At 34.9% G+C, this 72,089-nt stretch overlaps 5 protein-coding genes and 1 pseudogene across 20 annotated transcripts in view; 2 read left to right on the top strand and 4 right to left on the bottom strand.

Moving 5' to 3' along the window:
• Window positions 1-24,587: 24,587 nt before the first annotated feature.
• Window positions 24,588-27,922, top strand: LOC145068816 (exocyst complex component EXO84B-like). Its single transcript, XM_079015807.1, has 7 exons — window positions 24,588-24,882; window positions 25,130-25,227; window positions 25,304-26,339; window positions 26,416-26,838; window positions 26,919-27,104; window positions 27,176-27,312; window positions 27,384-27,922. Exons 1-7 carry the CDS (start codon window positions 24,718-24,720, stop codon window positions 27,745-27,747), a joined length of 2,409 nt encoding a protein of 802 aa, XP_078871933.1. The 5' UTR covers window positions 24,588-24,717; the 3' UTR covers window positions 27,748-27,922.
• A 1,412-nt stretch (window positions 27,923-29,334) lies between these two features.
• LOC145069687 (multiple organellar RNA editing factor 2, chloroplastic-like) lies at window positions 29,335-30,702 on the bottom strand. Its single transcript, XM_079016634.1, has 4 exons — window positions 30,213-30,702; window positions 29,871-29,968; window positions 29,726-29,791; window positions 29,335-29,635 (listed from the first exon to the last, which is right to left on the bottom strand). Exons 1-4 carry the CDS (start codon window positions 30,638-30,640, stop codon window positions 29,493-29,495), a joined length of 735 nt encoding a protein of 244 aa, XP_078872760.1. The 5' UTR covers window positions 30,641-30,702; the 3' UTR covers window positions 29,335-29,492.
• A 14,149-nt stretch (window positions 30,703-44,851) lies between these two features.
• LOC145070188 (large ribosomal subunit protein uL16c pseudogene) lies at window positions 44,852-45,700 on the bottom strand (annotated as a pseudogene).
• An 895-nt stretch (window positions 45,701-46,595) lies between these two features.
• LOC145070092 (uncharacterized) lies at window positions 46,596-51,526 on the top strand. 15 transcript variants are annotated; one of them, XM_079017024.1, is made up of 11 exons: window positions 46,600-47,013; window positions 47,201-47,271; window positions 47,447-47,533; window positions 47,725-47,865; window positions 48,816-48,892; window positions 49,148-49,346; window positions 49,410-49,497; window positions 49,587-49,619; window positions 49,848-50,208; window positions 51,025-51,075; window positions 51,366-51,526. In XM_079017024.1, exons 1-4 carry the CDS (start codon window positions 46,693-46,695, stop codon window positions 47,774-47,776), a joined length of 531 nt encoding a protein of 176 aa, XP_078873150.1. In that variant the 5' UTR covers window positions 46,600-46,692; the 3' UTR covers window positions 47,777-47,865; window positions 48,816-48,892; window positions 49,148-49,346; window positions 49,410-49,497; window positions 49,587-49,619; window positions 49,848-50,208; window positions 51,025-51,075; window positions 51,366-51,526. The 15 variants fall into 15 exon arrangements, 9 of the variants coding, with proteins under 9 accessions (XP_078873151.1, XP_078873144.1, XP_078873150.1 ...); XM_079017023.1 differs by having other exon boundaries at window positions 49,418-49,497; window positions 49,587-50,208; XM_079017022.1 differs by having other exon boundaries at window positions 49,587-50,208.
• A 12,068-nt stretch (window positions 51,527-63,594) lies between these two features.
• LOC145066512 (heterogeneous nuclear ribonucleoprotein 1-like) lies at window positions 63,595-68,354 on the bottom strand. Of its 2 annotated transcripts, XM_079013790.1 has the most exons (10): window positions 67,985-68,354; window positions 67,560-67,649; window positions 66,951-67,387; window positions 66,685-66,841; window positions 66,347-66,517; window positions 66,175-66,281; window positions 65,861-65,929; window positions 65,736-65,776; window positions 65,449-65,530; window positions 64,478-64,615 (listed from the first exon to the last, which is right to left on the bottom strand). In XM_079013790.1, the coding sequence occupies exons 1-9, from the start codon at window positions 68,153-68,155 to the stop codon at window positions 65,469-65,471; spliced, it is 1,305 nt and encodes a 434-aa protein (XP_078869916.1). In that variant the 5' UTR covers window positions 68,156-68,354; the 3' UTR covers window positions 64,478-64,615; window positions 65,449-65,468. The 2 variants fall into 2 exon arrangements, with proteins under 2 accessions (XP_078869917.1, XP_078869916.1); XM_079013791.1 differs by lacking the exons at window positions 65,449-65,530; window positions 65,736-65,776; window positions 65,861-65,929; ... (4 more) ...; window positions 67,560-67,649; window positions 67,985-68,354 and adding an exon at window positions 64,790-65,235 and having other exon boundaries at window positions 63,595-64,615.
• A 1,481-nt stretch (window positions 68,355-69,835) lies between these two features.
• Window positions 69,836-72,089, bottom strand: part of LOC145066349 (putative inactive histone-lysine N-methyltransferase SUVR2) — a 4,195-nt gene continuing 1,941 nt past the window's right edge. The window contains exons 6-11 of the mRNA XM_079013579.1: window positions 71,078-72,030; window positions 70,705-70,970; window positions 70,558-70,624; window positions 70,432-70,482; window positions 70,208-70,307; window positions 69,836-70,126 (exon numbers count right to left, since the gene is read on the bottom strand). Of these exons, the coding sequence (XP_078869705.1) occupies window positions 70,101-70,126; window positions 70,208-70,307; window positions 70,432-70,482; window positions 70,558-70,624; window positions 70,705-70,970; window positions 71,078-72,030 (1,463 nt within the window). The 3' untranslated portion in view covers window positions 69,836-70,100. The remainder of the gene's footprint in view (window positions 70,127-70,207; window positions 70,308-70,431; window positions 70,483-70,557; window positions 70,625-70,704; window positions 70,971-71,077; window positions 72,031-72,089) is intronic.

Genomic DNA, 72,089 nt, shown 5'->3' with positions numbered 1-72,089 from the left:
ATATATATATATATATATATATGTATAATTAAAATGCTAGTCTTACCGTTAGTAGGCCTCATTCATGAAGTCGGTCTATAAGGTGGGTATAAAGTTGTGGCCTATAAAATGGCACTTAATGGGTGTACACTCACACCCACCGCTTGCTTGATCGGTGGAGGGTCGTTAGCCGAACGGGTAGGATAGGGCAACTCTATCTCCTCATTAAAAGTATAATATGAAATACAAAGTAACTACATGTTTTTCAAAATTCTCAATCCTAGTTACTTTAGGAAAAGTGAATTGATGCAATCCCATGAAATTATACTTTGCACCCTTGCTAAGAAGTTAGTGGAGCGTGTGTGGTTTACCGGCACACTAATTGGTTCTAAGAATAGGTGGCAAAGGGTGATTCATTGTTTATCATAGTTCGATGGAGCGTGTGTGGTTTACCGGCACATCGAATAGGTGATTGTTACAATGAAGGCACCGTGTAGATTTGCATGGCTATTCACACCCACTTTGTGATCCTCGGCATCCCAGTCACAAACGAGAGGGGCATATCGAGATTGAAACATGTCATTGAAAAGTTCAATGAATCTCATCGAAACCTAGGAATTCTCAATACATTTAGAACTTAAGGTTATGTTTTCATGGTGGAGAATTAGTGAATCGTCATTCACTTACCTTCAAATTGTTTGCATGTTGGATTACGGCATCCCTTTTCTAATATGTAAATATTGTTGTTGGATCCTAGCCCTAATTTTTCTTATTGGGTGATAATTAGGGATTCGAATTCTAATATATCTTTGTCCTTTCTATTTGTAGATGTCGAACGCGAACAACGCTGCTGCTAGTTCATTCACATTGATGAGCCTTTGCCAAAAGGTGACTTTCGATGGAATGAACTTTAGCGAATGGATAAGATACATTCGCACGATTGCTCGTTATGAGGACAAGGAGTATGTCCTTGACGAGAAGCTCGAGAAGATCAATCCAGAAATCGCTACTCCGACTGAAATGACTGCTTTTGAGACTCATGAACGTGATACGACGAAGGTTCATTGCATCATGATAGCCACAATGAACGCAGACTTCCAAAAGTCCTATGAGGAAATGTATCCGTACGAAATGCATCAAGACTTATTGGAGAGATATCATCAAAACGCGAGGCATGAACGTTACGAGATCTTCACTAACATGATCTCCGCTAAAATGGGACATGGAGAATCTCTAACCGTGCATCTACAAAAGATGCAAAGGTATGTCGATCGTCTTCGCAAGTTGAATGTCAACTTTGGGGAAGATTTGGCTATCGACATGGTGCTTCATTCCTTGCCTCCGTGTTACAATCAATTTAGGATGACCTACCACATGAACAAGGAAGAGGTCACCCTAAGTAAGCTCCAAGGTCTCCTAAGGGTTGCTGAGAGCAACCTCAAGGATAAGTCTGTTGCACCAACTCCCAATCCACCCACTGCTCTTGTTTTGGCAATTAGGCAAGGAAGGGGTAAGAAGAGGAAGGCTCCGTCTAAGAGTCACTGCAAGGGAAAGTCCCGAGATGGTTCCTCTTCTAGTGGAACCAAAGTTAATCCTGCTAAGCCTAACCCTAACCCAAAGGAGGTAGAGTGCCACCATTGCCACAAAATAGGGCATTGGAAGAGAAGCTGCCCAGAATACCTGCAAGCCATCAGGGAAGGAAAGATCAAGCCGTCTTTCGCAGGTATATACACAATTAAATCTAATGATTCATCTCATGCTATTTCTTGGGTCCTGGATATCGGGTGTGGTTACCACATTTGTTCTGAATTGCAGGGACTAGGAAGAAATAGGGATGTGGAGCGTGGAAGAATAAATCTAATCATGGGGAACAGAAGATCGTCGCCTGTGACCAAGATTGGAGTGTATTCTTTGGTGCTTAGTAATGGATTATGTTTAGATTTGAATAATTGTTGCTACTCGCCAGAAATGGCAAGAAACATCATTTCATTTCATGGTTTGTTTAGACAAGGATTTAGATTTTATTTTAATAATGAGAATGGTTCAATTTATGCTTATCTAAATGGTGTCTTATATTTTGAAGCAATGCCATGTAATGGAATTTATGAAACTGTTATGATTGTAGATAACCTAGGAAATGATGTTTTGTGCATGGATTCTCCCAATAGTATGGATAGAGCATCCTTGTGGCATTGTCGTCTAGGACATGTCAACAAGAAGCGCATAGCCCAACTCCAAAAGGATGGAGTGTTGGAGTCATTCGACCTTAGGGAAGATGACACATGCGAGTCTTGTTTACTTGGAAAGAGGACCAAGTCACCCTTCACTAGCACATGTGAAAGGGGTGAGGGTTTATTGGACCTCATACATACCGATGTATGTGGACCCTTTAGATCAACCACGAAGGATGGGAACCGCTTCTATGTGACTTTTACCAATGACTATAGTAGATATGGGTATATCTACTTAATCAAGCAAAAGTCAGAAACGTTTGAAAAGTTCAAAGAGTTCAAGAATGAAGTGGAGAATCAATTGGGCAGGAAAATCAAGATGCTTCGATCCGATCGAGGAGGAGAGTACCTAAGTCTTGAATTCCACGACTATCTCAAAGTGTGTGGAATAGTTTCACAATTGACGCCACCTAGAACACCGCAGTTGAATGGTGTGGCAGAAAGGCGTAATCGAACCTTGTTCAACATGGTCCGCTCTATTATGAGTCGTGCTTCACTACCTATCTCATTCTGGGGGTATGCCTTAGAGACTGCCGCCCATATCCTTAACCGAGTCCCTACTAAGAAGGTTGCCAAAACACCTCACAAGATGTGGACAGGGAAAGCTCCCTCGTTAGCACATATCAAGGTTTGGGGTTGCGAGGCTTTCGTAAGACGAGATACTCACGACAAGCTCGAACCTCGTAGTGAGCGATGTATTTTCATCGGCTACCCGCAGAAATCCTTTGGATATCTCTTCTATAGACCGAATGACAATGTTGTCTTCATTGCGAGGAGAGGGGTTTTCCGAGAGCGAGAACTCATAAGCCAAGGAGACAGTGGGAGGCAAATCTAGCTTGAAGAGATTCAAGAATCGATTGATGAAGGAACCTCTACCGCTGGCGCTCAACCCGAGGAGGAAACTCCGGTTGAACCGATTGACGAGTCCTTACCTCTTAGACGTTCCGAAAGAGTTAGAGTTCAACCCTAGTTTTATGGTTTTCATATTACTACCGAAGGAGACACGTATATTAGTGATGGTATACTAATAAATCTAGATGAACCTAATAGCTATAAGGAAGCCATGGCAGGCCCGGAGTCTGCAAAATGGAAGGAGGCTATGGACAGCAAGATCCAATCCATGTATGACAACCAAGTTTGGAATTTGGTTGATAATGTGCCCGGACGTAAGACCGTTGGGTGCAAATGGATCTTCAAGAAGAAGACCGACGTGGATGGAAACGTACACACATATAAGGCGCGATTGGTTGTGAAGGGCTTTACTCAAACTCCCGGAGTTGACTATGATGAGACCTTCTCACCAGTTGCGAAGATAAAGTCTATTAGAGTGATGCTAGCTATTGCCGCATTTCATGATTATGAGATTTGGCAAATGGATGTCAAGACCGCTTTCCTTAATGGGAAGTTGGCTGAGGATGTTTACATGGCTCAGCCAGAGGGTTTTGTTGATCCGAAGCATCCAAATAGAGTGTGTAAGCTTGAGAAGTCCATTTATGGACTTAAGCAAGCGTCTCGCAGATGGAATCTTTGCTTCGATGAGAAAGTCAAAGAGTTTGGATTTGTACGAAGCGAAGATGAATCATGTGTATATGTTAAAGCCAGTGGGAGTATAGTCAGCTTCCTCGTTCTGTGTGTCGATGACATACTACTCATAGGAAACGACGTCCCGACGCTACAGGAGGTTAAGTCCTGGCTCGGGAAGTGCTTCGCTATGAAGGACCTCGGAGAGGCTTCCTATATTTTGGGAATAAGGATAGTGAGAGAACGAAGTAAGAGACTAATAGGACTTAGTCAGAAAACTTACTTAGATAAGGTACTAAAACGTTTTAGTATGGAAAATTCGAAGAAGGGAGAATTACCAATACAAAGTAATGCCAAGTTGAGTAAGACTCAAAGTCCGAGTACCGAAGCTGAAATAGCATAAATGAGCCGAGTACCATACGCTTCCGCAGTTGGCTCAATCGTGTATGCTATGACTTGTACTCGCCCTGATGTAGCTTTTGCTTTGATCATGGTTAGTAGATATCAAGGGAACCCTGGCAGAGCCCATTGGATTGCGGTCAAGAATATCCTTAAGTACCTTCGGAGGACCAAGGAATGGTTTTTAGTCCTCAGAGGGAGTGATGACTTGAAGGTGCGAGGGTATAGTGACGCCAGCTTTCAAACCGACAGGCACAACTACCGCTCGCAGTCGGGCTGGGTCTTTACCCTGAATGGAGGAGCAGTAACTTGGAAAAGTTCCAAGCAGGAAACCATAGCTGATTCAACGTGCGAATCAGAGTATATTGCAGCGAGCAAGGCGTCGAAGGAGGCAATATGGTTGAAGAACTTCATTGGTGATCTTGGAGTTGTGCCTGTCATAAAGGAGCCTATGGAAATTTTCTGTGATAATGAAGGAGCAGTTGCCTTGACCAAGGAACCAAGGGATCATGGTAGATCTCGTCATATTGACATAAAATATCATTTCATTAGACATCGAGTAGAAGAAGGATAACTCGTGGTTAAGAGGATATCATCAGAAGATAACCCAACAGATCCACTTACGAAGGGACTGAGTAGGGTTAAGCATTTGCAACATACTAGGAGTATTGGGCTGAAGAATGATATTAGTTTAGATTAGATAGTATTAGAAACGTGTAATAGCTAAATGTGATTAACATTTGATGATTAAATAAAGGAGTATTATTTATGAGTAAAGTTACTGTCATATGTTAATTGTTTAACTATTGTTTCACTTTGCATGTTTTGACTTCCTGAATAATTGAGTTATTTAGAATAATCGAATTATTCAAACAATCCACAATCGTTCATATGTTGGAAGTAGGTATGAATGAAGATTGTCATGAATCGGTGTGTAGATTGTCTAAATGGTTTTAGACATAGCAAAGGGTTGCTGCAACGTTCATGAGTGCTTATGAACTAGTTTTGAGCATTGGAACAAACCCACGCTTGCTGGAATCACCTTATGGAATGTGACGAAAAGGTTGATTGCAAGACGATAATATCATATGGTCTTAAAACCTAGATATATGGTTTGTTATTTGTTAATTGGTTGTACATTGATAATGCGAAACCGCATCAGTAAATTGATGTTATAAAACACATTGTTGTGTATAGTTGATTAATGAATAAGTAAATGCATATAAGTCGAAGTTTATCTGTTACTTTTATCCTAAGAGGGTAAAAGCAATATCTCGGCCGCTCGATGATTTGATTTGACTTATGTGTCGGGCCCGGTCAGAACTAAATTGATGTGTTCGATTAAGTTCTATGTCGAATAAATCTGAGATCGAGAAACCAACTGCTGGACAATTAATTCCATAAGAATTGTCTGCATGATATCTAAACAGAGGACTATACGATCCCTTATCTAAAGAACAGGATTGATAGGATTAGAGTTTGACAGCGTCTTTGAGAGCTACGATTGCTAATCGGATTATGCTTGTGTATATAGTTACTAGACTTATCCAAGTGGGAGACTGTTGGAATAGTGTCTAAGGCTGCAACTATATTAGGCAAGTATTTGACCCGATTGTGCATGGTCCTTTTGGGTTGCCTTCACCATAACAACTTGACAGGATGATTTATAATAAGAGAAGAAATATTATTAATATATTATGAGAATAATATAAGGAATAATAATATTGTTATTTGATTAATATAAGTCATAAATTAATTATGAATTAATTGCTTACTTAAAGAGATTAATTAAATAAAAGGGCATAAACTGTCAATTGTATGATAGTTGTACTTTGGGCTATAATCCCTTATGGATAAGGGGTGGACGGTTTTAGGGTTTGGAAGGACCTAGAAATCGTCCAAGGCTTATCATTAGGTAGATTGGATTGCTTAGGGCCTAAGTTATCCAATTAGGGTTTAAGGGTGAAACCCTAGGAGCCTCTCTAGTATAAATAGACCCATGGGGTCAAGGAAATCGGCACTCTTGCCTTTGAAGAAACCCTGGTCGACTTCCTGCCTTCTCCCTTCTCTCTCTAATCATCCTCTTGCTAAGTTGGTGTTTGTAAGCCATTAGAGAGTGACAATTGTGACTCTAAGCTCCAAGGACAAGAAGATTCAAGCAAGATACTTAAGGTAATCCTTTAGATCTGTTTTCTTATGTTACTATACTAGATCTATTGATCAAAGTCTTGGATACATTGCATGTTCAATTAGAGAAACCTAGATCCAAGCATTAGGGTGTGTATGTGCACATAGGAATGTTCTTATGGCTCAAACCCATCAGTTTTGAGTAGCAAAAAACAAATTTTGAGTATGTAAAGAAGAGTACAACTAATTGGAATGACTATGGCTGAAGCTAATCACAACACCAATTTAAAGTTATATTTTGAAATGCTATAAACGTTGTTATTGAAATAGACAACCATAAGTATAACAAAGTATGATACCATTTCATAAATTCTTGTTTTGTTTTGTTGCCTCTTAATCTTTTTATCTTCCAAGGAGAAATAGAAACATGTTCCCAACCACTTTCAGGTTTAGGAAAATGCAAGTTCAAACATGATTTACTTACTTTTAATAGATTTCGAGTAACACTAGCCTAAATGAAGCATCTTAGATTGTGTATTTTGGAACAATCTGCATTTAAAACAAATACAACTTAGACCTAAGATTTTGAGTAACAAAAGCACAACATTTTAATGGCGGAAAGAAGAGTAGAAGAAAGTCGAGATTGATGCTTGGAAAAATAAAAAAAAATAAAAAAAGGGTGCTTGGTGGTGAATCTGATTACCGAAGGCAAAGAACTCCACAACCCTGACCATGCTGTCCCATGAAAATCAGGTTGCAACTATACCAAGTTAAAACCTAAATCAGAAAAATAAAGAGAAAATCGATGATGGTGGTGTGGGGATTTAGATTCAGATCCACAAATCAACACCATGTAATAATTGTTCGGTGGTTGTGTTCGTCGATGGCAGCCGAAGGTCGATAGTGGTGGTGGTTGTTCTTGGCTGATGGCAGTGTTTGGCGTGGTATTGATGGAGGTAGATCGAGAAATAAGAGGCAGAGTAGAGACACATATCTTGAACTTGTTTGGTAGCTTCGCCAAAGTCATCAAATCCTTTTACCAACTGCTGCTCCTTTGCCAGAGGTAAATTTCGTTGTCATCTGCAACAAAAAAAAACCTAATTAACACTAATACACATCAAGATTCAAAAACAATTAAATTTATTTTATTTTAAGGGATTTCATGTTTTTATTTAAAGAAGGAGACATGGGGGAGAGAAAGAAAGTTTTTCCGTTGCAGGTTTATGTGAGCTAATGTATATAAAGTGTTATTCCTTTTGACCGATTCAATTGGCCGAATTTGAGGAATATTTGTTCATCTTTGACCAATTTAATTTGAAGATGAAATTCGGAGACTGATTCAAAATCCGTGTAATTTAATTTGTTGGCCGAAATAAGATTCTTGATCTTTTAATGCATAAAGTTATTGTATATATTGCATAAGAGCTTGTACCTCTTAAATTCAGCATTTGAGGCTAAATGCTTATTAAGGTGTGTGTGTGTGTGTATATATATATATATATATATATATATATATATATATAATTCCTCAATTAACTAAGGATGTTAGGTGTGTGCAACGCCCACAAGCGTTTTCAGGAGAAAAAAAGAAGGAAACAGTGTTTTTAGGATGTTGTGGTGGTAACGGGAAGCAACGAGTAGACTTATAATGTGCAAAAACGATGAAGGGGTGGTGTTTGTGCCGTCAAAACACGCAAAAACTCCCCGGTGGACGTTGCTCAGACATAGCGGTCTAAGGGGTTGTTTATTTGCCTCTTAATTTGAAAATTAAGAGGCAGCCTCTTAAAAATTCAGATTCAGACCATATAATAGCCTATTATGTTTTTGCCTCTTAATTTTGTAAATGCCTCTTAAACTTTCAGATATAGAACAATGTCTGAAATTTTAAAAGACTCATCTTTCCCCTTTGTACTCCCAAAATTTCAGTGCTTCTTTTCTTCACTTCATACTTCCAGAGACCGGCGCCCACTTCTCCCTTTCACTTTCTCTCCGAGCTGCCTCCCTCCACCAGCGACTTTGCCACCTCCATCTCTGGTGATTGTGCCGCCTCCTCTATCTCCGCAGGTGGCGCCGCCTTCCTTCGTCAAAATAGTTGATTTTCCGATTCCGCAGCCACCTCTAGCTCCGACTACTGCGCCACATCAACTCTAACTCCACATCCAACGATCGTCATCGGAAGGAAAACCATCCAGATCCCTTGTCAAAACACTGCTCTTGGTAAGTTTTTCCCCCCTAAAACTCAATTATATTCTCTGGAATGGTTGTGATGTTGGTAGAAATCAGATTATTTGCTTAAAATCATATTCTTTCCCTAATGTTCTTGCTATGGTTGTTCTTTTTTCCAGTCACATGTTCTTATCGTTCTCATCTTTTTCCAATTTATGGGTCTTTATTTTCTATTTGAATTTTCATTCAATAGCCCAGATGACCTGATGAAGGATTAGATTCAGATTAGGTAATTGCTTTGTTTAAGATTTGGTTATTGCTCTTGTGATTTGCAAGTTTTGTGTGTGGATTGGTGGTGGACTAAAGCAAGAACGAATGATCTACATTGATAAAAAAATTAGCTAATTATGCTCTCAAGCATGGTGTTCTTGTTTCTGAATTAACTAATGTTGTACTTTGATATAAAAATTTGTTTTTGTACTTTGATAAAAAAAAAAATTAGTTGAAGCACGAAAGAAGTGTTGTTGTGAATCAAATATGGTGCTTATGTGAATCTGATACATTTTTCTGTCAAATGAAGGTTGTTTGATTTTGTGATTTTTGTGAAGTAAATGTATGTTTGATTTTGTGGGGAAAATGACTCTTGAGGGTAATTAACTTTTACGTTTGTACTCATTTGGTCTTTTTTTTTGTATTCAATATACCATTGAACTTGTTGTTTGTGTTCATCATAACCCTTTTGACTGACTTTTGACCTGTGATAGCCGGTCAAAGGGTTATGGTGAACATAAACAACAAATTTAATGATATATTGAGTACAAAAAAAGGAAAAGGACCCAATGAGAACAAACCCAACAGTTGGTTACTATCCCGAGTCATTTTCCCTTTACTCATTTACAACATGTTAGAAATCCAAATCTTAAAAATTCAGATCCTCTTAAAAATTCAGATCTCTTAAAAATCTAGACAAAAGAAGTTCAGCCTACCTCACATTTGAACTTGAACCTTGTACTTTACTTTTGCATTTGAGCCTACACCAGAAATGTTTGTTCCAACGATAATAATATATGTAAAATTCATGGCTATTTTTGAAAGTTACTAAGTCATGTCTAAATCTTGGAAAACACTTATACCGATGGCACTTTAAAGAGAAAATGACAAAAATAGCCATTTACACTAATGGGATTACAAAAATAGCCAAAAAAAAAATCAAAATTACAAAATTAGCCCACAATTTCGCAGATGGAGATGCCCCATCTGCGAAATCAGCATCTCATCTGCGAATGTACAAGCACCTAAAGCACAGTTGTGCTTTAGGTGCTTGTACATTCGCAGGTGCTTTTAATTTTTTTTTTATAATTTTTTTCTGTATATATAGGGGTAATTTCGCAGATGGAATAGGTCCATCTACGATTTACTCTCATTCTATCTGCGAAATTGTGGTTTTTTTTTGTATTTTTTTTTAGTTTGACTATGAAATGAATTGGTTTGACTACGAAATCATGTTGCTATATAAAAAGTTTTGTAGAAAAATATCATTTTGGTTGTTATTTGTTTAGGAACTTTCTTTACAATTTGCTCAAAAAATGATTGAATATTTGGTTTGTCTTGTAACCGGTGGGAGATGGCAAGTTAATGGAACTAATCTGGAATACATATGTCCACAGGGAGGTATTTCTGAACTTGCTTTGATATATTCTAAGTATATTAGTTATAGTGATTTTGTATCTCTGGTAAGAAGCAAAATTGGTTTGTTAGACAAATATAGAATTTGTCTTCATTTCCACCATCCTGAATTAAATTATTATATAGCTATAGTTGAAGACATGGATGTTAGAATGTTGATAAACGTAATCAAATGTAGTGGAGGAAGGGCTGTGAAAGTGTTTGTGGTGGTTGATGAAGTTGAGGAGGTTAATGGGGGTGGTGAAATTGGAAACCAGCTTGTTGGTAATTTATGCAGTTATAAAGGGAGCAACGATCCGATAGGTACTTTCAATACTCCTAGTGTACCTCAGTTTCACAGTGTTGCTGAAAATGTTAATGTTAGTTATTCACCTATTCACTATGTGGATCCTGAGAATTACAAGCATGTTGGTGATGATGATGTTGGTACTTATCTTGACGATGTGGGTGGTCGTTGTGATGATGTTGCCGAACAAGAAGTTAAAGTTATAAGTAGGCGTGTGGTAGATAAAACTAAAAAGAAAAAAAATCAAGTCAAAAAAATGAAAAAAAATCATGTTTACGGGCATTATGTTGATGTTGGTGATGTATGTTTAGATATAACCGAGCTACAAAGCAATTCCGATAGAGATGAGTTGGGTGATGAAGTTAAAGCTAAGTTTCCCGATAACCTTTTTCACGGTATGCCCCCTGTACCAGCATGGCCAGTTGATATTAATGAAGATATCCCAACACAGATGGTAGACATGAATCTTCAAAAGATTCAATGTGAGAGTATATTTAAGAACAAAGAACTTTTAAAGCGGTGTATTGGTAAAAAAATGTCTTTGAGAAGGTTTCCAGACGAGGACAAGTAGATCCACCAAATCAAGGTATGAAGCTGTGTGTGTTTCGAAAAATTGTTCTTGGTTACTAAGAGCAAAAGCAATTAAAAATTCTGATGGACTTTTCCAAGTGAATAAATTTGTTGATGTACACACATGTTCTTCAACATTGTTGCAACCTAATCATCGACAAGCAAACAAATATGTTTTGGGTGAATATGTTGCTGATGTTTTGGCTGAAGACTATAGTAGAGTTTATCGGGGAAAAGAAATTGTTAATGATATGAATGCTCAATTGAATATCAATATCTCATACCATCAGGCATGGCGTGCGAAGCAATATGCATTGTTGTCGTTAAGGGGTACGAAAGAGGATTCTTTTACCAAACTTCCGGCGTATTGTCACAACTTGGCCAAACATAATCCGGGTACTGTCACACATATTAAAACAGATGCTGATGATCGCTTTGAGTTTTTGTACGTCGCACTCAGTTGCTTGGTTAGTATTATCATATTATATTAATTTTTTAATATTTATTTTGGTGTATTTGAATAGATATACAATGTATTGTAGGTACGCGCTTTTGTCAATTTTTGTAAGCCAACCCTAGTAGTAGATGGAGCTCACCTAAAGGGCGAGTTCAAAGGTACCATGTTACTTGCAGTTACTAAGGACGGACAAAACCAAATATTACCGGTTGCATATGGTATATGCAAAAATGAGTGTACCGATTCTTGGACATGGTTTTTTCAAAAACTACATGATTGCATAGGAAATATGTAGGAGCTTACAATTATATTTGATAGGTCTCCATCTATAGCAACATCCGTTGCCAACATTTTTCCTCACGCTCATCATGGAATATGTGGTGTCCATTTGTATTTCAACATAGTATCTAGATTCGGCAAGAGTAAGACGGTTAAAGGAATTTTTTGGGAGGCGTGTAGGGCGTGCACAGTTGATGCTTTTGATGCTGCCATGGATGTTATGAAAAAGACAAAAGAACCAGTATGGGAGTACTTAAAAAGTATAAATCCAGAAACCTGGTCAAGGGCACATTTTAAAGGGAACCGATACAATCTTATGTCGTCCAACAGTGCAGAGTCTATAAATGCATTATCTAGACACGCACGTAAGGTGCCAATACTTATGTTGATCGATTTTTTTCGTGCTACAATGCAACAATGGTGGTTTCAAAGACGTAACTTTGCAGGTATTAAGTAAATTTGTAATATTAATGTTTTATTAGTTTTGATGTTATTGATCTTAACTTCTTCATTTTGGCTGTTTTTTTAGCGGAAGCAACAACAATACTTACCCCTTGGGCGGATGAAGTTGTAAAAGAAAACAAGAAAACTTTTACCAAATGGGATGTTCGCATGATCTCAAATACGAAATGCGAGGTCAAAAAGGGGGCACAAAATGTGATTGTTGATTTTCAACATATGACATGTACATGTAGGCATTGGCAACTTGATGGGATACCTTGTGGTCATGTCATAAGATGTTTAACAGTGAACAATTACCAAGACTGCTCGAGGTTTGCATTAAATGCTTACCTTACCGAAACACTAAGGAAAACATATGAGGAATCAACAAACCCTCTGCCAAAGCCATCCGAATGGGAGATCCCCGATGATTTGATGATTGTTAAGCCACCTATAATGGATAAACGTCAGCCAGGTAGGCCAAGAAACACAGACCGCATTCCATCCCAAGGCGAGGGTCCAATTATAAAAGAGTGTTCTACATGTGGTCAACTAGGACACACGAGAAATAATTGTACTGGAAGGGCGTCCGGTAGCAGAGCAGGTCACATAATTTCTACTACAGAAATGACATATAATATTGGTGGTTCAACGGGTTGCTCACAAACCTATAACGCTAATTTTGATATAAAACAACCTTGAAATTAAGAGTAATGATGAGTTGTTTACTTATTATGTATTGTAATATTTTTATTAACTCTTACAAGACATTGCTATGCTTTCATATTTTAGTTAAGTTTGTTGATTATAACAATGAATGAAGCCTTTATATTATAAAATATAGTTTGCAGATTTTTTTTAACAGTTACAACATGTTATTTAAAAAAACAACAAACGATCCTTTTGCAACCTAATTTGTTTCATGATAATATTACAACAACTTTGTAACCAACTTTTAAACTCAGGGAACTGCAATGGGTACTTCTCTTTCTCCATTGTTATATAGTCATCCCTAATTCTCATTTTGTCTTCGAAACGATCATTTTTTACCATAATGTGTATCAACTGCTCATCCTTCTCAGCAAGCCGTTTTTCAGTCGTTTTGATTGCCTTCTTACTCTTTTTTATCCAATCTTTATGCTCTTTGATTTTGTTTTGATTGAGGTCAATCCATTCTTGAGCTTGTTTGCATTCCAATTCAATATCATTAGCAAGTTGAGTGAGAAGTCGGGATGACTCTTTGTCCTCTTCTTGTTGTGCTTCAGCCTTCTTTAATTCTTCAAAATTTTCATGTGACATATATGGCCCGGCTGAAGAGGGTGTAAAAAAAGGGTCTACCAAATCACAGTAGTAACAATCTACTTCGTTGCATGAGAAAATTTCGAATTTGTGTGAGGAACTCATAATAAAGTCGATATTGTATTAAACTGAGCTATAAGTGGTATTTATACATACTAGACAGTAATGAGAAGTCCAACTTTGAAATGACTAGATAGTAATGACAAGTCACTGTAGTAACCTGCACATCATAGTGGGACCCTTAAGTGACAAGAGATAAATGACAGTTTGACATGATAAAACACTACATAAAGCTGAAAATCATAATCTAAATATAACCATTTCGTAGTCAAAGTATTAATTCATAGTCTATTTATTTATATAAATAGATGTTTAAGATCTAAAAACCAAACACCCAAATCACCTAAACGAAACGAACTCCCATTATTAGAAATGTCGTCGAATGCAGCAAGTTCTTCGAATGAAGTACCTGGTTCCAATGCTAAAAGGCCATGGACGACAAACGAGGTGTTAGTTCTAACACGATGATAGCTAAGTGTTAAGGATGGTGTATCGTTACTTGCTCCCCCGCATTGCCTAATTGGTGATGAATGGACTCGCATAACATCTTTGTTTAACCATGAGATGGGAGAAGGACAAAAAAGAGAAAAATCAGATGTTGTTACTAAGTGGATGGATGTAAAGGAAGAAGTGACATGGTTCAATCGAGCATGTAATTATGCGAAAAGTAACAATGTTCGTTATCGTGACGAAGAAGAGTTCTTGGAAGTTGTTACATATTTTTACATCTGTGAGCATGACGGCAGAGACTTAGAATATGAGGAAGTTTGGAAGGTTGTTAAAGATAAACAGTATTTCATGTAGACCGCTCTAATTTCTGTTAAGAATAACCCATGGACTTGTGTTTTACGTTAATGCTTTGTTCGTATTATGTCGTTGTTTTTCATGTAATTGTTGTAATGTTTTTAATGGTTCATGGAATCCTTGTTACTAATGTATTCTAATGTATTGTGAAAACTAATGCAATGGGCATTTATTTATTCAAATTAATCATACGAGTTGCTCACATAATAAACTAAAATAGATTTTAAACAAACGAAATATATACGAAATACATGAAAATAACCTAGTACTCACATAATAAACTAAAATAGATTTTAAACAAACGAAATACATACGAAATACATGAAAATAACCTAGTAAATGAAAATAACCTAGTACTCACATAATAAACTAAAATAAATTTTAAACAAACGGGATATATTTCAAAATATTCCAAGGGGCTTCAAACTGGAATTCCAACCCGTTACTTAATGACTTGTATTCCTCCTTAGCAGCTTCCAAGATGACCTCCTCAGTAGCATTTAAACGGGTGTCGTCAATTTTGGTATAAAGATCGTTGAATAATAGAACTTCGGTTTTCATTTCATACCATCTTGCTAAGATGTCTAGTTCTTCACGATCGTTTCTTGTAGCCAGTCGATTTTCAGCATTGAAAATATTGGTTAAACGGCTCCAAAACATTAGATCGTTCAACTTGCTTGTCTCGTACACATGAATATAAGCATGTGTAAGAACCAAGAACTCTTCATTGCTCCATGATATAGAACTCATTTTGATTGAAACAAAGAGAGTAGAATCTAAAAACCAATATTTGAACAACTGTATTGGTTTATTTAATAAAGTATTTATGTAACTTAAGGTCAATTTATAGTAGTTTCTACAGAAAATCGCAGTCCAATCTTCTAATATGTCTGCAATTCATAGTCAAAATTAACTGACGAATGCAGTGTACTATACTTATAACACAACAGATCATTGTTCGAGTTGACAAGTCATCCCCGGTCGAATGACAACACAATACATTGCTGCTTGAATTGACAAGCCATTGCACCAGGAATATAAGGAGTCGTTATAAATAGATTTTAATATCCGTTGTAATTGTATCGTATTACTTCCCTCCTTGCAATTATGGACTCACCACATATATGGAGGAATGTAGAGGAGGTCGCTTTGGTTCAAGCTTGGATTATAACTGTAGAGGAGGATTTTCCACCGGGTCCCCCACAAGTTCGTGCTGGATCATTTTGGTCTCGTGTCTGTTATTTGTTTCACCATTTAATGAGCCGTACTCAATATCGAAGAAGAAGAGATGTCAAAGCGAAGTTTCTGGATATGAAAATAAAGGTGAAACAATTTCAACGTATTTATAACGAGTTGGATAACGAACAAGCAAATACGGATGAAGACATTCTACGGCAGGTGGCTTTGGAACTATACCGTTTTGAATATGATGGTAGCGAGTTTACCCACTTAGATGCATGGAATCTTTTAAAGAATGTCCCTTATTTTTAAATGCATGTTGGTTAAGTTAATTGTTTTTCGTTATTTAAGTTGCTTGTTGTTGTATGTGTGTAGTCGTTACTATTTAATAAACGTCCATTTCTTTTAATGTATGTTGTTTCCTCAATAACCAATACATAGAACGCCATAAAATATAAATGGGGTACATAAATAACTAATACATAATACGACATAAAATATAAACTGGGTACATGGATAACTAATACGTAACACGACACTAAAATAAAAACGGGGGACATAAAAAACTAATACATAATACTACATAAAACATAAAGGTGCTACATGAATAACTACTGCATTGAGGGAGATAACAGGACCACCGTTTCATTTGGTATTTCCCAATGCACATGTGATGGTATAGTATTCACCAACTCAGATCCATATGCAAGTCGATACACATAATTAGTGAACTTGTAATCAACCATTCCGTGAATGGATTCAGATGTACGGGTTCTTAGACATGCTATAGCGTGGCCACATGGTATACCGCTTTTTTGCCATTTACCACAACTACATACCCTTCGTTCAAGTTGTACGTTGCTGGTGGCAAAATTGTCATCGACTTCAAATGTATCCCCATACAAACGTCTTGCATTACAATTATAAGACTTGTTGATACATTTTTGAACCTTACTCTCAACGTAAGGGGTCAACCCACCAGACAACCTCCCTGTAAAATTTGATATTTTAATAAAAATAATAGCACAATAAAAAAACTAAATATAACAATCTCCCTTACCCGCCACTTCGGCCCGTTCAGCATACTTTGATTGTATCGACGTGGTGATTAACTCAATTATCGTTGTTATAGGAAACTCACGTGCGGATATAATTTGAAAAATTTCAGGGACGTCAATCGATTTAACATTGTAACGTATTTTTGGGAAAAATGCTCGTGTCCATTTTGAAATCGGTATATCGTCAAGCCAGTAAATTGGACTCATAAGCAAGGTGCAGAAAGGTGGTTTCCTACATGTACTTTGCAACCTTTCCAAACACAAGTAAAAATCATCAACGCTATATGCATTGCATGACTTCCAAAACAACGATTCGACTTCCGTATTGTTATGTCCGACAGACTCACGTATCTTTCGATCTATATCTTTAGGACAATATCCATGATAGGAATCCGGGTAGGCACTCTGAACACCAAAGTCTATTTTATCACACAGGTTGCTTATGAAATCAACCTCTATGTCCTCACCTAAACAATCTTTTAACCTCATCATGAACCATCTCCATGATTCTTCACACTCTAAGGTTCCCAAACCAATTGCTAAGAGTAGTGGTTCATGATTTCCATCTAAAGCCACTACGAAGTACATTGTTGTTAGATAGCTCCCAAGAAGGGGTAAATAACCCACATATATCAGCGGTATCATGCACCTAAGGAAGGTACGAATCTACATAAAAACGAACACATATTAGTGATAAGTAAAAACTAAACGAGATACATTACCATGAAATATTATATAACTCAATAAAAGAAGTATGTTATACCACGCAACCTAAAGCCACAAAACAGAATTGAAAGCGGTTGGTATCGGTTTTCTTAATGGCTGTGAAGGTATTAGCATTTGTTCTTTGAAGGTTATGCAAGAAAATTGGTAGTTGAGAAAAGCTTCTTTCGCTGTAAGTACTCATTTTCAATACCGATGATAGTGCTCTACAATCATCACACAAATGCAATATGAAACAAATGCAATTATAAATAGAAAATATTGTATCTCTACTGTTCAAAATTCATAGTTTAACCTTTTAAATTCATAGTCAAATCAGTTCATTTCATAGTCAAATTTCATTGTCCGGCATGACAATACTACAGAATGTACTTGTCTGGATTTCGTAGTTCAACTTTTTGAATTCATAGTCAAACCAGTTCATTTCATAGTCAAATTTCACTGACTGACATGACAATACTACAGAATGTACTTGTCTGCATTTTGTAGTTCAACTTTTTGAATTCATAGTCAAACCAGTTCATTTCATAGTCAAATTTCACTGACCGACATGACAATACTACAGAATGTACTTGTCTGCAATTCGTAGTTCAACTTTTTGAATTCATAGTCAAACCAGTTCATTTCATAGTCAAATTTCACTGACCGACATGACAATACTACAGAATGTACTTGTCTGCATTTCGTAGTTCAACTTTTTGAATTCATAGTCAAACCAGTTCATTTCATAGTCAAAAAGAATTGTCTGTAATATGATTTCTTCTATAAATGGGTGTCACTCAGTATGAAAAATTTAACTTAGAAAGTAACTCCGATTTAAAAGAAAAAGAAGGCTAATGGCATACTGCAATTGCGGAGGAGAACGTATCGTTAGGATTTCGGGTACAACTAAAAACCCAGGAAGATTGTTTTACGCTTTCCCATATTTGGTATCATGTTGTTAACGTCATTCAAATTTAAACCCTCGTGTTTACATGACAAAAATTTATTTTCTTACTGTCAATGTTAAATTTAACAGGGACCAAAACGCGGGTTTATCAGTTGGGTTGATGAAGAGAAGGACCAATCATCTATGGTAATAGCTAAAGTAGCTAACTCTAATAAGCTCTTTCAATCAGAAAATAAGAAGTTAAAGATAGCGTTGGTTTGTAGTTGGGTGTTGTTCTTGACAGTTCTTGTTTACAAGTTGTAAGCTTTTCAATATTGTTTTTATGGTTTTGAAGTTGTTAGGTCAATAAATTGTTGTATTTGTAACGTTAAAACAAATGTTGTAGTCGTTCTTATGTTGTATGTATTGATAAGTAATTAGTAGGTCATTAATTTGTTGGAATTTACCAACCAAGCAACCATGAAGTGTAACGCCCAAAATTTCAAAACAATTAAAACTTTTCAAAAACCACTCATTTTAATAACGTTGATACAAAAAGGTTTTCAATACATTATTAAACAGAGTATTTTCCCAGGTTCATATCATAAAACACCAACGCGAGGAACGGTACGATCACGCCTTTGCCTTGTCACAGACTCCTGAGAACCTGAAAACATAAAACCACAACTGTAAGCCCGAAAGCTTAGTGAGATACCCCCAATATACCAACCACATATACGCCCTTCCAGGCCACGACCTTCCGGTCCATACATATTGCCTTTCGGCCCATAACATATTGCCTTCCGGCCCATAACATATTGCCTTTCGGCCCATAGCATAAAACGCATACATAACATAACAAATCATAGAACGACCCTGCATACCGGGTCACACCCCAGATCTAGCAATCATACGCATAACACATAATCATATAACAGTTCACAGTTAGCAATTGATCAACAGATCACATAACGTAGCATTACTCTAATCAAGATACCGGTCTAGCCGGTCACTAGCATAACATTACCCTACGAATCAGTCAACATACTGAATGCATACATACGCCTTTCCAGGCCATGACCTTTCGGTCCACATAGCAATGCCTTCCGGCCCATAACATGCAATGACAACTACCCGGATTTCCATCCGACAAAAGGGTCAGCCTTGGTGCCATAAACCCTAGCGATATAGTGAGGATAACTCACCTCGAAACTGCCGACTGAACAGATAGCTCAAGCTGCTCCGATCACTGATACGATCTCCACCTCTGGACAGCCACCAATGCACTGAACTCAAACAGTAATCAACAATTACCAAAATACCCCTGGAACCACTGGTCAACCCTTGGTCAAAGACAAGGTCAAAGTCAACCCTTGACTGACCCTACTCGCCGAGTCAACCCTATGACTCGCCGAGTCCCCATACTCAGAACTTCACTCAATCCGCGATCTAACTCGCCGAGTATCCCCCTTGACTCGACGAGTTCCTCCTGGAAGAGTCACGGGGCCACCCCGACTCAACTCGCCGAGTCTGAAGAACAACTCGACGAGTCCCAGTTATTCTTCAAGCTACTCGCCGAGTCTGTTCATCGGACTCGGCGAGTCCATGCCATGCAACCGCTCAAACTGCTTCCTAAGGTCAGAACTGCTCCGACCATCCATAGGTCTGGCCTTCCTAGACTGGTCCATCACGTAAGGTCCTCATTTTGGTGCTCATGATACACCCCAAGACTTATAATTTACATATTGACTTAAGGCATAAGGATTCCAATCCAAAACCTTCATCAATTCCCGAAATGCACAGGCATGGGACATTCTGGACCTCCAAAGGTCCTAATACAGGGTTACAATCGCTTGGGGGACCAGGGTAACATTCAATCTAGCCACAAAAGGGGTTCCATAAACCCTAATTCTCTAAACACATCACCATAGCAGAGTATACTCGAATTCTTACCTGGATGATGTACTCTCTGTGTCCCCAATCCTCAGAACGTGACTCTCTTGCTGTTCCTTTAGCCAAGCCCTTCTCTTCCTTGCACAACCACTCCTTCAAAATCACCAATGGCCTTTAAACCTTGCTCCAGATGCACACAATCGATTTAGGGTTCCTCTCAGAAGGCTAAAATGAACAATGACGGCCAATAAGTCCCTTTTATACGTCCCAAACCTGAACGGTTAGGGTTTTCGCTAAACAGCGCCGACTCGCCGAGTCCATATCCGGACTCGTCGAGTCCAGTCGCGAACCCGCGACCCGATCTGCGATCCTACTCGGCGAGTCTGAGCTCCAACTCGCCGAGTCCCCTCTTAAAACACCCAAAATCATAATTATAGCAATATCTGGAATTCCGGGCTGTTACATGAAGTTGGGGTACATAGCAATACCAGCCATAAACGCCCTCCAGTCCTGTCCTTCCAAAGCATGAGAAACAAAAAAATTTGGAGGCATTATTGTATGTCGGTCGCTCTCAAACCGTCTCTCCATCAATAGTCGGTACCAAATGGTTATATGTTGCACACATGATAGTTTTGTTATTGACTAAAAAACAATTAACTTTTAAAATAATAAATTAACAATTAATTTACCGTTGACTCCAACCATCCGTCGTGTGTATGCCCAAACAATGAGCTCCAAAAATCTCTATCTAACACGAAATTAAACAAATGATGCTGGACATCATATGAATGAAATGTATAATTTTGGATGACAACCTCACCGCCTGCTACGTAAGGTTGCAGGCGCAACATGGAGAAGTCATGAGCAATACCAAAAACTGGAGGAGGAACGGGGCTGGTTGATTTGATATCAACCTTCTTTTTTGTTCTTCTTTTTTGCTTCGGTGTCGTGTGCAACTAAAAACAATATTCAAATGTTTAAATCTATATCTTTCAGATAATTCACATAAACATAAAATCATGAGTTTATAAATAAAACGAATACCTCGGTGTAAGGAGGGCACAAATATTGTGATGGTTTTCGAGTCCTCGGTTTATCGGGTGTAACTTCTTTGCCATCATACTCATCAAAATAATCTACAATTCCCGTTATTATTATTTCGTCTTCGTCCGGCACATCATCATCAAATTTGTTCCCCACATTGTCATTCCTCTCCTCCGACTCCTACATTAAAAATAAAACTTTATACTTAATAACGAAATACACATAATTTAATAAGCAATAATATCTAATTAAATAAATGATTTAATCTACTAAAAACAAAATATAAATTAATGTAACTATAAGAACCTCTTTAACTTCAGTATAATCATTTACATCAAACACATCATCATCAAATTTGTTCCCCGCATGGTCATTCCTCTCCTCCAACACCTACATTAAAATATAACTTTTTACTTAATAACGAAAGACACATTATTAAAAAGTAATTATTAAAATCGTAAAGGTAATATCTATAACAACCTTGTCGTCTTGAATATCACCAAAAACATTTTCAGTTGTATTGTTTTTATTCATCACTTCATCTTGCACAACCTATATTTTCAAATATAAAATATGAACACAGGTATTCATATATGTTAATAAAATTTAAAAAATAATGTAGCGTGTAACTAACCTGTTCATCATATTTTCTTTGTGACACTATCGGATCATCAAAAGTAATGTCGTTCCAAAATTGTTCAGTATTCACTTCTTCAACAAAAACCTATGTAGGTTGTCGGTTCATAAACACATGCTGCTCCAGTGCATGTAGCCGTTTCAACACCTCGTCTAGGTTGTGTTTCCCACTGCCCCGACCTCTACCATGAGAGCGACCACTGGACGACATACTAGACAAAGATTCTTCTTGTCTCCTAAAATGGTCCCGTACTGGGGATGAAATTGCTTTCCCTTCACCATATACATACTCTTGAAATGACATATAATAACAAGATGTCATCTCACCATCACCCGGTAACATGTTTTGTCTTGGTGGTTGCCCCTCCTAAAAAATTAAACATATTAAAAATGCATATAAAAGTATAATAATCAAGTTTATTAATAATAAACGAAAAATTTATAAACCTGTATCTTTGACCAAATCTTGTTCATGTCAACCCATTTCAATTTTTTTGTTCCACTTCATCGTTTCATCCGAGGCAAATCTTTATTTTTTCTCAATACAAATCCACATGCACGAACAGCCGGAATCATCTCATATATCCATATCTACAATTTTTTACAATTACAGTAATAAAAGTTAAAATTAAAATAAAAAAACATAACAATAAAACAATTTAAATATAAGAAAATTTTTATACCCTTATTGGAGCCGTAAATCCTGAGACGGAGTACTTTAAAGTTTGACGACGCTCAGAAAGTGATAAATAATTATGTATTTTGTTCCATGTATCATCAAGGTCAACATAAGTAAAATCCCAGAGATAGCTACCCCAAGCGAAGCTAACAAAACAAAAAAACAAAATTGGTTATTATATAAATTATAACTTTAATAAAATAAAACTTTTAACGTAAACAAAATATACCTATTCCAGAGATCCAAATTCTCAGCAAAAAAAAAAAATCAATCTTGTGGCACCCGATCATTAACTTCTTTACCTAAAAAACCTTCACACAAAATGTATATCAAACATACTCTAACTGCATCAACGTCGTCAAGTGCTAGGAATGTTCGATTTAAAATTAAACGTTTCAGGTCGCCGATTTTCACCGAACTATTAGTATGGTTCGGAAATAGCCGTTCACGCAATAAACATCTTTTTTTACTGCTTAATAATTTTTCCGACCTTTTTCTCCCAATGTTTTTTGGATACTCCCCAAAATTAAAGCCGGTAATCAAATAAAACTCTTCCGGCCCATAAACCATTTTCGTATTGCCTACTCGAAAATATAATCGTTTTATTCCATCTGGAGATAAAACAAGGTCCGGCCGGATCTGATGAAGGAACATTTTATGAAACAATAATGCGTCCCCTTGTAAACGAGGGACATCAATAAAATAACCAAATACGGTATCTCTGAAAATGGCACGTCTGGCATCATCTAAAACTTCAAATACTTCCCATATGTTACCGCCCGAGCCTTTTACGTTCGCAAAAGTTTTCGTATTGATAAAACTAAAATCATGCTGCAAAAAAAACACAAAAACAAATTAGAGAACTAAAAAATATTTTGTTTTTAAAATATATGATTACGAACTGCAATAAGTACATAAACAATTAGTAATGTAAATACAATTTCTTAATTAATAATTTATATATTTCCGATAAAAAACAATAACATACACATATATAAACAATTTTCCAAGTTATACAACAAATATATTTACGATAAAAAACAATATCATACATAATTATATAAACATTTTATTAAACAAATTTTCAACTTAAACGACAAATATATCAACGACAAATTTTCAACTTAAAATAAATTTTCAACTTAAACAATTTTTCAACTTAAACGACAAATATATAAACAATTTTTATCTTTCTAATTAAAACTAACATTTTATAACCATATAAACAAATAATTTTTAAAATAAAACGACAACCAAATTAACAATTTTGCAAGTTATACGACAACTTTATACAAATTTTCAACTTATACGACAAACACAAACAATTTCTAACAATATATATACGACAAATTTTCAACTTATACAAATGTTATACTTATACGACAAATATATATACAAACGACTATTTTGCACATACTATAATTTAATTATTTTTCACTTTATATAAACAATTATACGATAAGAATATACAAGTTTTCAGGTTATACAACAACTAAACAAACAACAAAAATAACAAATTGTAAACATTATCTACGCAATCTCTACTTGTACATTCAAACAAACACTAACAAAATAGCATTTAAACTTCAAGTATACTAAAGAAATATTAAAACTATCAAACACAACAAAATTACCCTTTTTTAACACTAAATAATACAATAAATGATAAAATAAAAAAAAAGTTTAAACATTAAAAGAGTTAAAATATAACCATATTTGCGGGATTGTTGACATAATCCTCCATTTTCTTCAAAAACTAGCCAAAATTCCGAGAGAAACCCAAAGATAGAGAGAGTTTTTGTGTAGAGAAGGGGTGAAAAATGGAGAAAAAAAACGTTTATATAGTGAAAAACAAGGGAATTTCGCAGATGGGCTTCAATTTCGTAGATGGCACGTCTCATCTGCGAATGTACAAGCACCTAAAGCACAGCTGTGCTTTAGGTGCTTGTACATTCGCAGATGAGATGCTCATTTCGTAGATAGGACATCTTCATCTACGAAATCGTAGGCTAATTTTATAATTTCAATTTTTTTTTTTTTGGCTATTTTTGTAATACAATCAATCAGTGTAAATATGACTATTTTTGTATCTTTAAATCAAGTAATAGAAGGGGAAATCCCTTGTAGTTCCCGCCAAACAAAACGACGTCATATACGTTCGAGATCCACTTTGCCTGCAAAAAAAACAAACGCATATCGAAAGCGAACCTCTGTCTCATTGCGATCAACTGAACGAAGAAATCGAAGTTCATTTCTCCAAGATTCTCATCTAAATGGCACAAAATCGGGATTCGGATCATTGCATAGGATATCCATTGTACCTAAAATCGCCATGGAAACATCTCCTCCCGCATCAAAATTCCGATTCAGAGATCACGGTGATGATATGGAGAACGGAGAATCTGTCGTCGATGATACAAGTTCTGAACCGTCTTCAGTCACCAGCGATGAAGACTCCGACATCGAGTCTGATGAGCTTGCATCAATGACCGCCAAGGTAGACACCGGACTTATATATCTAATATGATTGCCCTAAATTAATTTGTATCTCTGGAACATTATATAGTAACTATCCCGGATTTTAAAATTTGGAATTGGAAACGAATGGGGGCCCTGACTTCGAACATTCAAACTGATTTTGGTCAAATGCTAAAGAACTTGCTGAATGTCGTTTCTATATCCAGATTTCGAAAATCTGGCCGTGTTCTTGTGTTGCCATGGTGATGAGTTTTTCATTGTTGTAGGGGATCAATCATCTATGTTTAGAACTCATTGAGTTGAAGCAAGCATCAGAAGTTGATTTCCAAGATAACATAATCTCCAATTACTTGTCCTTCATCAGGTGAACTTTAATATCTTTTACTAATACGAGTTTCCCTAATGAAAGCAGGATTTGATATTGGTCCTCATGTTTACAGGGTTTTTAGAGAAACAAAAGGTATAAACAATGAAGTGATGCAATTGAAGTATCATCTGATGTCCCAAAAACAGCTTGTTCAGAATCTGATGGATGGTGCTTATCTAAAGGCTGTATCAGATGATCCAATGGACACAGTCCTTGAGGAACACCCACTTGATGATCAAAACCCAACTACTTTTTTCAAGACTTGTGCTGATGAGGTATTAGAAACCCTAGACAACCTTCTGTTTGAGCATAGATTAGAAGAAGCATTGGGGATTTTTGAGATAGAAGATGGAAATTCTCCAAAAGTGAAATTACAAGAGGATGTTTCACCAGATGTCTGGATGTGCTATAAATCTGACATGGCTGAAAGGAGGGTGAAGCTTGCAGATAAGCTAACACTGGTGGCTGACAACACAAGAATCTCTGCTGCAGAACTGCAAAAATCATTAGTTGGACTTTCCCGACTTGGTTTTGATCATCTTGCAACTCGTTTACTTTTCAAATATTACCATACTCGCATCACCTCTGGTGTAAACAATTTGCAATCTTCAGCAAGATTTCTACCTGGGATTCACATTCATGATCTAGCAAAATACGTATTTTCCATGATGTATCAAGCAGCAAGGAGTTTTGTTATGCTACATGGAGAAGCTTCAACTTATGATTCAGAACTTATGAAATGGGCATGCGAGGAAACAGAAGCTTTTGCTTCTTGCTTCAATACACATGTTAGATTGATTTCACAGACTGGTGACGGGTTGTCAATGGTGGTCAACTCTTTACATTCTGCCATGTCATATTGCTCTATGTTAGAAAGCCAAAAGTTAGTGTTACAACCATGTTTGATCGAACACATCCTTCCTTGTATAGAAGGTTTTTTGAAGACTCAATTTGATCATTTCAAGAAAGTCATCAGCATCTTCACATCTAATGATGATTGGGTTATGGGAAGATATCTGGTATCAGGAATGTTGACAGAAGACGACTCTTCATTGGCTGAGTATTGCTTACTCACCAACAGTGGCAGAAAGTTCATGTCACTGCTACAGGTATGCCCAAATTCCAAATCTAGATAGTTCATATCAGACCTGGTCAAATCTTCTTACTTGCCTTTCATAATTTCAGACAGCTATCGAAGATGTTTCATCTTTGGTTTCTATTTTGGGAAGTTCAATTCTTGAAGAGCTCATGAACTTGTTTACAGAGTATGCTTTCCTCCTTCAAACAGCACTCACCCATGAAACAAACCATGTTGTATCAAGAATCCAAAAGGCAGAATCATTGTCACAAAAAGTTTCAGTATTTGCCAATTTATCAACACTCGAGCAATTCTTCTTCATTGTGATCAGAAACTTATTCACAAACACAAACGATTTAAAGATTGTAATTGAAAGTCACATGGAATCAGTTGCAGGCACTTTCAATAGACTGAGAACTGAATTTTGTAAGCAGTTTATACATGACATAATGTCTAATGAAGCTTCTTGCATTAGGGAGCATAGTGATATCAAGTTGTTGCATGATCTAATGCCTTCTCTTCCTTATCAGGTAACCATTAACAATTTCCTTACACCGATTATTTATCTGAAGTTTGAATTAATAGTTAATAGTTGTTGTGAAATGAGCAGATGTTGTTTCTGGAACTAAGGAAAGTAGAAGAACTTGCTGAAGAGAATGTGGTTGAATTTGATTGGTTGGTGAGGTTACTGATAGAGCTCATTGAAGCCACATTCGATTGGATTTCCAGAAATCATGAAATCTGGATGACTAACAAGGAGGATACAACTGTTGATGAATCTGATAGATTAACTCAGGTAAAAGATTCTGTTTCAACTTACAAGAGTGTCTTTAAACATGATTTCATTAACTTTTGTTTTGACAACAGTTTGCGATTGACATGCAATTTGTGGTTGAAATCGCAAGGCGTGGAGGATACTTAACCACAAATATGATGAATTCTTCAAAAGATGGTGTATTAGAGATGGAATCAGCCATTGTTTCTGGTGGATTTGATATAAACAGGTGCATAGTTCTCATTACATTGGTGATAGAAAGTAGAAACAGACATTGAAATATGTTGTATTGTTGTGTAGATACGTGGTTGATTATGAGAAGGTAGCCAAGTCTGCCATGGAAGCTATCGAAGAGCTTGAAGCACTTGAAGAAGAAAAATGGAAGTCGGATGAAGGGAGTGAAGAATACCAATCATATTTTTCAAGCGACTCGATTGAAGATGATGATGATGATGATGATGATGACAATGAAAGGTTTAAAGAAGTTTACTTGGAACCTCAACCAACAGAGATGTCAGATGATGTTTGTGTTGAAGAGGAGGAAGGTGTTGGTGTTGTGAATGTGGAGATAAAAGAGGTTGTTAGTTTAACAACTTCTGATGAGTTGCTGCAGCTCAAGAAGATAAGAAGGGTTAGCAAAGTGGTTCTTCAAAACCAAGAATGAAGACTTCAATTTAGCAAAAACACAAGTTTGGTAGTATTAATATTAACATATAAATATAATCATATATGTTCAAAGGAAAAACAACCATGTGCGAAATGAAAACCCTACTCCAAATGTGAGGAATTTGTCAAAAATTGAATTTTAGTTATTTGCAATAAAATGAGTATTTTGTATGTGTTTAGAAGTAGTTGCTTATTTTTGCCTAATTAGATGTTATTAAGTTCAAAAACAATGTCCGAAACGAAAAATCATAATCCAAAATACGAAGAACCTGTTCTAAATGGTAATGTTTCTAAAGAGTGCAATTGAATAATAATTTTGTATGTGTTTTATAGTGGTTAGATTATATTGTCCGTGACTATTTTTTGTAGTTAGGTTTTATGCAGTTAAAAATAATGTTCGAAAAGAAAAACTCACCCAAAACACGAAGAACTTGTCCAAAAAGGAGTATTTCTAACATTAATACAAGTATTTAGTATGTACATTGTAATAGTTAGGTTATATTGGCCTTGATTATTATTATACACTAGACCTAAAGAACTTTTTTTCATAGTCACAACAATTCATTTTGTTCCCATCATCAAGAAAATCTGAAATGGAACGCATGGAGGTGTGACAACACAATATTGTTGGTAGTGTTTGTGTCTAAAGTTTCAAAAGGTCACTTGTGTAACTTGGAGATCCCCTTGGAACTCAAGGACCTTCAACAAGCAGTCATTAAGCGTATTTCACATGTATCGATTATCATGTGTGATGATATCGGGTAGCTTATGAACCCAATATATAGATTTGAAGTCATATATACCGCCTCCTTTCACTAGAGGTGTGAATTAAATTGATTGATAATGTCGTGAACTTAATTTGAAGTCCCAAAATAGAACTATTTTATAGTTAACGAGTCTACTATCATGTCTTATTAATGAACTTTGTAGCATTATGTAACAAGTTTGATATATTTTCGATAAGACGCGATATAATAGTAAACATCATACTATTTATTTTGAAGCCAAACTCAATCATTCATTTGATACAAATATGTTACTCTCGTAAAAACATTAATCCTGCCATTTTACACAAAAAACACATTGTTCATTTTCATTTCTCATATTAAAAACCTTACAATGGCAATCAACTAATTAGTATAATGTCATCATATGATTGATCTTGATCAACATCAAATAACCAAAACACTAAAACTGATAAAAAAAAAGCACACATAAATAACATAAACCTAATTGAGACACAATATACTACAGTTGTTTGCTTCAATTGGTTTTTGAACAATAGGTTCACCGAGATGTTGCTTTTCACTTTATCTCATTCAACAGTTTGTGCATTTCAAAAGATTTCTCCATGTACCAACTCTTTGGTAGCATTTCATCAAATGATTCAAAACATCCACAATATCTATATTTATGTCTACACACATAAATATAGATAAACAGACATCTATCATTGTCCCTAATTGTAAGGGAGTGATGTCATATACGATGTACAGAGAGAGAGAGAGAGAGATGTTACAAAACTATTTAATACAAATAGAAAATAAATGAAAGCAGTGAAATATCCAACTTCTAAGAACAACGATTATTGATTACTAAGTATATATTGATAAATAGAATCATAGAACCATTAGTGTCAAAAGCCAACAGCTAACACATGCACAAAGAAACTGGGCACGTCCATTACTTCATTCATCCACAACCACATCTGAAATAAAAAATAAATATGATACGTGAAGATGACTAGCGGCTATTTTCACGACGCCTGACATATCTTGTTCGATCATTGTATCTGGGCCTGTCTTGCACTCTTTGTGGAACTGGTTCCACCCTCCTCTGCCTTTCAGGGGATCTCTGGACAATCTCTCCATTTACATACAGCTCAGCTGTCAAACACCATATCCATTAATTAATTAACTTCAATATCAAAACCCTAATTCACTTTTAACATCATGACATATTTATTATTGGCATACCTCCATAATCTTTATTTTCAGCATCCACATATGAATCTGGTAGCACAAAAAGCACACCAGGCAAACCTGTACAACATAAAGCTAAAAGCTGTGACTAACTTGCCCCTTCAAAAACTAATGGATTAGATAAAAATTGAAGACAAACCTTCAAGCTTGTTTGATGTCTCTTCATCAATCTCGCACCCAAATCCAAAATACCTCTCACAAGAAACGTTATATATCTTCTTCTTTGCTTCTTCCTCACTAGCACAATTAACAAATTCGCAAAAGCAAAGAAAGGTTATTAATCAAATTCTTACACATATAAACTCAAATTCGATCATTGTTTGGTGCCTAAAAGATGGATTTTTTTTCATAGAAGCGTTTTACGTCCATCAGGGGTTCTGGGATCTAAAAAAATTCGTCTTAAGAGATTTGCCTCAAAGACAACGACAATCACTAAAAATAAAACGTGGAATTTGGCGTAAATTAGGGTTTTATGACGTACCTTCCTAGAACTTTAGATAGGGTTTCAACATAGCAGTCGATCATCTGCTGCTTGGTGGCGCCTTCACCACCGGGCTTATCCATCACGATTAACCAATGCTCGTAATCACATCCGGGGAACAGCGGCGCCATCTCCGTCGGGGGTCGATCACTGAAGTTCGAACCGGAGTTCAGAGGAGAATAAGCACCTCCGGCGCGAGTTACACGGCACCGGATAGTGTTCAGGCGAACCGCGCCTGGTGCGAACACTCGTAGGGAGTGTGAAAGAGAAACCGTAGACCGGACGGGTCGAGAAAATCCGGGTAGGGGAGAAGCTCTACCTATGGAAGATGAAGACGAAAACAGACGCTTGGACATGACAAGGAATGAAGAGGATGATCGTAAGGTTAGAAGTGACCGGCCAATGGCCGCTGCCGTTGTCGCCGCCATGTCTACGGATACGGTGGTTTAGACGAGTGCAGTGATTGTAGAAGGGTTTATGGATAGAGGGGGCCAGGGGTATTGGATATATAATATATTCACATTTTCAATTATTGGGCTAAGAGGAAAAGCAATAAGACCCGATCAATTTCAAATTAGCCCAATCAATTCTATTTGTATTTAAATTATTTTCCATATATATATCTCCCTATCTAATAAACAAAACCAACCCTCCAAGTGTCAATTCAAAACAGCAGAATTATTCCAAAGTTAAATACCGATTATACCCCTACTTTGTTTCAACTACAAATCAAAATATATAGAACGCCCTGTTTTCTTTCCATTTACTCAGTGATAACAGCTGTACATATTAACTCAAAAATTCATTACATACCCGATTCAATGCATGTTATTATGGTATCCAATTTCTTATATAAGGTATAATATCAATTGCATTCAATTTGATCGTATTCTGCTCGATATATAATTCAAACATATGATATGAATTGTTTATTTACAGCATCGTATTTCCAAGGTTTACAATCATCACAGTTGAAAATCGTCCACTCAATCACAGACTTCAATCGCTTTAGTAACTTTATAAAAACCTGCTTTCAGATTGTTTGTTTATCTTTTGTTTTTTCTTGTTTTTTTTTATTTTTTTTTTATTTTTTTTTTAATGTTTGTGTTCTTTTTTTCACATCACTTTTTGCTTCTCAATGTGTATGAGTGTGTGGAATTGCTTAACTGTTGCTATTTCTCTTTATGAACTAAATTGTTTTTTTAAGCCCCTGTTTCCCAGTCATGGACAGAAAATGGCGACCTTTATTTGCTCCCTTGATGTTGCTATTTCTGTTTAATATTAACCATCATATCTTAATATTAACGAAAGTATTACTTTTAACATGAAACTTTTAGTAAGTTTTTTTGTTTAAACACAAAACTGAGAAATCAAACGTAAAAAATGTTGATTGGAGTAAAGTTATTGAATGATTGGATATATATCGACCTGTTGACGAACACCGAGTGGATAGATATCGTCATATGTGACATCCCATTCGAAGAATCTGTATGGATCTTCATCGTCGTGTCACTCTGTAAAACGACCTGATACACCAAAAATATGATGGTGGACACCTAAGCTGCTCACATGCCATTTGAACAACTAACCTAAAAAACATATGCCACATAAAGCAAAATAAGTATTAACTGGTTCATAAATTTGATACTATTAATTTAAAAACAAAAACCAATACATAGATATTAAATCAAAATTACTTATAGAAGCATATATATTCAAGTTTTTTCATAATACCCGAAAAAGGAAATCTAATCCAAGCATATATATTCAAGTTTTTTCCATAATTGACAAATTTGCCCTTTAATCGCAAATTTTCTGTACAGGGACATAATTGTAATTTTCTGTACATGGATATAATGGTAATTTTCTGTATAGTGATATAATGGTAATTGACAAATTTGCCCTTTAATCGCAAAATTTATGTACAGGGACATAATGGTAGTTTGTGTTTGTATGTGTATTTCTGTTTTATTTTCTTTGTTTGGTAAGTCCATGGAATTTTTCTCTCTTTAATATTTGTTTCTCTTTTTGTGACTTTTAAATCCAATTGGTGCATTTTTGGGAAGTTTTCCACCCGTATAATATGTTAACCTCATTCACGACCACAATAAACTTTGTATTACACAAAGGGTAAAAAATTATGAAGCAAAAAAACTGATTATTTAATTTTATAACAATTTATTTATGCATTTTTAGCCCTTAATAGCAGCATACTTTCATTTTATGCAGAAAATAGCAACATACTTTCAAGTTATTAGGATATATTTGTTGTTTCTGCATATTTTGTTATAAATTCCTTTTTAACAATAAAACTTCACAAATAATCCACAAAATAAAAAAGCGACCTTCTTTAATTAAACTTTTTTAATTTTTTTTTCTGCATTTTTATCCCTTAATAGTAGCATACTTTCATTCCATGCAGAATATTACATTGTACTTTATAAGATTTGTGTTTTTAACAACTTTTTCATAAGAACATATACTATTTCTATAAGAACATATACTATTTCCATATGTGTTTTTTTTGTGTGTATTTGTTGTAACATAATAGAAAATTAGCATCACAATTTACTTTTTTGCCCCTACTCGATTAACTACTTTGTAATAACTCATATTTCTATGGTATTTTGCATAAATATCTACAATTTATGTAAATAAAAACTTAATTTTTTTCCAGTAACTAGCATATAATTTACTTAAATCGGTTTTTATGCATATTTTGTTATAAATTCGTTTTTAACAATAAAACTTTACAAATAACCCACAAAATATTACTAAAGTTCCAATAAATAATCATTCAACCATATTCACGGCCATAATAAACTTTGTGTTCCACGAAGGGTAAAAAATTATGAAGCAAAAAAATTTGATTATTTTATTTTATAATAATTTATTTCTGCATTTACGTAAATAAAAAAAACATTAATCCTTTAATTAATAATTTATTGAAAATGATTGATTCATAATTATGAGTTTTAACTATAAAAACTTATTTATTTTTAAAATATTATAATTATTATATGTTTAGGAATATATTTATGTAACATTTTTTAAAAATTAATTTGTTGATGTTAAAAATTAAAATTATGAAGAATTAAAGTCATTTTTAGGATACAGTTATGATCGGATTTAGGTAATAATAAACAAACTGCTTCATGAACATAAACTTGATAATTATCAATAGACTTTCGTTTTATGTGTCATATAGCATCTATTCAAATTAATATACTTTTTTACAAATATATATTAATATTAATTTTAAATAATCAATAGAGAAAGTGTTAAACAAATTTAACTCTTATTAATAATATAATTTTTTTATAAATTCTTTACCCGTGGTTCCCACGGGTTGTAACCTAGTATATATATATATATATATATATATATATATATATATATATATATATAGAGAGAGAGAGAGAGAGAGAGAGAGAGAGAGAGTTAGGTTGAAATGATTTTACTATCTATTGTGTGCATGTATGATTGATTCTTGACCAATCATTTTAGTTATTTTAAGAAAGTAATTAATGCATATTAAATGCTAAAGATGTAATTAATATCCATTATATCTTCAAAATGTAATATACATTAATTACTTTATTAAAATAACTAAAATGATTGGTTCAGAATCAATCATACATGCACATAATAGATAGTGAAAACAAAATAACCTAACCCTATATATATATATATATATATATATATATATATATATATATATATATATATAAAAGACAAACGCTACTTCTAAAATTTGTAATTATATGTATTCAACCATCAAATGTGCATGGATGGGGTTTGGTTTGGTATGGTATGGATAAAAAGAAATTTTCCAAATGAAAAGTTCAAATGGAGTTTATGTGGATAGAGATTTGCCGATGTTGATATGAATGAAATAAATTTGCTTGAGATATATTTATTGTAATTTCATATTTGATTTGTAAGGATATTTTCTTTAGAACAACTGATGTGAATGAAATAAATTTGCTTGCAATATATTTATTTTAATTTCATATTTGATTTGTAGGTATATTTTCTTTAGAACAATATAAATCTAAGTAATCATCTAAATATTTTTTTAAATAATGTTTGTAACATCCCGATGTTAAGGTATTTCTAAATTCAACCCTATAATATTTTTATATTGTGTTTTGGTCCTAAATAGAAAGAAGTGTCAATTGGAAGTCCTAGCGGCAAAATTGTAATTTTGGAGAAATGGGAGTACGTCATGCGTACGTGCGTACGCTTAGCGTACTAGGGTGCACCCGAGTACGCGGGGCGTACTCGCTAGGCGTGGAAACCCTAAATTTTAGGGTTAAGCCCCTATATAATCATTCTTATAACCTTATTTCCCTCACCTTTTCAGCCTCCACTCTCCTTGAGTCGTTTTTGCAAACCCTAACCATTGAGGGTGTGTTTTGAGCTTAAGTGTGTGTTCTTGGTGTGTTGAAGGAAGAAAGAGGATTCATTGAGGAGCCTTGGTGCGGAAGCAAGCTTGTAGATCTGAGATCTTTGCCTCTTTGGGAAGCTCCACAAGGTATAAAGCTTTGATCTTGACTTATATTTCCTTAAGATATAGCCATGTGAAGTTTTATGAGTTTGTAATCCTTTTTTCTTGGACTTAATGAGTAAAAGCTACTCTAAGAACAAATGAGTCATCCTTTTAGAAGATTTGAGGTGCATTAAGTCGTAAAAATGATATTTTGGCTTATTTAGTGCTTGCATGCAAGATGTAGAGGTCTTAAGTGGTTAAGAAAAACTAGGGTTTTGGTTTTGGGACTTATTAAGGCATGCATAACCATAAAGTTGGAAACTTTATGGTTAGGAGCACCTTTTTAGACTTGGATCTGGATTTGGACGTTTGGACTTGTTGAATTAAGCACTTATGGAGGTTTTACATGGCCACTAAGTATGTTGGGCATACCATGGCGTACTCTAGGCATAGGTGGTCAACTGCCCGTTTTTGGTCAAGGGCATAGCATGTAGGGTGTAGAGGCTGAGTACGATGGGCGTACTCAGCTAGGTTGACTTTTCGTTGACCGTTGACTTTTTAACTAGTTTGACCCTAGGGGTATTTTGGGTATTTGTTATGAAGCCTAAGGTTGGGGTTTTTTTTCCTTTGTATAGGTGATCTGTAAAGTGGACTCGTTGAGCGATATTCTTTTCTGCTATCTTTTCTGCATTTGCGAGGTGAGTTTTCCTTACTGTATTTACGGGTCGAAGGCACCAAGGTCGGACCATTGGTTTGATAAACCTGATATTCGTTGATATGATGAGTATGGAATAGATATACATGCTAGTTTTAATATGCTAGTCTGGTAGATCGGTAGGACTACCTGTGATACTGTTTGTATGATTAAATGTATATGTTAGTAACTGTTATATGTCGACATATTGTGTGGGTTGGGTTGAGGTTTTACTACTTTGTGTGGTAGCCGACAAACCCTGGAGCAATCCATATATGAGTTGAGGGTCGAGTAGCGCATGCCAGACTCATACTGAGGGCTCATGAGCATTCTAGATATGAGCTGAGGGTCAGGTAGGGCATGTCAGACTCGTACTGAGGGCTTGGTGGTATTCAGTCCAATGGCTGATCTGGTCGGGGAGCAAGCCAGACATAAGTTGTGGGCTCTGAGGGCAAGCCGGACTTACGATGTGGGCTCAGGGGTAATCCAATATTTTAGCTATGGACTCATTGTGTGTTGTTATTATATATGTGTTATTTGTTTGTGTGTTGGTACTTTGGGGGAACTCTCTAAGCATTGACTTACAGTTTTTGGTTATGTTTCAGCCTTTCAGGTACTTCAAAGGATCGCGGAAAGGCAAAACATCCTCATGTTTTGGGCTTATGATTTTGGAAAACTCTGATATAGAACATGTTTTGAAAACTATGTTGTAAACAATTTGTGATTTTGGATTGGTTTTTAAAAGTTCAAATTTTTTTCGTGATTTTATGGATGTTACAATAGTAATAATGAGAACAACACTTATGGATAAATTAACTTGTAATATACTAAATTAATGTTAATAAGTAATTAACAATGATCTTCAATAGGTTAATTTCATCTAAATGGGATACCAAACGATTATAACTCGATCAATTCATTTCTCGGCCAAAAAAGTTTGGTTGGTGATTTATTAAAAGGTAGTAGAATCCTATTTTAATTAATTAGAGAAAACAATGAATTACTAACGAAATGCGATTCCATGATTTTATTGAGGATATAAGCCTTTTTCTTTTCTAATCAATATTTATTTTTTTGAAGCTGCGGAAATATCATTAAAAATTAACGAGGGGCTAGAAAAATTATAGAGTATGCGTATTAATTCATCATTCCAAACTAAACAATTTAATATAACTCTTATGTTTTTTCTAACCAGTATATCAATTTAATCTAATTCTATATTTTTTTAACCATTATACAATTTAATCTAACTCTATGTTTTTTCTAGCCATAATATCCATTTACAACTTTTACGTCTCTCAATTCCTTTTTTTTCCATTATCAGTCCCATAAAACTCTCTACAAACATCCAAAGTGATTGAATTATTGATTATCCATTATGGAGCACAACTATGAATCATGAGTAGAGTATTGTTGGAGAATCAAAAATAAACCGTTACATAGTATTGTTAAGCATGTTACAGAGTATTGTGAAGAATATCGTAACAATGCACTAAAATGGTAGTACAAGGTAAGCATGATCAATCCACACTGACACATGGCTAATGGTTATGTCACTTTGCACAAGGCATGATTTGGTTGGTTTAATGGGGGTTTGTTTGTAAAATATTTTATAGAAAGATTAAAATGACATTGTACTAAAAATATAATTCACAAAATGAAGAAATTTTGACTTTATGTTATACTAGTTTGGTTTTCTAGTTCAATTGTGAATTGACATAACTCACCTCTATCTAAGTTGGTACTCTAAAGCATTAACAATATCTAATATTTCTCATTCATTAGATTGTTCATTTCAAAATAAACTATTTGAAGTAAACCTAGTCTTCTAATTCTAATATAAACAAGCTCTAGAAATAAATTAAAAGATTGCATTAAGATTAGATTGTATGTTCCTAACAACATCCAATACTTCTCAGAATCTTGAAAGCATAAAAATGTGTGATTTTGGTATGCATCAAAATTAATTCATTGAAAATAAATTTAATGCTTGCTACTAGTTTCAATTCACAAAACAATTACAAATTTTGCAAATCAAATAACTTGAATGATCTAAACATAATTCAAGTGGCCAACAAGAATCAAGTTCAGAACCAAATTTTTAATTAACATGAAACCATAATCACTAGATAGAAATAGGGATGAGATTTAGAACCGGAAAACCGGACCGAAACCGGAATCGGACCAGAACCAGAACCGTTAGAACTGGAATATGTAGAACCGGGTCTGGTTCCGGGTTTAAAAATTGGCTTGATCCGGGTTCCGGGTAATCCGGGTTTGGGTCCATCGGGTCCGGGTAAACCGGGTCTAAAAACCGGAACCGGTTTTTGGAACCAGAACCACTTTTAGGGCCGGAACCGGTTTTTGTGAAACGTTTAAAAGATGCATATCTTATTCGTTTCAACTTCAATTGACATACGTTTTTTTCCAACATGTAGTTTAGAGTTTATACATGATTTTAGACTAGAAATTTGTCATTTGTAGTTTTATATTCATTGACGTACTGTCCTCCAAAGTCGAGATATCAAAGCTGGAAGTTTTTAGTTTTTCAGTTTTTTTTGTATTCGGTGAAAGTTTTAAAACATGCATATCTAATTCGTTTGAAGTCGGATTGACATGTGGTTTTTTCCAACTTCTAATTTACAGTTTTTACATGAGTTTAGACTATAATTTTGTCATTTTTGGTTTATCATTCAATGATTTACAGTCCTCCGAAGTCGGGATATCAAAACTGAAAATTTTCAACTTTTCAGCTACTTGTTTTTGTACTTTGTATTATGTGAAAATATTAACACAAGCATATCTTATTCGTTTAAAGTTGGATTGACATGTAAGTTTTTCTAGAGTATATATTTTAGAGTTTGTACATGATTTTAGACTATATTTTTGTTAATTTTGGTTTCGTATTCAGTGAGTTACAGTCCCCCAAAGTCGGGATATCAATATGAAAATTTTCAAAGTTCAAACCACTAAGTAGTAAGTAATTACCAAAAAATTCCGGTTTTACCGGGTTTTCAGGTTCTAAACCCACTTTATCCGGTTCCAACCTACCCACTTTGATTTTTTCGGGTTTTCCGGTTCTAGACCCACTTTACCCGGAACCATACCCGGAACCGAACCAGAACCGGTTCCTATATACCGGTCCGGTTTCCGGTTCTATAAAATCCCGTTAACCGGTTCCGGGTTTTCCGGGTCCGGGTCCATCCGGTTCGGGTTTGGACCCACTTTCATCCCTAGATAGAAATTGAAGGAAAACATCAAATCACATGAGTGAATCTCAAACAACAGTCAAAACATAGAATCTTAAAGGTAGGGTTTTAGCCACACGTGGCTAAAACAAACACAAAAGTCTAGAGATGTAAAATAGTATCCAAATACGACTTACAAATTTGTTAAATAATGTTTCCGAATGTTTTAATATGAAATCCTAGCAGAGGGCTTCGAAATCTTCGGTCTCCAAGTTCTCTTTGATGATGTCTATGTTAAAAAATGGCCAAATTCCTGTCATACAACTGAAAGGAAAAACTTCAAAATTAGTTTTAGTGTAACATCCCAAGATTTGTCATTTATAGTCCCTGGGGATGGAAGGGTGAAGTCATGAAAGTCTAAGGGCTAAATTACAATTTTGGGATTAGCAGGAGTACATTGCGTGTACATAAGGGTGCATTGAGTGTACTAGGCGTGCCCTAGTACGCTGGGCGTACTCATGGAAGAAGGAAACCCTAATATTTAGGGTTTGGGGACAATATAAGCAACATTATGAGCACAAAACCCTCCCTTACCCCAGCCTCCACTGCTTAGAGTCGTTTGCCCTAAACCCTAGCCATTTCCTTGAGTGTTTGAACTTTTTGAGTGTTCTTTGAGTGTTTTAAGAAGAAGGTGTTGTATCAAGGAGTTTGAGAAGAAGATCAAGTTGTAGATCTGAAGTTGGTTTGTGCCCTAGAAGCTCCAGAAGGTAAAAAGTTTGGAACTTGATACGTGTATGATATAGATCTAGTCATTTTAGCTTTATGGAAGCATTCTTGTCCCAAAAGTCCCAAAATGGTGCATGTTATGATTTGGACGAAATGAGTTGTCCTTTCAGACCTTAGAAGAAGTACTAAGTGATAAAAATGGTGTCCCAATAGCTAGATTTGTCTCATGCATGAAGTAGGAAGGTCTTAATGGATTAAGACCATGTGTTAAGAACTTTATGGACGTTCAAAGTGATAAAGTTTGAGACTTTATAGTCCTATGACACATTTGGTTGATAGATTTGGAGTTTGGGCTTAAGTGCTTAAGTGCTTAAGTCATTAAGCACTTATTAGGGTTTTGGTGAAACCCCGCGTACGCCTAGCGTAAATCCAGTACGCCCAGCGTACTGGGTCAACCACCCCGATGGTGGTCAACATCTGGACGAGTACGACCCGCGTACGTCCTCTGTTGGGCCTTTGGCAATTGGGCTTCGGGTTTTGGGCTGTTTATGGGCTAGTTGGATTTGGGCCTTTGCTGGACTTTATGAATATTATGTTTTGGGCCATGTTTTGATAATGGATCTTCCCAATTTGGTAAATTGGTCCAATAATGGGCTTTGCATAAGGACTTTCAAGGTTACGTAATTGGTATTGGGCCTTGGCCCAATAAAGAGAAGGACATGATGGAGTGTGTGGATCCCCTTAGTCAAGATTGTTATGTTGTGTAATGACTTGGTATTTATTATGTGATAGTTCATGATTTCCGGTGAGACAAGGATCAGAGGCTTTCAGTACTTCAACACTACTTGCGAGGTGAGTTATCCTTACTGTACTCAAGGGTCTAAGGCACCAAGGTCGGCCTTTTGATTTGTTATTTGGAATTTTTACCGTTGTGATATGTTAGCTCGGTATCTTGGTAGATAGGATGGTTATATGCTAGTATGATATGTTAGATCGGTATCCTGATAGATCGGATGTGGTTATGGTTAGTGATCTATAGTTGGCTTGACTGTCTATATGATGGTAGGAGATTACCTGTTATATGTGCACATGATTGATTGGTAGTTGAGGGTATTCCATCCCGAGGATGATATGACCCTAGTATGTAGTCTTTTTAGACTGTTATATGATTATCTTATATATGTGCACATGTTTGATTGGTTATGGGGGCATTCCAACCCGATGGTTGTGAGCCGAGAGTATTCCATCCCGAGGATGATTGGACTCGTAGTATGTGGGCATTCCAACCCGATGGTTGAGGGCCTAAGGTATTCCAACCTGATGGTTGATTGGACCCATCGTATGTTGGCATTCCAACCCGATGGTTGAGGGGCCTGGGATATTCCATCCTGATGGATGATTGGACCCATAGTATTTGTTATATATGTATTGTGTGTGGGCATTCCAACCCGGTGGTTGTGGGCTGAGAGTATTCCATCCCGATGATGATTGGACTCGTAGTATGTGGGCATTCCAACCCGATGGTTGAGGGTCTGGGGTATTCCATCCCGATGGATGATTGGACCCATAATATGCTTTTTGTTATTGTACGTATATTGTTGTGTGTATGGGTATTTTGGGGGGTAACTCACTAAGCCTTCGAGCTTACGTTTATCGATTATTGTTTCAGGTACAATGGATGACCGCGGGAAGGCGAAGGCGTGATCGTACACTTTCTCGATTTATGATTATGATTTCTGGGAACTCTGATGCTTAAACTATTTTGAAAACACTTTGTAATAATTATTGGTATTTTGGATTTTTAAAAACTTTTAATTTGGCTTGATTTGTATGGATGTTACATTTAGACGGGACACAACCGTGTAGAATTAGTGTAATTCTACATAGCTCGTGTAAAAGTAAAGTGTGTTGCCTTAAATGAGACCTTTTCCAAAGTTTATTGCCAAAAATTACATATTTTTACATCACATGAATCGTATGATTTTAGTGTAAACCAACACGACCCGTATGAAGCCTTTAAGTCCACAACAAATCTTTAATCAGATGGCTCGTCTGTCTTGCAAGAGTAAATGACTCACATGGACCTTGTTACAAACTTGAGAACTAGAAACTCACTAGGAGTGGTGGAAATTAAGGAGAAATTAAGGTATGGGGGGATTACGATGGTTTATACATGTTCGTAAGAGACTCATATATATATATATATATATATATATATATATATATATATATATATATATATATATATATATATATATATATGAGTCTCTTACGAACATGTATAAACCATCGTAATCCCCCCCATACCTTTTATATATATATATATAGTACACAAAACAATTAACCGAATCCTTGTTAGAAACGTGGAAAATCAAGTCAAGTTGCAATAATACAACCCCCGGTTGATAAAGCTTGCACTTAGTTGATGAGGATTTCAAACCCTTATAGATGTCCATCTAATAATACAACCCACCAATTAATAAAACTCTTTTTTTTAGGGAAATCTTCAGAAAATTCCTAAAATTTTACCATAATTTACGAAAAAATCTCAAACTAAAATTTGTTTACGAAAAAGCATGAATTGCTGGTAAAAATGACGATTTGACCTCCTTTTTCCGGTTTACCGGTTTCATTACTTATTTGTATCATTAAAGTCCTATTATTTTACCATAATTTACGAATAAGTCCCAAACTAAAATTTAGTGACGATTTAGCCATTTTCTCCATCAAACATACATTTTATCGGTTTCATTGCTGATTTAGACACGTAGTCATTGAATTAGTTGATAAGATGGGTACGATGGGTTATATAATACTATATTTACTGTAAAATTTGATATTCATCTCATCAGCTCATTTATCATTATGTATCTAGGTCAGCAATAAAACCAATAAAATGCGTGTTTCCAAGAAAAAATGACAGGAAATGAGCTGATGTCTGATGTGATGGATATATTTGGTTACATAAGATTAGATAGACAATTTGAAATTTCTTATAAACATAATAAATTGCGTAGTTATTGCTAGTTTATGTGATTATTACAGTCTTTGTCGGATGCATTTTATATTCCAAAAAATATACAGTATATAAAGATATCAAGTTTTATGGTAAACATAACATTATATAACGCAACATATTCATCTCATCGGCTCATTTAATGATTAGGCGTCTAGGTCTGCGATAAAATCGGTAAAATGTATGTTACATGGAGAAACTGGCTAAATCATCACTAAATTTTAGTTTGGGACTTATTCGTAAATTAGTATAAAATAGTGGGACTTTAATGAAACATGTAAGTAAGGAAACCGGTAAACCGGGAAAATAGGGTCAAATCGCCATTTTGACCAGTAATTCATGTTTTTTCGTAAACAAATTTTAGTTTGGGACTTTTTCGTAAATTAAGCTAAAATTTTAGACTTTTCTAGAGATTTCCCTTTTTTTATTAATATAAAATAAACTCTATTATCAAAATTTTGATTTAAAAAACATGAACTTATTTTTTTCTATGTATTCAAATTTATTAACAATATATTCTATTAAGTAAATATTTATTATTTATTCTTCATTTTTTAGCTTTTACATGCTCTAACAATTCAGTAATATGTTTATTTGTTGTACACTAATCTAATTAGAAGCTCTCGGGTTCCGAGTTTCAAGTAATGACATATATGGTTAAGGGTGTGTTTTTCTTTACGGTTTTAAGCGTGTTGAGGTTTCTGCTAAAAGAAGCATTTGTGAACTTCTTGATTGACCCGTGGAAAGAAAATTAACACTTAGACCAACAAACGTTTTTGGTTTTAGATGGATATGAGGAAAACATGCATTTCTATAATTAGCATAAACTTCCTTGTCATTGGCTTGAGAAGTAGGGTTTTCAATGTGGATATGCTACTTTGAAAGTTGTCTCATACAAGTTACAAAACATGAGAAGGTGCGCATGGATAATCAACACGTGTTTATGATATTCATGTTTGATACTTTTGATTTTCATAGCACCAGATGTTGTGAAGCACCTGAATAACTCTAACAAGTCATACATAGTAATTTTATGACCCCAACATCTATGGACGTATAAAAGAGATAACATCACAACTTATTGCATGATTGTCTTCCATCTTCTCGGTGTAATTAGATAATTCATTAAGATTTAATTTATGTGTGCCAGAGTTTTTGCCACGACAAAGGTACTAGTGAATTTCTTGACCGGCCCCTTGGAGAAATGTCAAAGCTTATACCATCCAACATTTTGATTTTTGGATAAGAATGGTAGAAACATGCACATATGGATCTAACGGGGGTTTCCACTTTCATGGCTTGGGAAGTGAGGTTTTCACTGTGAGACATGTTGCTTTAAAAGGTGTTTCATGCAAGCTCCTCAATGGAATCCGACCGGTAATGCATAAGAATGTAGTGACCTCAAAAATTTATGGATGTGGTCTTTAGAAGAACTAGTTTCGATACATAAAATAGGTTAGCGACACAACTTGTTGCTTGTTTACATGACACATCGATGTAAAACTTTTATTGTTTATAATTTTAGAATACATTCTAGTTTTATTTATTTATTTATTTTTGTCAAAAAGTCAACATATTTCTAGAATTCATTTGACTTAGAACAAGAAAAATATCAATATATCATGTAATGAAAAATGTAATTCTATATCAAGATATTCTGAAATAATCCTGAATTTATAAATCTAACCATATTTGTTTAACTGTGGATGCATATTCTTTTCAGAACAGACCTCTTTAATAGAAAATAAATGTCTATAAATCCGGTTCATATCGTAGACCCTATTCAAAGGACGTTCATCCTTGATCGTATGGATGGATTCGTGAATCAAGATTGTCAAACTATTAACTATATATCTCCGGAGTTTGATGATATAACCAGTGTTTTGCATGTTATCCATGTAAATAAATATCTTTTTGATTGAATGAGATTGTTTTTTCACAAAAATTATTTGTTCCCGACCTTTTGACATGGGTGCTGGTAATGAGCATCAATGTTGAATGAAATCGTATTTTGATGTGATAATTGCAGTTTTTTATTTACTTATTATGTAGTATATATTAAGAGAGAAAATATAATTTTTATAGGACATTGTCATACGATTATACATTTGTGTTGCATATGTATTTTAACTAATTTTATTTCATGTGTTCTTCAATTCCTATCTACCAAACAACATGGATTACTTAAGCAATTCCATCCATTCTATTCCACTGGATAACCAACTACAACAATGGAATTATAAGATAATCTTATTCTATCACCTTGTCCTTTCAATTACTTGAGCAATTCCATTCCAGTCGAATTCACATTCCATATGAACGAACAAGCAAACAACATTGAAATATCATCTCATACACTTACAATCATATCATTTGTATTATACTTATTTCATCATACTCATACTGAAACTACTTAGCTTAAACTACTGCTATAAGCATATATCTAGAATGTTGATTAAGCTGAGGAAAAACTTCTATAAATTCTCTAATAATAGAGCAAAATCAAACACAAGGAAGTCATGATTATTAGCAAATGGTTTGATCAGAAACTCATTCAAATTTTTAAAGTTTACAGTTTAACAAATAAAACTAACCGTTTGGAGTCTAACAAAACAGAGCGAAGATCATCAAGAAACAAAATTCACCGAATGCCAATCTCCTTAGTTTTAGGATCCCGGATGATGGATCTTGTTTGTATAGGCATTTTAGAACCTGCTATCTGTATCGCCCTTTTGGCCAAACTTTCTGTTACTCCTCCCATTTCATAAATAATCTGACCTCGTTGAACTGGAGCTACCCAATGTGAAATAGATCCTTTCCCTCTACCCATTCGTACTTCTGCAGGTTTCGATGTTACAGATTTATATGGGAATATACGGACCCACACCTTACCTCCTTTCCCGCCGCGACGTACATTCAACTGCAGCGCTCTTCGGCCAGCTTCCAGCTGTTTAGCTGTGATCCGTGCACATTCAAGCGCCTGAAGTGCGTATTTACCGAAACAGATCTCGTTACCTCCATCACGAATTCCTTCGATTCTTCCTTTTCGGTATTTAGGGAATTTCATTCTTTGGATATTCACAACGGTGCTATAGAATCGAAGGTTGATCGGTGAATACGAACCGGTTGCTCTATTCAGATTAACGGCGCCAAGAGAGTCGGAGAGAGATGCTACGGAGGAGCGAGCAAAGCCGGTTGAGGGCATGGAAGATGATGATCTGACGGCTAGAAGCGATCGAGCGATCTTAGCCGCCATTGCAATTGCCATGACTGTGAAATGGAAGATTAGGGTTTCAGATTGGGTCTTTTAGTTGATTTCTGGAAATGGCCGAAGAAACATCACCCCAAACCACGATTCCTTCTAGAATTAATGAAAATAAAAATGAATCCTACGGAAAATAAAAAAAAATTCTAATCTATTATAATAAACCTCGTTTAGACACGTGTCATTTTTCTAGAATTTTTAAATTTTTTATTTTTCATTTCTTATTTTATTGTATTTTTTATTTTATTAAATTAAAATTTCATATTTAATGTGTAAAGTAATATATATGTAAAATATTTATTATAAATGGTTTATATATGCAGTGTATTCAATACTTTATTAATTTTAATAATTCAAAATTTTTCTCATTTTTCTTATAAATTCAAACTTTTCAAATTGTTAAATTTCATATTTTTTTTAATTAAATTCATGTAATACATGGGTCTCACACTTAGTATTATATATAGTTATATACTATTAACTAGTTTATAACCCGTGAGAACCACGGTTAGAAAACTAATTAAACTTTCTAAGTAAAAACTCAAAACTATTAATTAATAATTTTAAATAACTTATTAATTAAAATATATTTTTTTGTTATATATAAAATTATAATCGTTGATTCAAATAAATACGTAAAATATATCATCTTATAATTTGTATAAATTTTATTTTATTATAATTTGTATAAACTTTATTTTATTTTTATTCTAATATTATTAATATTAATTTAATGTAATTAAAATGTGATTTAAATTTTGAAATTTGAAATTTGAAATGGAGAATTAATAGATTGACAAGTGTCATGATATTAATTACAAGTGTTAATAGATTGACAAGTGTCATGATATTAATTACAATGTCTAACATTGTGACACATGGCAAAAGAACTACTCTTTTATTAGATAGGGAGATTGTTAAAAAGTTAGTGAATAGGAACTTTTGTGATTTAGAATTCTGCCACAGAACTATTTGGATTCACAATTTCACCACCAAAGTTTTACACTTTATCTTTTCATCCCTATGACACCGTCTTCTTTAACTAATCAAAACGCCACCGTCATTCACCTGCGTCCTCTTCTTCAACAAAAAAAACCCCATGTTACATTCTTCCACTTTCTCTGATACCACATGCCTCTTCCGCTGCTTCTCGCACGGTTGTCATCTCCGACAGATTTGGAATTCCAGTCCTCCTCCGGTTAGGTTGGCGTCTTCGTCTCTTAAGAACCGACAGAGCGAAGATGGTGCTCTGCTTCAAAGACCGACTACAAGTCAGAGACTACATCTTCATGGGTCTTACAAATTCGAGAACGATGCGGTTTTGTGCTCCGTTTTTATTATTCGATTTCTTCCATGGCCGACGCTTCTTCTAACCTCAGTTGTATACTCTCTCAGCCGGTCCTTCTATTCTTCAAGACAGGTATTTCATATGTGTTCTTAATTAGAATTGCTTTAACATCTTCCATAAACACAATTGATATTTTCGGGTCACTATTGGGTGTTGAAATCTTCAGCTCTAACTCCAAGATCGTGTTCTCTTATTTCCATATTTAACTGTTTGTTTATCTGCCTGTCTAAACATTTACTCAATTTCATTATTCTGATAGATTTCGTTATATCTTCCAAATGGAAAGTCTCAACAAGGTTATTGCTTTTCTGTGACAAACCTGTCTATAAGGTATTCAATGAAATGTATGGCCCAATTAAGGTGCTCATTTCAGCTTATTTTATATGATTATTTACCTGATTATGTTTGTTTGATCATCGTTTTTAAATAAGTTGTACTTGTCCCATGTCTCTAATAGTTACGAATCAATCTTGCCACATGACTATCTGTCCCTCATATTTTGAAGCATCAATTCCCAACTGAATTGGAGATCCCCGTTCCGTTGCCTTCCAATTTCTAGTCTCCATATGTGGTTAGAAGTCATCGGCCTCAGGTAAGGTCAATCTTCTATTATTGATTTAAACTTTACATTATCCAACTTTTTAGATCCGTACATATTTGCAAAATGTTAGATTTGTTGTGCTTATCATCTTTTTTTAAGATGTTGATGATGCTGATTTCTTTGGTGAGAGACGAAAGAGGAAAAGATGGCAACTGAAGAAAGATCTTTTCTGGGTTTTACAGATTTTTCATGATTATGTTGGTGTTTCAAGTCTTTAAAGATCAAGCATTCTAGTCTGAAACAAGATCGGATTTTTTTTCTTCTACCAATCTCTCAACCTGCAATCATGCATTTCGCAAAGCTCGACGACTCTCCGATGTTCCGTAAACATGTTTCTTCTTCTTTTGCTTTTTCATCTTTACCTAACTCTCTCTTTTTCTTCAAACTCTGCATTTTACAACAAAATATGCATACACATTTAGTAGAAAAACCTCTTAATTAATTATCTAATTATGGAATAGGATTTGGGTAAAATAGCATCCTCCCCACCACACACACAAAAAAGGCAAAACTTTATCTTTGCGAGTTAGAGCGCGTATTATGGAACCGTATGTGTGGTCGAATCATGGCTGGTCGTTGTACATGATCATTGAAAAATTGCAAATAAAAGGGTCTTAAGTTGATGTGAACATAACCTGGGTTTAAGGGTAAGAAGTTGTCATAATTTGGCCGAAATTTAGCATTTGGGCCCGTTTTCCTAAATTGTAGATTTTCCAACAATTTTAGTTTTGTTGTTTAACTTGAGACAAGTACTGCAAAGTTGTACCAAAACTCATCTTGGTTTTGCTTTTGCACTCGAAAGAAAATCCAATGTGAAATTTCTTCGTGGTCAATGTTTATAGTTTTAACCATCCAAACTGTCTATGGAATAGGACTGAACCTTAAGCCTTTTGAAGCATGTCATGTTAGTTGTTAATTTGTTATGCAGCAGGACCATTCTTTTGAAAGGGCTTTCACATGAATTATGATTTATGACTGATCAGTTCAGTATGTACCATAATACTATTATTGTCTATTGGGTTGGTAGTAAGAAGTTAAATTTCAATGTGCATTTTGCATGTGGATGTGATTAAAGCCACATAATTGGGTACATCAGGCCACTCCAAACAGCATATAGTCCTTTGTTTTTTTGCCATGCAGCTTAAACCTGATCTATATCATACAATAGCAATACTTAGTTACTTATCATCAAGTTTCGTTCAGGTTTATGTTTTGAAAGCATTGATCAAAAGGTTGTCTTGTGCTTATGATAATACCAAATTTCATGTAACAGATGCAATATTTAGAGGAAAGTGCCAAATTGCTGAGGGATAGAAGCTTAAAGTTCTACAAAGGATGTAGAAAATATACGTGAGTTTCATTAACAATGTTTTTTCTTTTGTACTGCTGAATTTTATCTTCCCTAATGTTTATTTGGTTGATGTCTAGCTTGCAATAAGCATTCATATCTTTTGTTAGTTGAAATATGAGTTGCATATCAGTCTAGATTTTACCTTTGGAGTTTGACATTGAAGGGATATATAATTATATACTGTATTTATATTGCAATTCTGCTTTTATTTATAAATTATAACCTATTTTGTTGATGATACACCATACATGCAGCGAAGGGCTTGGTGAGGGATATGATGGGGACATTGCTTTTGCCAGCACCCTTGAAACATTTGGCAGAGGACATAATGATCCAAGTATATTTGTACTGTGTTTGCAAAATTTGAACTACACCTGGAAAGAGATAGATATGTTGCTGATGTGGGAGATTGACCGGATATTGGATTTGGAATAGTAGTGGATACATCTGATGGTAAAACTTCAAGCTACCAATACCATCTGTGCTTTGCTTCTGGAACTAATGGTATCTTTAAAGTTTGTTAGTCTTTGGCTGGGGATGCTTATAATGAAATCGTTTTTTTGCTTTGAGTGGGGAGTATCCAAATAGGATAATCGAACCATAGGTAAATCCTATTTATTTTTAAATATATTTTCTGAGATGTGTGCATATTCGTTGCCTTATAGATATTGTGTTGTTTATTTATTTTTACAGCTCTACCGACCTGCTTTATGATGAAATTTGAAAGTGAGTTTGATGATATACATCAAGTGCTCGATGAAATGATACAATCAAATATTATTTTTACTTTCTTATCCGAAAAAACTCAAAAACAATCTCACTGGAGCTGTTTTGTTGTTTCATTTTTTAAACATGGAATTTTATTTTGAGATGAAAAGCTTTATAAAAAGAAAAGGCTCCAAAAGTATAAAAGATTATATGTTTATCAATATTCTGTAACATCCGAAATTTCAGGTATTATATTTATTCATTTTATTTCAAGTTTTATGGAAGAACTCGGCGAGTTGGTGCGTAGACTCGCCGAGTAGAGACGCAAATCATTATCCGGATGGATGGCTGGACTAGGCGAGTCCATGCTGTTTAATGAAACCCTAATTCCTCAGGTTTGGGGCCTATTGAAGGGGCCTTATGGCCGTCATTTGCGGCTACCAGACCCCAGAGAGAAACCTTAAGTGAGTTAGAGCGATTGTGAGAGGAAAGGAGCCATTTCTTGATAACTTGTTGGTGTTTTTGCAAATAGAAGAGGACCAAGGAAAGAGGGGGTTGAAGAGGGTGCTAATCCAGTGATTCCAGGGCTCATAGACTTCATTTTGAGGTATTCATTCGACCCTTCTTCAGTTTATGGTGTAATTCCTAGAGTTAGGGCTTTTTAGCCCCTTTTAGAGGAAGGTTATTGAGTAATTGGTCCCGTGTTGGTGCTGTAGATTTGGACCCAAAGAGGTCCAGAGACTCTTTTCCCTTGAGCTTTATGAGTGTTAATGGGGGTTATGAGCTTTGGATGTCATTTTAGTGGTCATATCTTCAAATAAGGCCTTTAAGCCTTTGCATGAGCACCAAGATGTTAGCTTTACGTGATTATCATGCTTGGGGAGGCCAGATCTATGATTGTATGGGACGGATCTGACCTCAGAAGTTGTTTTGAGAGTGTGCATGGCATGAACTCGCCGAGTCCCAAGAACAGAGTTGGCAAGTAGTATGAAGGTTGCCCATTAACCATTCAGTGAGTGGACTGCCGAGTTGGGGGATGACTCAGTGAGTCAGAAGGGGATTAGAGGACTGAAGTTCAAGGCTGTACTCGCCGAGTTGTTCTTGAAACTCGGCGAGTTAAGTCGGGGTGGCCCCGCGATTCATGCCTGATGTAACTCGTCGAGTTTAGGGAGGGACTCGATGTGCCAAGCGTGACAAAGAGTTAGGAGTCATGTGTGTACTCGCCGAGTCACCGGAGTGTACTCGGCGAGTTGGGTCAATGTTTGACCGTTGACTTTTGTTGACTTTTAGGGTTTGGTCAACAATGGAGCCCTTGAGTCGAGAGGGGGGTAAAATAGTCTTTTACCCTTCTGAGGGTGACAATAGAGGGTCGAGTCTAGCCTCGAGTGTTATATTTATGAGGATATTTACTTTGTGTGAATAGGCGGAGGCTAGGCAATACTTCTACCGAGTCAGGGATTTACTAGAGTCTGAGGTGAGTCTTCTCACTATACTTTACCTTGAGTAGGTAATTGGAGTTATGTGATACAGTGTTGTATGCTATATATGTGTTATGTGTTGCACTGCATTATTCTATGTGATTTATGTTGTGCATGCTACAGAGTTAGAACCGGAAGGTTCACAGAGATAGAACCTGAGGGTTCACAGAGTTGGGTGCACGGACCCACAGAGTTATAGCCTCGAGTGGCTAATATGTGTTATATATGGTATTTTGGGGAACTCACTAAGCTTCGTGCTTACAGTGTTTTGTGTTATTTGTTTCAGGTACTAGTGAGGATCGCGGGAAGGCGTCGGCCTGATCAGTACACACACGGGCTATGCGATCTTGGGATTGTTATATGCTATGAATTGAGTTTTAAACAATGATGTTTTTATGAGTAATAAATGAATTATGTTTTTATAAAATGCGAAAAATTGTTTTGAAATTTACGGTGTTACATATTCTTTGTTCCTTTCCTTCTGGTAAAATAAACCTCATATTGTAAAGATTTTAAAGGTACTATTCCACAAGGGTTAATGATCATTTCAATAGACATTGATCTGAATTGATTCCATAGTATAACCACGCAGTAGCAAAACTGCACCAATAGGAAAAGAAATGCTTTTGTGTCTTTCTGATTGTTTTTTTTCTATTTGCGTTATTGCTTTCTTCATTTTGACCTGAGACATTTTAGAATGTAACTTTTGAATCTATTATTCACGTGAACATTATAAAATTCATGGAAGTACATACCCTAAATCTGATTATTTTGTTTGAAACTTAACAGGTGTTAGTTACTCCTGGATCTGTATCTCATATGATTGAGGCAGATATTGAAAAGGCTGAATATGAATGGATTATTGTTGCACTTCAAACCGATAACTAAGGTACATTATACAACATGAAAGGAGAAAAAATAAAGTGACACAGCGCCAACGGCACGCATGATTCCCATCTAGTTATATTTTAATTTATAAAAAAGTCTAAAACTAAAATTTATTTATAAAAAACATGAATTACCTGAGGATTTGATTCTTTTTTTTTCTGGTTTACCAGTTTTATTACTGTTTTGGTTCCACTAAAGTCTCATTATATTATCATAATTTACGAATAAGTCTCAAACTAAAATTTAGTGATGATTTGGTCATTTCTTCCTGTAACATATGTTTTATCGGTTTCAAAAGTTTCTTGTTGCTAGTGTTGGGTGTGAACCATTAGAGGCACAACACTTATGGTGCTAGCTTCCAAGTTATTAAAGAAAGGATTCTTGATTGTTTACTACAACGATCAAAATGTATGTTGTTCCTTATATAATTTTCGAAATTACATAGGGTTAGAGTTTTCTTGTTGTTCAATAGAACGTTACATCAATAATGTTATGACTTAGATCTTTAGGTTGCATGTACCCTTAAGTGTTAAGGATTTATCCACGTTAATACATGTAAAAATCATCAGGACATTGTCATGCCATGGACGTCCTTGGCCACGCCGTGACAATGGCAGAACAAGGCAGTTGCGATTTTTGACTTCGCTACGTCGTGACCATTGGAAAATCACCATTTTTCTCATTAAGAGCTTAATTCTTTCAGATATAAGCTCATACTTCTAGATCTACTTCTCCATACCGACTTAATGGATAATTTTTTCAACTTTATCCATTATGACCTCACCATAAGACAAGATCTAAAACCTTAAGTCCATTAAGTCTTTAATATGACCAAAACTAAAATATAGGGCTAAGAACACTCAAGCTAAGACCTTTTTCTCACTAGCTCAGAAGTTCATGGCCAAATGAGCACCACATTAATCTTTGGAGTTCCTCAAACTCCAAGACCACTCAAGAGTGGGACCAAAACATCCAAAAATGGGCTCATACTTGAAACAAGAAGAACAAAGGTCAAGATATGGACTTTTTACCTCCAATAACTCATAAATATCAAGAATATCATGGGTCCAAGCTTGCACCTTGCTTCTTTGCACCAAAATGAACTAGGTTCTTCTCCAAGTTTCACCAAATGAAGCAAACAACCTCAAGATATAGTCATCAAGCTCAAAATTAAGGAAATGATGCTAGGGTTTCGGAATAGGGAGATGGAGGATAAAGGAAAAGATTTATAATGGGAGTTAATGGGCTTAAAAATGGGAGAAACCCTAAAATACATGGGCTTGGGTTGCTACCACTGCCACGTCGTGGCCATCCATTGCCATGTCGTGGCGGCCCTCTAAAACACGTGTTCCATTAAATTTCTTGTCGCGTCGTGGGCATCTATGCCCCACGTCGTGGATGAGGGCTTGCTCCAAGGTATGTGTCGTTAAATACCGACGACTAATCTAGAACGTTGATGGCGTTGTTTGCACCGGCTGCACCAAAGAATGTATGTCATATCCGAGGATCATGTGATTCGATTGCTCTTAAAACAATCGTCAACTCTCTGTGATCGCCTCGCATATGTTGACCACGTCATGCATTGGGCATAATGCCCAAGACTAGTGCGTAAAATCGATACTACTTAGCATTCCTGGGAACCCATGCTTACTTTCATGCATTGTGTACAATTGGTAGACATCATTGATGGTTGGTTTATGCAAATATTGTTGCCCGTAAACCAAAGTAATAAATTTTTCGAACTTGTACGCACTATCCTGTGTGGTACGCTCGGACATCTTTAAATACTCGTCTCATTTGTCTGTTTCCATATCGTAAGCTAACTGACGAATTGCGACTATGCATTTTTTAATTGCAGAAAAACCTTTTCTACGTCTCACATCCCGTTTCCACTGGAAATATGGAAAACGATCTTCCAAATCGCCAACAATACATAAAAATAGCTCTTTCCTCATATGGAACCGCCGTTGAAACTTTTCAGCTTACACGACGTCATCTGCAAAAATAGTTTTCTATAAGACGATTGTGTCAAGCTTCGCGATTTCTCCGCAACGAAGGGTTTCTTGCTTTAGGTCGTGAACATGAACTTTGACCATGTCGGTTTCGGAAATACGTCACTGTTTTTGCCAAGATAGAACCACCCAATATTGCATATTCCTGAGCCATCAATTCAGATGATGAAGATGACGATGAGGACATTGTGTTTGAGTGTTTTTTTTTTGAGAGAATATGTAGAAATAGGTTTGAAAAATATGTTAAAGTTTATTTTGTATTTAATTTTTATAGAGTGGTAAATGTATTTAAAAAATTGAAAAATTATTGTTTCTAACCGTTGAAACTAAAAGTAAGGAAAATAATTTTTTTTGAACGTTACCGTTTTAATAAGAAAAAGAACCGGCCAATGGGATGAAGAGATAGGCGGTGGGGTAGCCTCCCATCACTCCTAAACCGCACCACCTAAACCGCGGTGGCGGTATTGTGTTTTCGGTCACGGTTCTGGTTCCGGTTCCCACATCCCAAAACTGATACACACCCTTCACTCTATTTAAAAAATCCAAAAACTATTTTTTATAAAAATTAAAACTCAATTAATTATTTTTAAATTAAATCGAAACAATAATAGTTAAAAATAACATAAAGTTATATATTAACTTATGGTACGTTACAAACAGTGGATGATAATTTATACAATTATCATGATGAAATTAAACACATGAGAAAATTTCAAATTTATCCAAATACATTAATTACTTAGTGGAAAATATCCAAAAAAAAAAAAAAACCAAAACTGCAAATTTAGCCACTTAAATTGCAAATGGAACCACCCCCCATCACTGATTTTGTTTATCCATCTGTGAATATACAAGTGGTTAAAGCACAAACGTGCTTTAAACACTTGTACAATGGTAGGTACTTTTTTTTGTATATATATATATATATATATATATATATATATATATGCTTTTCCAGGCTAAAATCACAGATATACAATGTCCATCTGTGATTTCCTCTCTCTTTTATCTGTGATTTTCTTGGTTTTTTTGAATTTTTTTACTATGAAATCAATGGATTTAACTACGAAATAACTTTATTATATATAAACTTTTATAAAAAATTATCAGTTTACTTGTTATTTCTTTAGAAAATTTCTTTAAAATCTCTCTAAAAAATGATTGAATATTTGGCTTGTCTTGTAATTAATGGGAGATGGCAAGTTAGTGAAATAAATCTGGAATATGTATGTCCACAGGGAGGTATTTCTGAATTCGCTTTGATATTTTATGAGTATATTAGTTATAGTGAGTTTGTATCTTTGGTGAGAAGTAAAATTTGTTTGTTAGACAAATATAAAATTAGTCTTCGTTTCCATCATTCTGAATTGAATCATTATATAGCCATGGTTGAAGACATGGATGTTAGAATGTTGATAAATGTAATCAAATGTAGTGGAGGAAGGGTTATGAAAGTGTTTGTGGTGGTTGATGAAGGAGATGAGGTTAATGAGGTTGGCCAGAGTGGAAATCAACCGGTTGCTAATTTATGCAGCTATAAAGGGAGCAACGATCCGATAGGTACTTTCAGTAATCCTATTGTACCTCAATTTCATAGTGTTGTTGAAAATGTTAATGTTAGTTATTCACCTATTCACTATGTGGATCCTGAGAATTACAAGTATGTTGGTGATGATGATGTTGGTACATATCTTAATGATGGTGGTCTTTGTGTTGATGTTCCCGAACAAGAAGTTAAAGTTATGAATAGGTGTCTAGTAGATAAAATTAAAATAAAAAATTTATGACTCATAAAGATGAAAAAATGCATGTTTACAAGGATTATGTTGATGTTGCTAATGTAGCTTTAGATATAACCGGCTTAGAAAGCAATTCAGATGGAGATGAGTTAGGTGATGAAGTTAAAACTAAGTTTCCCGACAACCTTTTTTACGGTATGCCCCCCTGTACTAGCATGTCCAGTTGATATTAATGAAGATATCCCAACACAGATGGTAGACATCAATCTTCAAAAGATTGAATGTGAGAGTATATTTAACAACAAATAACTTCTAAAACGGGCTATTGGGAAAAAAATGTCTTCGAGAAGGTTTTTAGACGGGGACAAGTAGATCCACCAAATCAAGGTATGAGGTTGTGTGTGTTTCGAAAAAATCTTGTCAAGACGAAGAAGAGTTCTTCGATGTTGTTAAAGATTTTTACATCTTGGAGCGTGAAGGCAGAGACTTCGAATATGAGGATGTTTTGGAAGGTTGTTAAAAATAATCAGTATTTCATATAGACCACTCTATTTTCCGTTAAAAATAACCCATGGACATGCTTTTTATTTTAATGCTTTGTTTGTAGTAATGTTTTAAGTTTAATGTTTCATGTAATGGTTGTTAATTTAATGGTTTAAGTTTAATGCGTTGTTGTTAGTAATGTTTTAAGTTTAAGGTGTATATACTTGGAATATTTGTAATGTTTTAAGTTTAATGGTTCATAGAATTGTTGTTAGTAATGTATTGTAATGTATCGTTAAAACTAATGCAATGAGCATTTATTAATTAAAATTAAACATAGGAGGTGCATCCAATACAGACGTAATACATGAAAATAACCTAGTACACACCTAATAAATAGAAATAGATATTAAATAAACGAGATATATTTTAGAATATTCCAAGGGGCTTAAAACTGGAATTCCAACCCGTCACTTAATGACTTGTATACCTCATTAGCAGCTTCCAAGATGACCTCCTCAGTAGCATTTAAACGGGTGTCGTCAATTTTGGTATAAAGATCGTTGAATTCCAACCCGTCACTTAATGACTTGTATACCTCATTAGCAGCTTCCAAGATGACCTCCTCAGTAGCATTTAAACGGGTGTCGTCAATTTTGGTATAAAGATCGTTGAATAATAGAGCTTTAGTTTTTATTTCATACCATCTTGCTAAGATGTCCAGTTCTTCACGATGGTTTGTTGTTGTCATTCGGTTTTCAACGTTGAAGATATTGGTTAAACGAGTCCAAAACATTGGACCGTTCAACTTGCTAGTTTCGTACACATGAATATATGCATGTGTAAGAACCAAGTACTCATCATTGCTCCATGATATTGAATTCATTTTTAGTGAAACAAAGAGAGTATATTTTCAAAAATAATATATGAATAAGTATAACACTGTTTAGTAAAATGTTTTTTTAACTTAAAGTGAATTTATAGTAGTTTATACACAAAATCGCAGTCAAATCTTCTAATTTGTCTGCAATTCATAGTCCAACTTAACTGAAGAACGCAATGTACTAACTGAGAACACAAGAGATCACTGTTCGAATTGACAAGCCATTGCATCGAGGGACAACACAATACACTGCTTGACCTTTATAACAAAATTGACGACACCCGTTTAAATGCTACTGAGGAGGTCATCTTGGAAGCTGATAAGGATGAATACAAGTCATTAAGTGACGGGTTGGAATGCCAGTTTGAAGACCCTTGGAATATTTTGAAATATATCCCATTTATTTAATATTTATTTGTATTTATTAGGTGTGTACTAGGTTATTTTCATGTATTACGTCTGTATTGGATGCACCTCCTATGTTTAATTTTAATTAATAAATGCTCATTGCATTAGTTTTAACGATACATTACAATACGTTACTAACAACAATTCCATGAACCATTAAACTTAAAACATTACAAATATTCCAAGTATACGCCTTAAACTTAAAACATTACTAACAACAACGCATTAAACTTAAACCATTAAACTTAAAACATTACAAATATTCCAAGTATACGCCTTAAACTTAAAACATTACTAACAACAACGCATTAAACTTAAACCATTAAACTAACAACCATTACATGAAACATTAAAGTTAAAACATTACTACAAACAAAACATTAAAATAAAAAACAAATCCACGGGTTATTTTTAACAGAAAATAGAGCGGTCTACATGAAATACTGGTTATTTTTAACAACCTTACAAAACTTCCTCATATTCGAAGTCTCTACCTTCACGCTCCAAGATGTAAAAATCTTTAACAACTTCCAAGAACTCTTCTTCGTCTCGACAACGAACTTTGGTACTTTTCGCATAATTACACGCTCGATTGAACCATGTGACTTCTTACTTTACATCCATCCATTTACTAACAACATCTGATTATTGTCGTTGTTTTCCTTCTCCCATCTTATTGTTGAACAAAGTTGTTATGCGGGTCCATTCATCACCTACTAGGCAATGCGGGGGAGCAAGCAATAGTACATCCTCGTTAACACTAAGCCAACATTGTGTTAGAACCAACGGCTCGTTTGTCGTCCATGTTCGTTCATAATTGGAAGCATGTACTTCATTCGAAGAAGTTGTTGCATTCGACGACATTTGTGAATATGGGAGTTGGTTTCATTTAGATGATACGGGTGTTCGTTTCGTAGAGCTTAAACATCTATTTATAATAATAAATAGAGGACTATGAATTACAACTTTAACTACGAAATGATTGCATATGGACTATGATTTGTAGGTTACTGCAATGACTTATCATGTCAACCAGTCATTTATGTTTTGTCACTTCAAAGTTTGACTACGATTTGCAGGTTACTACAGTGACTTGTCATTAATGTGTAGTCATTTCAAAGTTTGACTATGATTTACAACTCTGACTACGAAATGGTTGCACTTGGACTATGATTTGAAAATTACTAGTATGTATAAATACCACTTATAGCACCATTTTATTAAACCTCACAAAATTTTGAAATTTGCTCATGCAACGAAGTAGATTGTTACTACTGTGATGCATTCGACCCTTTTTTTACACCCTCTTTAGCAGGCCCATATATGTCGGATGAAAATTTTGAAGAATTGAAAAAGGTTGAAGAACAACAAGAACAAGATAAAGAGTCATCCCGACTTCTCAGTCAACGTCGTAATGAAATTGCATCGGAATGCAAACAAGGTCAAAAATAGATAGACCTCAATAAAAACAAAATCAAAGAGCATGAAGAATGGATAAAAAAGACTAAGAAGACAATCAAAATGACTGAAAAATGACTTTCTGAGAAGGACATGCAGATGATACAGCTTAGGGTACAAAAGGATCGTTTGGAAGATAAAATGAGAATTAGGGATGACTATATAACAATCGAGAAAGAGAAGTACCCATTGCAGTTCCATGAGTTTAATAATTAGTTAAAAAATTGTTGTAACATTATCATGAGTTGAGTTTGGTGTTTTTTTTATTAACATCTTTTTTTACCATTAAGCTTCATTTGTTGTTATAATCTGCAAACTAAATATTATAATATAAAAGTTTCATTAGTTGTTATAATCTGCAAACTAAACTAAAATATGAAACCATAACAAAATCTTATAAGATTTAATAAAAACATTACAATACATAACAATTTAACAACTCTTTATTTTAAGGTTGTTTTATATCAAAATCGACGTGATAGGTTTGTGAACAACTCACAAAACCACCAATATTAAATGTCATTTCTGTAGTAGAAATTGTCGTGTGTCGTGCTCCACTGTCGGACGCCCTTCCAGTATAATTGTTTCTCGTGTGTCCTACTTGACCACATTTAGAACACTCTTTTCTAATTGGACCCTCGCCTTGGGATGGAATGCGGTCTGTGTTTCTTGGCCTGTCTGGCTAACTTTTATCCATTATAGGTGGCTTAACAATCAAAAAATTATCGGGGATCTCCTATTTAGATGGCTTTGGAAAAGGGTTTACTGATTCCTCATACGTTTTCCTCGATGTTTCGGTAAAGTAATCATTTAATGCAAACCTCGAGCAGTCTTGGTAATTTTTGACTGTTAAACATCTTATGACATGACCGCAAGGTATGCCATCAAGTTGCCAATGCCTACATGAACATGTCATTTGTTGGAAATCAACAATCACGTTTTGTGCCCCCTTTTTGACCTCGCATTTCGTATTTGAGATCATGCAAACATCCCACTTACTAAAAAAAAATTTGTTCTCTTCTACAATATCATCGGCCCAAGAGGTGAGTGTTGTTGTTGCTTCCGCTTAAAAAATAGACAAAATTACAAAGTTAAGATCAATAACATTTAATAAAACATTAATATTAAAAATTAACTTAATACCTGCAAAGTTACGTCTGTGAAACCACCACTGATGCATTGTTATATGAAAAAAATCGATCAACATAAGTATCGACACCTTACGTGCGTGTGTACATAATGCATTTATTGACTCCGCACTGTTAGACGACATAAGATTGTATCAATTCCCTCTAAAATGTGCCCTAGACCAAGTTTTTGGATTTATACTTTTTAAGTATTCCCATACTGGTTCTTTTGACTTTTTCATAACTTCCATGGCAGCGTCAAAAGCATCAACTGCATATACCCTACAAGCCTCCCAAAAAATTCCTTTAACTGTGTTACTCTTCCCGAATCTAGATACTATGTTGAAATACAAATGGACACCACATATTCTGTGATGAGCGTGAGGAAAAATGTTGGCAACGAATGTCGCTATAAATGGAGACCTATCAGATATAATTGTAAGCTCCTCCATATTGCCTATGCAATCACGTAGTTTTTGAAAAAACCATGTCCAAGAATCTATACACCCATTTTTGTATATACCATATGCAACCGGTAATATTTGGTTTTGTCCGTCCTTAGTAACTGCAAGTAACATGGTACCTTTGAACTCGCCATTTAGGTGGGCTCCATATACTACAAGGGTCGGTTTAAAAAAATTGACAAAAACACGTGCCTACAATACATTGTATATCTATTCAAATACACCAAAATAAAAATAATAAAATATTAAAATACTAACCGAGCAACCAAGTGCGACGTACAAAAACTCAAAGCGATCATCACCATCTGTTTGAATATGTGTCACTGTACCCGGATTATGTTTGACCAAATTGTGAAAATAAGTCGGAAGTTTGGTAAAAAATCTTCTTTCGTACCCCTTAACAACAATAATGCATATTGTTTCGCACGCCAAGTCTGATGGTATGAGATATTGATATTCAATTGAGCATTCATATCATTAATAATATCTTTTCCCCGATAAACTCTACTATAATCTTCAGCCAAAACATCAGCAATATATTCACCCAAAACATATTTGTTTGCCTGTCGATAATTAGGTTGCAAAATTGTTAAAGAACATGTGTGTACATCAACAAATTTATTCACTTGGAAAAGTCCACCAGAATTTTTAATTCATTTTGCTCTTAGTAACCAAGAACAATTTTTCGAAACACACACAACCTCATACCTTGATTTGGTTGATCTATTTGTCCTCGTCTGAAAACCTTCTCGGAGACATTTTTTCCCAATAACCCGTTTTAGAAGTTCTTTGTTGTTAAATATACTCTCACATTCAATCTTTTGAATATTGATGTCTACCATCTGTGTTGGGATATCTTCATTAATATCAATTGGACATGCTAGTACAGGGGGGCATACCGTAAAAAAGGTTGTCGGGAAACTTAGTTTTAACTTCATCACCCAACTCATCTCCATTTGAATTGCTTTCTAAGTCGGTTATATCTAAAGCTACATTAGCAACATCAACATAATCCTTGTAAACATGTGTTTTTTCATCTTTTTGAGTCATAACTTTTTTCTTTTAATTTTATCTACTACACGCCTATTCATAACTTTAACTTCTTGTTCGGGAACATCAACACAAAGACCACCGACATCATTAAGATATGTACCAACATCATCATCACCAACATACTTGTAATTCTCAGGATCCACATAGTGAATAGGTGAATAACTAACATTAACATTTTCAACAACACTATGAAATTGAGGTACAATAGGAGTACTGAAAGTACCTATCGGATCGTTGCTCCCTTTATAGCTGCATAAATTAGCAACCGGCTGATTTCCACTATGGCCAACCTCATTAACCTCATCTCCTTCATCAACCACCACAAACACTTTCACAGCTCTTCCTCCACTACATTTGATTACATTTATCAACATTCTAACATCCATGTCCTCAACCATGACTATATAATGATTGAATTCATGATGATGGAAATGAAGACTAATTTTATATTTGTCTAACAAACCAATTTTGCTTCTCACCAAAAATACAAACTCACTATAATTAATATACTTATAAAATATTAAAGCGAATTCAGAAATACCTCCCTGTGGACTTACATATTCCAGATTTATTTCACTAACTTGTCGTCTCCCACTAGTTACAAGACAAACCAAATATTCAATCATTTTTAGAGAGATTTTAAAGAAATTTTCTAAAGAAATAATAAGTTAACTAATAATTTTTTACTAAAGAAATAATAAGTGAACTAATAATTTTAAAGAAAGTTTATATATAATAAAGTTATTTCATAGTCAAACAATTAATTTCATAGTAAAAAAAAATCAAAAAAACCAAGAAAATCACATATAAAAGAAAGGAAATCGAAGATGGACATCTGCGATTTTAGCTTGGAAAAGCCTATCCTCCTTAATAAATGAAGGTTTTTTTTGTCACATATCAATCTCTCATGAGTTTTAACACTTGTTATTTTGTGGTATTTTTTAAATAAATAATATCCACATGTCAATTTATATTTTTTTTTTCAATTTTTAAAATTAAAAAGTCACATAATACTTATGTTTATATATGTAAAGTATCAAATGTAATAAATATTATACTAAATTGCAATTACTATGTTTTTTCATTTCTTATTTCAAAATTTTATTTTAAAAAATATTTATTATTTACATTTTAATATTTTATTTTTTTTAATCAACCCGTGTAATCGATGGATTTTACACCTAATATATATACAAAAAAAATTAAAAAAAAATAAAAATAAACCACCTACGAATGTACAATATTCACACAAGTCTGTGTTTTAGCCACTTGTACATTTGGAGATGGATAGGCAAAATTGGGATGGTTCCATTTGCAATTTAAGTGGCTAAATTTACAATTTTAGTTTTTTTTTTTGTTATTTTCCACAAAGTAATTAATATATTTGGCTAAATTTGCAATTTTCACTTATAACATCCTTAAAAAAAATTATAGTTAGTATAAATGAAATAATGTTTTCGATATGATCACGGAAAGTTTAACCGCATAATTTATTTCACAACGTGAATATTCATCATGTAGAATTATAATTCAAACACCCCTATTGGTTTATACCATTCGGTCTCTTGGGAGATGTTGGGGGTGTTTGGCTTAACTTTTGAATGGCCAAAAGTCTTTTTAGAATAAGATCATAGGCAAAAGATGTTTGACAAAAGACTTCTAAAAACTACTTTTAGATTTTGTAAAGAATGAAAATCAACTTTTTGAGAAAAACTGACTTTTTGTAACTTTTCCAAAAAGATCTTTTGACCTCTAAAAAGCCAAACAACCCCTATACAAAGTGGCTTATATCATGTCCAACCCCTATACAAAGTGGCTTATATCATGTCCACAGGAAACCCAAACCAAACCCCAAATGAAATTAAAACTTCTATTTTATGTTTTAGCACATATGTCAAATTGTGGTCCGACATTATCATATCAACAACTTCTAGTCCAGTCACATGTAAGAATTGGGGCCTAAAAATGAATAACATAATGGAAAAACCTGCAACTCAAACTTAATAATGAAAAAGATGAAAGCAATTGATAAATGGAAACACATACAAACAAACTATATCAAACTTGAGCTACACATATTTCGACCTACAAACCACACTTCAAAAAAAAAAAAAAATGACATACAAACTTCTAGTAACCTGTTTGCCCGTTATACCCACCCTCCATATTGCCACCGCCACCACCTCCCCCTTGCTGATCTCCACCACCACCTCCTGCCCCAAACTGCCCACCACCACCTCCATACCCGGCATTGTAGCCATCATTACCACCATAGTTTCCATAACCATAACCTTGACCACCATACCCAGAAGCTCCACCTGCAGATTGACCCATTGATGCAGAGGCCGCCGGACCACCTCCTCCATAACCCATATTTGGACCATAACCAGAACTTTGACCACCCCATTGGGTTTTCACTGCACCAGGATTTCCATAACCAGGGTTCCCGTATGCACCACCATAGCCGCCGCCACCATAACCACCAACACCATAACTTCCATATCCACCTCCAAAACCATAACTCGGTTGACCATAGCCGGAATATGTTGGGTAGCTACCACCGGTGGTTTGTTGGAGGAATCTATTACCATCCATTTGACTATCATATGAGCTGGAATTGCTACCTTGATATCCACCACCACGTGCGCCACTGCCACTGCCGCCAGGATTAGCGTCTTTAGGAAGTGCTCGTTTCACCTCAACAAGCTTATTGTTGAGTTCATGGAAGGTCTTTTGAAGAACTCTATCAACAGCATCTTCTGTATCAAACGAGATGAAACCAAATCCACGAGGTCTGTTTGTGGTTTGGTCAAACATGATGACTACATCCGTTATATCACCATAAGTTTCAAAGTATTGACGGAATTGGTCCTCTGTCAAGGTGGAAGGTAAACCGCCAACAAATATCTTTTTAGTTCTGTAATTTCCTCCTGTCCCTGCCCCACCGGAGCTCCTCCCAACATTGCTTGCAGGTCTAGACGTTTGCTGTTCTTCCCTCGATAATGCCCTCTTAGCTTCCACCTGCACATTAGAAACGAACGAACCACAGAATACATGAGACGCCGAATCTGAAATTGAATTTATAACTGGAAAACGTGGTGAAACACTATAATCATACATTGTTATACAATGATCGCGAAACTAAAACCCCAAACCCAAAACAATGACATACAAAATCGAATAGCAATTTCTTACAGTTCGGCCTTCAATAGTATGCCTATCTTGAAGAACAGAATCGAGAAGGGAAGGATCTGAGAAAACTACGAAGCCGAAGCCACGTGGACGGCCGGTGGTCTTGTCGCGCATGATAACAGTCTGAGAGACATGGCCGTACTTGCTGAAGTAATCTCTGAGGGTTTCCTCGGTGGTGTCCCATGCTATTCCTCCAATGAATAGCTTCCCTTCGTCTGAATCCATTGACACCACTTTATTTCTCGCACAGAAAGACGTGAAAACCCTCAGTTCAGGTTGAGTTGCAGAGGCTTGAATTTAGGGTTAGGGTTTGCGTGCTAATGTGCCACAGATTCCGAGTGCCACTTCCCGGAAAACGCAGTATTTGTTGAAAAGAAAAAGGAAGTCGCCCGCTCCCCCCATCCCACCAAGAAACGCCACCGTTTCAGCAATATACGTTTCAATCGAATAATTCTTATAGAGCTTTTAATGTGTGTGAAGATATTTATGGTATTATATATTCTTTAGTCAAACTTGATCTATTTTGATTCAAAGGGGCAATTCCGAGAATAGTTAAGTTTCGCTAAAAATAAACGGGTCCAAAATCATCCAAAATATAGTAATTCTTAATAAATTACAAAAAATCGATTGATACACAACAACAACAAAATTAAATAACTTACATGAAGTTTTTCAAGGGACATCAAGTCTGGATTTTTGATACATGAAAAATGTAGAGGCACCAAATCCTCTCAGCTACTTCACCTGCAAAAAGATTAAAGATTCAAACAAACTAAAATCTCTATCCCATGAAATTTTTTAATATTAAGTTAAAATTATTTATCACCCATATTTACCATTACAAATATCGATTACATTAATTATCATCTACAATATTTAAATGGGTGATGATCGCGTACACATTTATAATTACATCTGGAATCACTAATAATACGAATAGAGAACTCACATTCTGTGTGTTCCTTGTCACCATCACTACAACTGCAGCATCTATATAGAAAGAAAATTGGTCGATAATTATAGAAATCATGAATCAAATAAGAACAATAATGAAGCTTAAGAAAACATAGATACCGAATCTTAGTAGTTTTTCCTTTGAATTGACTCAATAACTCACTTGCATATGCTTCAAATAAACGAGACCTGCAAGCAAAAAACAACCCATCTCTTGATTTTAAGTTTTAACACACGTGTAAAAAACATTTTAACCAGTTAAACAGGTTACAGGTAAACTTTTGCATAAACTTGGTTCCATATTTCATCTGAAAAAACCACTTATTTAGGTGTCTGCATAAATAAATAGGTTCCAACTTCCAACATGTTTTAAATTTGTAATAATTAGATTTAAAGGTACAGAAAATGGAAGCATCAAAGAAGAAACGTTTTACCAGGGAGGAAGAGATGATGCTACAAGTGCAGGAGGAATTTCCCACAATCTATGAATTTGATTGCTTAATTTTGCATCAAGATACTCAACAATCTCATGTTCCTTGAACTGAAAATGGGAACAAAAAGTGGAATGATTTGTAAATAAATTGAACTTTGTAACAGAAAGACTACCTTTGAGTCCTTTGTTTCCTCCATTAATTTGACATTTTGAAATCTTTTCAAGATCAAGTTGTGTACTCCTTCGTATAGTGTGTAGATACTAAAAGGTTCATTACAACTCGACATAAATTGTTTAATTACATGATTCCATCTCCTTGATATACATCCCATCAGTAACAGCTCCTGTCAAGATTCATTATTGGTTAAAAAAAACATGTTTGTGAAAAATCTAATATATACTCCTTCATGCCAAAATGTTGCAGCTTTTGACTTAATATATGTTTAGATAAAGTGTTTGATTACTTCTAAAGTGTAAAAATAAATTAAAATTTGAAATATAAATGACTCACAAATGTCTCAATTTCTTCACTTGATGTATCTAACTGTTCAAAAACCTGTATCCACTGAATCTTAGGGGCAGAAAAAATCATGCTTGCACCTGAAACTAATCTGATAGTCTGCTTATCAAGTAGATATGTAAGGGTTTTCATCCGCCAATTACTCCATCTGATTAAAGTAATCAATTAGTCTTTGATCATTATTACTGCTTACAGATTGTTTTATGGACAAGTATGATGATTAATGAATGTTAACAAGACAAAAAAAAATCACTTACACATAAGCTTTTTGTTGTTCTTGAAGCTCATTTGAGGTTCCTTGTGCTATGGTCTTAGAAACAACATCAAAACTTGTCTCTATTGATGAAACACATGAAACTGCAAGTTGCCTTTTTGTGATTCCTTGAATAGCAAATGCTGTCAAATCGGTTTTCGTGTAGGTTTTAGCTTTGGGAGAAGGCCTAGGAGAAAAGTCCATTTTACCCTCCACGACAGAAGCTGGAGGACTCCTTGTTGTGTTTTGCAGCATCAACTTGTCAAGATATACATCCAAGTAATCGGTTTCTGTCCTTTGAAGTTCATCAAGATCCATTTCAATGGTTGCTTTTAGAACTGATTTGAGATGTTCATCCCTCATTGGTAGTGTGCGAATAAAATGTTCAAGTATAAAAAATCTTGCTTTACCAAGTGTAGTGGATGATATATGTGTAAGACCCTGAGTAACAAGACGTAATCAGATAAATGGGTGCTTCTTTTTTACTCAATGCAGAAAGAATGAATGACTTAATAGAGAAAGTCAGGAGTAAAATGAGTAATAATCATTCCTCATTAAGTCCAAACTGTTTGCGAAAAAAAGAGCATAGAAACAGGGTAAGAGATGTTCCCACCTGTGGAAAATGAGGATCGGATGTCAGTTTAGATAAGGCTGCATCGAGTTCAGCCATGGAGTCTTGATTGCCATCTATACTCTCAAACACCTGGAAAAATAGATAATTTCATGTTCCACAAACCCTACCCTAAAGCAATCAACAATGAAAAAACAATTGAAATGGCTGAATAATATAAATTCTCCTATACCACAAAAGATTTAATTCGTAATTACTTCATTCTGTTCGACCAAATTCAAATTGGAACAAACCTTTTTGCTTAAAATTGTTGTAATTTCATGTTCCACGAACTACACGGGATTTTAAAGCAAAACACGAAACCAGAAAAAGGAAATTGAATCAAGATAGAGTCTTCTTCATTCATACTATTCATAATGTATGGAATCTAAAAAGGGAAAGTAGAAAAGAAAATAGGGATTGCTCACATTCTCGAAGAAAAGACCCCATTGGAAAGCTTTTTTAATGTTTAGCGGATCCCAATGAGCAAAGCGACCAGATGATTGATACCCAGAAGCTAAAATCAAGATATCAACAAACCCTTTGATCAATTTCAACAAGTCTTCCAGTGAAATCTCTGGGTGAGACCACCCTCCCATCTTCTTGCTTTTTTCCCGCCTTTTCTAAAGTGCACAGTCGAGCGATTGATTGTGTGTGTATATATAGGAATATAGATGCTAGATTATGGACAATGCAACAGATTTTTTTTAATAAAAAAACCTCACATCCATCGTTTAGAACATGTAAATTGTAAAATATTATAACGACCCAACACTATAAAATAAGGTATACTTCAAAAAAAAAAAGGACTGAGGATTAACCTTTTTTTCTTTTTTTGAACTGCAAACAATATAATAGCCCAAAAAACTTAAGCGGGAAGCTCAAGAAAACTTACAAGGAAGATTCAAAAAGATAGACATATACCAACCATATCAATCATAATTACTTGAATTGGATCTATTTTAATCAAATTAAAGGTGCTAATACTAATATCATCCGTCACAGCTAAAAACGACTCATCTTTCGTTTCTGAAAACCAAAGCATTTATCGTCTTCCAAATCATCCACAATGTAGTGTAAACGAGAGAAATTGAAACTTTTTTCTTCCTTTTACCACCATCAATTCCATTGATCTTCTCTTAGAGGCTAGAACACGAGTTAGAGAGGGCTCCTTGAAAATACTAGATCATTCCACTAGCGATCTCCAGATTTCTATTGCAAACTCACAGGAGAAGAAGATATGTTTCATACACTCATCAAAAGAGCGACACAACGAACAAAGACTCGAAGAAATACTTACACCTCTCTTGATCAGATTGTTGTAAGTAGGAATCTTGTTTTTGAATAGTCTCCAAAGGAAACAATTAATTTTCACTGGGATCCACTTAACCCAATTAAAATTTATTTCTCTGTTATCATCCAACTTATGATTGTGTTTTTAAAAAAATGACTTACCATAAAATAAACATACAAAGTAATACAATATAAAAGATGAATATGAGCTTTCTCTAACAAATGTGAAAATAGGAAAATTATAAATGAACTTGTTCACCAATTATTTACAATTTATATTTTATTTATATTCTACAAACTTAAATTTTAGAATTATTCGAAATAATATTTAAAAAAATTGATATAGAACCCATTTTTCCATATGTTCAAACAACTTATGCATTTGTATAATTGACTAAAAGGCAAATTCAACATATCATTTACAACATAGAGCGAAAATTCTATCTTTTGTTATTTGTAAAAGAATGATTGGTAAATTTTCTTATATTGTGTCGAATTGTGTAGGTAGAGGTAGTAATGAGATAAAATTTGGTAAAGAACTTGTTTTATCATTTTCATGGGATATAAGTCATAGTGATTTTTGACACTCTGTTGATTGATTCAACAAAAAGGGAGTACAATTCAACTCCCCATATATGACTTCCTGTGTACTCTTTTAAAGAAATCCATCATATTGCATGTACATGTACAGCTTTTTACGTTTTTTTGTTGCCTTTCCATAAATCATCCTTTTAATCTATGTTTTGCAAAAATATGTATTATTCGTAATTTTGTGTATTAAAAGTTGATCAAGTAAAAAAAACAATTTGAATGTGGAACACACGATACAGATAACAAAAAATAAGACAAATATGGATTAAGTGAAGACTCATATAGTCATATTCCAATTATCAGGATTGTGAAAAACATGCAATGAACAGGATTGTAACTGAAACATATGTCAATAATGGAACAAAAAATACAGACTTTTGTCCAATCCAAAAAGATGAAAACAAAATAGGACAAAGACTTGATTCTCAATCTGTCATATGTATGTGCAAACACATACTAAAGGAATGTTGTACATACTTAAATGCCACCAAGGGTTTGATTTTATTATAAAAACAGTTTCAAAAGGGAGACACCATCATCATCATCATATCAACATCATAGTATTAAAAGCAGTCATCATGAGCATACAAAAGGCTAGGCTTCTTGTAACTTATGGTGGGGTTACTAGTTAGTAGTTACAGTTTGCAGCAGTCCTTAATTTCAAGATAACCTTCTTTTCCCAGACCCTGCAAAAAACAAAAGAAAAAAAAAAGATGAACCAATGATGCAGTTGTAAGGGTATTTTAGGCATTTCAACAAATACTTACTAGTAGTGGAGGGTTTTATGTCACGGCAGTATCTGCTACCACATTGGCACTGAAATGCCTTCACAGGATGCTCATCATCATCAAAATCAATACCATAATCCTGAAACAATGTCAAAATGTGTTGGCTTTAGAACAATAAACATACATTATATAATATAACAATAAAAAGAGAAAACCAAAAAAAAAAAAACTGCATGCAGAATTCAAAATAGCAACCAGCTCACCCGGGTCAACTCTTCTAGAGCTTTCACCTTTCTTGTAGTGAAGAAAGCAAGCTGTGAATCAAGAGTTTGTTTGATTAAAATTTTTAATAAAACTAAAAATCATTAACAGCTGAATAAAGTACATACATGATAGTAGTGACGATCAGGATTTTCCACTTCCACAGGGATCTCAACCAAATTCGAATCAAAACACCTACCAAAAGAAACATCTTTTTAAAAATTAAAAAAAAAAACGTAAATTTATTTTTTTAACATATGGCAGTATGAGGATACCTATGATTAATAAATCTAGCCACATTTCCATAATAAGTGGCGTCCAAACACAAAGCTTCTTCATCCTTAAATTCACTCTCTCCACCCCAATCAGCATCCAGCAATACTGGATGGGCATATTCGTCTTTTTTTGAACTTTGTGCAACTCTATTGTAAAGTTCTGTATTAGTCAACACTTCCCCCACATACTCACACACAAATGCACCTTTTGGGAGATCCTCTAGGGTACGAACACCCCACCCTTTTCCTCCATGTGTCATGAATACCTATCAATATAAATTAATAAATAAAACAATATAAGCTTAGAAGCAAAAAAAAAAAAATAAACATCATAATAAGATAATAAAAATAAAATGACATACACCTCTCTCACCTGCAACTTATGTTTAATTCCACATTGTACAACTCGATTCCCACACTTTTTATTGCATCCACATTTCAACCAACATTCTTTGATAAAACCCCTTTCCAAATGACCTTTACATTGTTCCAAAATCTCCTCATTTTTCGACCTTTCTAATGGGCATTCTTTGCAATAAAGTACAACACGTTTTTGAGGATCACGATTCATTTGTATACAATCATCTAGAAGCCACTCTTTCACAAGCCCTTCACTTGTATAAGCAAATTCACCACCACTTTGTAAAGCACATGGACAAGGTGTTGATGATGTCAGACAATCATCAAAACAAGTGGGACAACAATTGTCATCAGCAATACGAGCCAATGAGAAGTCTACATGAGCATTCTGGAAAACTGCATTCTTTGGAATGTAATGGAAAGATGGAAGACACTCGGTGTTGACTTCATTGACCAATGAGATTACCACACTTTCTTGTCCTTTAGCTATGTCATTAACAAAATCATCAGAAGAAGAAGACATTGTATTATTCTCAATAATGCCATTCTGATCTACTTGTTTTTCATGATCATTTCCATTGTTATCTATGGCTACTGGTGGCTCGGTGGTGGAGTTGGATTCAAGCTTCAGAAAGCACTCACACATATCCTTCATTAGTTTCTTGACAGAAAAGCTTGGATCTAGAAGTTTGTATGATTTCAGACATTTATCTTCCATAGTTTTCAAAAGGGTATCTAAACTTGTAGCAGATAACTTAGTCTTTCCATTGACACACAAAGAAATCTTGATCTCCCCAGAAGACGATGAAGCAATATCTACTTTTTTAGCTGTTGTTTCATTTGGAATGCCTATCAGCTCATTACCATTTGATGTTTCATGAACATGGTTGCTTTTATCCACAGATTCAGAATCAGGTTCTGTTTCCAAATTGTTGTAAGTTGAAGCATCTCCATTGGTCAATGATTCTGTACATTTGAAGGAAAATCAAAAAATCATAATCATTGGATTTATAATTTTATAATAA

The sequence above is a fragment of the Lactuca serriola genome, chromosome 8, assembly GCF_051521515.1.
Source record: "Lactuca serriola cultivar US96UC23 chromosome 8, Lser_US96UC23_V15, whole genome shotgun sequence".
NCBI lineage: Eukaryota > Viridiplantae > Streptophyta > Magnoliopsida > Asterales > Asteraceae > Lactuca > Lactuca serriola.
The sequence above is the reverse complement of the archived record's forward strand: the minus strand, read 5'-3'. Positions and strand labels throughout refer to the sequence as shown.

Bases quoted from the DNA above. Each gene is read 5' to 3' on its own strand.
- LOC145069687 (XM_079016634.1), bottom strand. From the start codon at position 30,640: ATGGCGGCGACAACGGCAGCGGCCATTGGCCGGTCACTTCTAACCTTA. The intron at 29,792-29,870 runs GTTTGTCTTCAA...TATGTTGTACAG, and splicing joins GACATCAAACAAGCTTGAAG to GTTTGCCTGGTGTGCTTTTT. The intron at 29,636-29,725 runs GTATGCCAATAA...GGTGTTTGACAG, and splicing joins TGAAAATAAAGATTATGGAG to CTGAGCTGTATGTAAATGGA.
- LOC145066512 (XM_079013790.1), bottom strand. From the start codon at position 68,155: ATGGGAGGGTGGTCTCACCCAGAGATTTCACTGGAAGACTTGTTGAAA. The intron at 67,650-67,984 runs GTGAGCAATCCC...CTATTTTTCCAG, and splicing joins GGGGTCTTTTCTTCGAGAAT to GTGTTTGAGAGTATAGATGG. The intron at 65,930-66,174 runs GTAAAACGTTTC...TTTTGCTTGCAG, and splicing joins GCATCATCTCTTCCTCCCTG to GTCTCGTTTATTTGAAGCAT.
- LOC145070092 (XM_079017018.1), top strand. From the start codon at position 46,693: ATGTTACATTCTTCCACTTTCTCTGATACCACATGCCTCTTCCGCTGC. The intron at 47,014-47,200 runs GTATTTCATATG...TTATTCTGATAG, and splicing joins CCTTCTATTCTTCAAGACAG to ATTTCGTTATATCTTCCAAA. The intron at 47,534-47,724 runs GTAAGGTCAATC...TGGGTTTTACAG, and splicing joins TTAGAAGTCATCGGCCTCAG to ATTTTTCATGATTATGTTGG.
- LOC145068816 (XM_079015807.1), top strand. From the start codon at position 24,718: ATGGAAACATCTCCTCCCGCATCAAAATTCCGATTCAGAGATCACGGT. The intron at 25,228-25,303 runs GTGAACTTTAAT...TCATGTTTACAG, and splicing joins AATTACTTGTCCTTCATCAG to GGTTTTTAGAGAAACAAAAG. The intron at 27,313-27,383 runs GTGCATAGTTCT...ATTGTTGTGTAG, and splicing joins GGTGGATTTGATATAAACAG to ATACGTGGTTGATTATGAGA.